Genomic DNA, 72,089 nt, shown 5'->3' with positions numbered 1-72,089 from the left:
CGATTAGCTCGAATACAAGAGATTAAATATCATGGGGAGTCTTCTTTGACACCATTGAAGTAAAATACTGGTTGATTCGGAATACTAAAGGTAACAATTTTCTTATAACAATCAATACTTGCATGGTATGCAGAAAGCCAATCCATGCCTAAGATTACATCAAAATCTTGAATTTTCGGGAGTATTAAATCAACCAACAGTTCCTTTTCTTCTATCTTTATTACAGATGATCTGTACATTATATTGGTGTTAATTGAATCTCCCATCGGTGTGGCTACCTCTAGAATGTATTCTAATTGTTCTGGTTCTACCTTTAAGTGGCATGCAAAGTGTTGTGACACAAATGAATGAGTAGATCCAGGATCAATCAAAACATGAGCTACTTTTTGGAAGATAGTAAGAGTACCTTGGATCACTGATTTTGAGGCCTGAGCGTCTTGCTCGGTAATCGCAAATACTCTTCCCTTCATCAGAGGCTTTGGAGCTATCTCTCCCTGCTTTTGAAGCTGTTGTGTCTGTAAGCTAGGACATTGTTTAATCTGGTGTCCCAATTTTCCACATTTAAAACAGGCTCCGGTATTCCAATAACAAGGGCTTGATCCATGATTTTTCCCACATTTTCTACATGGTTCCATTGGGTTTTGAAATGGCGAGGGCCTTGGATTCTTGTTTGGCCTTTCAAACTGTTGTCGATTAGATGATGTAGGTATAACATGACTGTTCTGATTTTTCGTCTTTTGGTAATCTTCAAAATCTTTTTCGACAATTTGGGCACGATCCACTATTTCTGCATAAGTTCTTAATTTCAAGACTGATATTCTGCTTCTAATAGCTGGCCTGAGACCCCTTTCAAATTTCTTCACCTTTCTTGCCTCATTGTTAATCATATGTGGTGCAAACCTGGCCAATTCAGTAAACTTGGCCTCGTACTGTGCTACTGTCCTATTTCCTTGGATTAATTCTAGAAATTCCATTTCTTTTTGGTCTAGAATAAAATCTGGGAAATATTTTTCATTAAATGCCTCTAGAAATACTTCCCAAGTCAAGGTTTTATTTTCTTTGACCAATACTCCTTTTGCCATTCGCCACCAATGTTGTGCCTCACCTTCTAACATAAAAACTGTCAAGGCCACCTTCCTATCATCAGGACATTCCATAACCTCGAATATTTTTTCCAATTGCATAATCCATCCCTCGGCTTCCAGTGGGTTTACAGCATCCTTAAAAGAAGGTGGGTTTAATTTCTTAAATTGTTCGATATTGCTCCCACCATTTCCTGTAACTGACTGCCTGGGTGGATTGTTGTTTTCCATCTGATGTTGCATTAGAGCAATCATATTTTCCAAGGCTTTGTGAATTCATTCCATATTGGCTTCAGCTATTCTAGATCTTGACTTTATCCCGGTCTGTACACACAATAAATGTGATTTTTAAGTACATTCTTTTTAAATTTCCTAAGGATCTTAAACCTATTGCTCTGATACCATAATTGTCACACCCCAAGAATTTACAATACTATTATTCCTGAGATGCGACAGGCAAAACATATATACATCTATTGATAGGACAAATTTACAGTGGCGAGGTCTTATAAAGTAAATAAAGAAAGCTAGTACAACAACAGTATCTTCCAAGGTTGATCTTGACTAGCACTCAAAATCAATCCGCAGTTATCCTGAAAAAATGTTTACCATAGTTTGATGAGTTTGGCTACTCAGTAAGTGATCATCATAATCCTAAAAATAATCATGATTAAAAGATATCAATATTTTGTAAAATGAGACCTATTAACAAAAATGCATCAACAGTTTCAGTTTCAAAAAATGCATAATTAAGTATAATCCGAATAATTGAAATGCTTATAACACTTTTAACGGCAGTACATAATTCAAAGGATTTCACAAAATACCCTACTGGCGTCCCAAGTAGGTCACCTATATACCCCATCAGCGTCCTGATGGGTCCACTTAATCCCTATCGGAGTCCAAGATAGGTCCACTTAATCCCTGCAGGTCCACTTATACCTCACCGTCGTACCGGATGAGTCCACTTAATCCCTACCGACGTCCCAGATAGGTCCACTTATACCTCACCGGCGAACCGGATGAGTCCACTTGCATACTTAAATTATTTCTAAATCTCTTTAAATATTCGAAAGCAGCAATATCATGTACTCAATATATCACTGAAATCATTAATATGAATTTCACTGAAACCATTAATAACAGTCACTTTCAATAACATTTCTAAAATAACCAATCAAATATTTTGGGCTCAAATTTAGAAAGGTAGCGGTTTGTAAAGGCATCCTAGCATAATTGCCAATTTAATATGTATAGAAAAACTCTTGTAAAAATTCAAGAATACGAAATTATCACAATTTATGGGATATCAATCCACAAATAAACATTTCACAACAATACTATAATTAATTGCAAAAATGTCAATTTTTTTAAATAATAAGGCAGTCATTTGCACATGAATTTTACAATGTCTAAATATTCAGAACAGTAGAAAGAAATATCACAATTTTACTAAAAGCAGAAATATCACATTTATTTCTAACAATAAACAAGAAAAATAAATAAATTTAATTTTCTAATTTACAGCATTCAAAAGTTCTAACATAGATAAAAATATCACAATTTTTATTAAAAAGATTATTTTTCAAGAAAATGAGGTCACGTGCGCATAAAATTTATCGCGCCTAAAATTCATGATAATAAGTAGAAATAATTATTTCATTTTATTTTTAAAAAGAATGGATTATTTTTCGAGACAATGAGGTCACTTACACACAAAACTGATACAATAAAGATCCTAGACGGAAATATCACTATTTATTAAAAATAGACTATTTTTCAGAAGGACGATGTCACTTACCCACAATTATTTGAGAGGGAGCTTCCGATAAAAAAATTCGGTTCGAGAGAGAAGTTCACGGTATTTCGACCAGAGAGAGAGAGATCTTAAAATTTTCTAGAGTGGGAGTGCTCACCTCCTCTATTTAAATTCTTATAACTTATTATTATAATATTTTATTATGCTCTACCTCATACCTGAGGTGTCGCGTTAAGCGTCTGCTTTTAACATACAAAAACCACGTCCGCTAAAGGACGTTGCCAGCTGCAAGCAGCAACTGTAAAGGCTGCAAACAAAAGCAGCAGCAAAAGTTTTAAACCAAGTAAAAGTTTTTGAAAATAGTGATGGTCCCCAAGGACCATCATACTCAAACAGACAATCACCTATTTAAAAGCATCTTTTCTCCCTTTTTTTTTTTTTTTTTTTTTGAAATTTTAGGATTGTTACAATTATGATGTCGTTTAAATGCTTTAGTGAAGCTTCTATCTCATAAAAAACCATTATATTGAATACTCTATTAATTTGATGATTATCTTCCAAAGCATTATTTCAAACATTTGTAGGAATCTACATTAGATAGCATAATAAGCAATAACTCAAAATAAAATTAGGAATCGAAAAGTAAAACCTATGAAATTCAACAAATATGCATAAAAACATTCATTGTGTGTGTGTGTGTGTGAGAGAGAGAGAGAGAGAGAGAGAAGCTAAAAACTGTAATTTATGAAAAAAATTGTTAATTTCAAAGACATAATTTAAACCCAAAAATTTTAATTTAAGAGAAAGGCCAAATTTAAAAAATCCTATCTCAAAATAAATACTAAATTCAAAGATAAACCTAAATATTGTAAGGACGAGTATAGAATGAGACCGTTTACATTTGGTACAAGGAGATCACAATTAATTTTGACTATAGGATGTGAAATTGGATGGTTACATTTATTCCATTAACCAAAGTCAAACTTCAAAAAAAAAATTCTTGAATTTTGTGACACACCCAAGCCATCAAATTTTATTGGATGGTTGAAAGTAATTGTGACCACTTGGTATAAAAAATAAATAATCACATTGTATACAATCTCATATTGTAAATATCTCATAAGCTATAACTTTTGCAGGATTATTGATATAGTTTAAGAACTTTACTAAAGCATCTTTCTCATATAAAAACCTTAAATTGAATATCCTATTAATTTGACGGTTATCTTTCACTAAAACACTACTTTTATAATAAAAATAAAAAATCTGTAAATGATAGAAAAATATATGAAATCACATAAATGCTCTACTTATCAAAATAATTTCTATCATTGCAATCCCCCGTTAAAAAACAAACTCTTAAGTCATAGTTCTTTCTACATGTTATAATAAGAAAATTATAAATAATAAACAAATATTAAAAAATACCTGATTGTCTTAGTTTTTTCTTTTCAATCTTCTTTTCAATTTCCTTTAATATGATTGATTTTCTATGTTCCTCTCACTTTTATGGCCCGTGTCATTGAGTTTTGCAATGAACATCTTTTGTTTTAGACTCTCTTTATCTATCTCTTTCTTTTCTATTTTGCTTCTTTCCTCTTCCTTTTATGCTCACGGATACTCTCTCTTCCCTTCATCTCTCTCTCTATATATATATCTTGGGTATTTATCTGCACACTTTCTCTCATGTAATCTTCTCTTTTTCTTTATTTTCAAAAAATAAACACAATCTCTCTCTCATTGAGGCATTTGAAAGACATGCCATCTCTCTCTCTCTCTCTCTCTCTCTCTCTCTCTCTCTCTCTCTCTCTCTCTCTCTCTCTCTCTCTCTCTCTCTCTCTCTCTCTCTCTCTCTCTCTCTCTCTCTCTCTCTCTCTCTGTGAAAAACCTTTATATTTATGGTGTCTTAACCTTTATCTAAGGTTGTGTGTAGTTTTTTTGCACTTCACATGGTATTCAAACTATGTGGCTTTTTATAGATTATATAGATTGAACATTATATTCACATCACATAAAAATAAAAATATAAATAAGCATACAATCAGCAAACATATGAATACATTGTCCAACATAAAGTACATAATTATAAAATACAACTTAATATCAAAACAAAAGAAAGTGTTATCCTTCTTTTTCATCATGTTGTCTCAACTTGTTGAATTGGTAAATCAATTTACTGAGTTGGTCAATGTACAACTATATCTGAATGCCCTAGGGTTGGTAAATTAGCGCTCTTTACTAGAATCCATGATGCTTGTCCATCCATCATGGTTGCCCCTATCCTCCTGCTGCTGAGTTTTAGGTTGTGTATATATTAGATGGGATCGGGATGGCCTTGGAATCATTTTCTCTCTCATCTCCCCCCGCTCCTTCAAGAGGTATAACGTCACCTACATCTCTCTGACAAATTTCTCTTATTTTGGCAATCACCTCCTCCTTGCTCCTCAATACCTTGTTCTTTATCTTCCTCTCTGATTGTATCTAGGAATGCTCTTTTGCATGGCAATAGAACACCTTCTTCCATCACTCATTGCTAGGTTGTATCTGTGATAAGTATTATATCTAAATTGATAGTGTTGCAGTCCTCAATCTTCCTCTTTATTTCTCACTCGTAGTTTCAAATTGTAATGAACATAAATGAGCTTTTGAAGCATCTCCGCAGTCAGTTCATTCCTTTTAGGAGAGTGCATCTATTGGAATATACTCAAGTTTCGCTCACACCTAATAGTTAAACATGTCTGAAAGAGCACATTGATTATTATCCTTCTTAAAAGCAAAGGGTGGTGTAAGAAAGGGCTGGAATATTTCATTAGGTAAGTGTTGTAATTGGTTTTTTTTTTTTAAAAAAAATTTTATATTTAGTAGGTTTTTAGCTTTTTTTAGGATTATATTTTATCTTTTTTTGTTGTATATCTTTAAGGGGTAGAATTTGAACTTTATTTTTTTTAAGCTGATGATATATTAAAGAGGATATGGGGGTTGAGTTACAGGGAATCTCTTATATTTATGGGACTTAATTGATGTAGAGAGGATTTTTCTCTTTTTCTTTGGGGTTATTTGAGACTGGGAGATAGGGAGATTTATAGGAGAAGGAGAAAGGGTTAGGGTGAGAAAAACGTGAGAGAGAGAGAGAGAGAGCATGGAGGATAATTTTTTAGGCTATATTGATGTCAATGTGCTATTTTTGTCACAAATCAAAGTTTTGATCTTGTAACAGGATCTTCCACGATAATTTAAAAAAAAAATTAATGAAATCTGTTGAGAAACGAATGTGAAATTTAAGGTTTCGTAGATTCCTCAAAACCCTCATGAAAAAATATTGTTTCATTTATAAACAGTTTAATGATCTTCATTAGTTGGTGTGGATGTTCATTAAAAAAAACTTCAATGATCTTCATTAGTTGGTGTGGATGAGAATTCTTGATCGTATATGATTCTTATAAACTCAAACCAATTATTTAAATGAATTATTGGCCTGAAAAAGAGAACATAAAAGTTTGAAGAAAGTGAAAAAATAATTTAAAAAACAACTCTAGTGGAATAATGCAGGGAACCGTCAATTCTGTTACGTCACTGTAGTAAATCAACAATTCATTCCAATACCCCAATAGATCTTGATGTAGTAATGCAATCGGACATGGCCTCCTAAAATCTAATCTAGATCAATATTTTTCTAAATCTGGCTTGGAACAACCGAAACAATTGTAGAAACAAATGGTTGTAAATGAGGAAGAATAAACTATCTTCTTTCATAAAATAATCGCTACAATAGGTACCAAGTTCTAATCTTCCAGATGAACTCTTTTATAAAATAATATCTACCCATGTACTACATATCTTTCTTTTTTCACTCACTCTCTCTCTCTCTTAAAGAAGTTTAGAGAGAGAGAGAAACTCTTTGAGAAAATAATTGTGCCCCACATAACTCTTGTTGTGATTCTTTCATTGAATTTATAATAGCAATACAATAGTGCAATGTACACTTTTCCATCTTGGTACATGTAATATACAATTTCTTATCTTGTTACATTCTCCTCTCAAAAGATAATAGCAATATCTCTTTCCTATCTTGTAATATGTATTTTACTATTTTTTATTTTGTTTCTATTACTCCTTGATGCAAGGAGAAAAATAACATGGGAATAATAACAATAATAAAAAAAAAAAGGTTGAGAGAATATACCCTCTTTCAATGTCTGCAAAAGAATCCACCCCAAAAATAATCTATTCACGAGACTAAACCATGTTCTTTTACAATGAGGGGTTAAAATAAAAAAAAAACTCACAAAGATCATTCTCTCTCTGTTCTACGTACTTTCTCCTATTTTATCTCCCATCCCTAATTTCTTTCTCACTTTTCTCTCTCCCACTAATATTTCACCGTTCATATTTTCTCTCTTTCTAACTTCCACGCCCTTTTAAGATAAACCTTGAACTAAAAAGATAAATTTTCCCATATATTTATCATATTTAAATCTCCCACATAACAATAAGTACCAAAAGATTCTCCCCTAACTTTATCTTTATGCTAGCCTCTTCTTATTCCTAATTAAAAATAAATAAATAAACTCCAATTTTTATTTGCATCATTCTCCCAGAGCTGGGAGAAGCTCGATCTCGAGCTTGAAGCCAATCAAGCTCTAATAACTGGTGATGTAATTCTACCATCCGCCTCGGCACCTTTTCTTCACTTTTGTTGTTGCATGAACGCATCAAGGAACATAAAGTTCGCGACTTTGTTCCAAGAATAATTGTAGAGCTTTGATTGATTATTTCTAACCAGGAAGGTACCCAGCTCCAAAGAAGCATCATATTCAATCAATGACCACCTTGGACCCTGAAATTCTTGAAGATCGATTTTAATACAGAAATCTCGTGGATGCTCTATGGAATACGGATCTTGTCTACAAATTTGTTCTTGACGGTCTAGATCAGCAACCCGGATCAGTCGAGGAGCTCCATTGGTCTCTACAATAAGATTTGGTGTCGGATCTTTATGGTTGTGAGAGCCCTCTTCTCAATTAATGGTATTCTCCAAAGTTGCAACCTATGATCCAACCGTTACATCCCCAGATTCATTTCAGCTACTTCGATTCAAATATCCTCTAGAGCTTTAATTAAATTTTCTATCGCTTATCCCCAACGATCATCCATAGTAGGAGTATGATTAGCTTTTGGTGGCATTGCCAAAAAACCTGAATCTCTAATATTACTTGCTCCCTAAAAAAAACTGAATCTCTGGATCTTACTTGCTCTCTCTTTCGATCTAACTTGCTCTGGTACCAATCGATGCAGGGAGAAAAATAACATAGGAATAATAACAATAAAGAAAAGGTTGAGAGAATATATCATCTATTGCAGAAAATTCACCCCAAAAATATATTCTTCACGAGACCAAATTTTATTCAACTCATTCACCATGTTCTTTTACAATGTGGGGCTCTCCCTTTTAACTACACTTAAAAAAAAAAAAACCCACAAAGATAATTCTCTCTCTTCTACATACTTTCCTATATTTTATCTCTCCTCCCTATTTTCTCTTTTTACTTTTCTCTCTCCCACATACCATTCTACCATTCCTATTTTTTCTCTTTCTAACTTTCACGCCCTTGTAAGATAAACTATAAACTAAAAAGATAACTTTTCCCATATCTTTCTCATATTTAAATCTCCCACTTAACAATAAGTACCAAAAAATCCTCCCTCTTCCTACATAATTTTATAATTATCTTAGCTCTATTATTAATCCTAATTAAAAACATAAAAATAAATAAATAAACTCCAATTTTTATTTGTATCACTCCCCCTCAAACTCGACTGTGGAGGCATTTTAAACCGGAGTTTGAAGCAAAGATCTCGCAAAACATCTCATGACAAAGGCTTGGTGAAGATATCCACTATTTGATTGTTACAGGAAACAAAACAAGTGATAAGTAATCTAAGAGCAACCTTTTTATATATAAAATGATAATCTAACTCAATGTGCTTTGTCCGGGAATGAAAAACAAGATTAACTATCATATAAAAAGCATTAATATTGTCACAAAAGAAAGTTAGTGGTTGAGGAAGAGGTAATCCAATATCCCAAAAGATAAAATAAAGCCATGTCAATTTTGCAGCAGTGGATGCCATAGAGCGGTATTCCGTTGCAGCAGTGGAACGAGCCATAGTCGACTGTTTCTTAGTACTCTAAGATATGCAGTTGGAACCAAGATATGTGTAGAAACCAATGGTTGAACAACGAGTGGTGGACACTTAGCCCAGTCTGGGAACTTGCAGATAAGATTCTTATACCACATGATTGTGTAACGAAGAATCCGCTTAACTGCCTAAAAATGTGCAATTGTAGGGGCATGCATAAATTGACACATTGTATTAACACTACAAGAAAGGTCTGGCTGTGTTATAGTTATGTATTGGAGGGCACCAACAATGCTCCGATAAAGAGATAAATCGGGAAATAGATCAAAAGTCCCATGAATATTGTTCTTCATTGTCATTGGTATTGAAATAGGTTTGGCACCGAGCATCTGAGTATGATCAAGAAGATCCCGGGCATATTTACTTTATGAGAGAAAAATCTCACCTGAAAAATAAGATATGTCTATCCCAAAAAAGTAGTAAAGAAATCCAAGATCTTTCATTGCATACACCCTTCCAAGTTGGGAGATGAACCAATCTAGAAGAGCTGAATTATCACCAATAACAATAATATCATCAACATAGAGGAGAAAGATAACAGTGCCTTAAGTAGTGTGAGAAACAAATAGAGATGAATCAACTATGCTGCAATAAAACCCCAATGATAATAATAGGCACTAAATCGATCAAACCAAGCATGTGGTGCTTGCTTTAGGCCATATAAAGCTCTTTGTACTTTGCAGATATGATTTGGATATTTTGAGCTCACAAATCTAGGAGGTTGTTTCATAAATACAAGTTCTTTAATAAAGCCATGCAGAAAAGTATTTTTCACATCACCTTATTTGATAGGCTAATGGTGCACAGTAGCTATGGTGAGCACAATCCGAATACTTGAATGTTTCAAATAAATCAATTCCAGCAGCCTGATGATATCCTTTAGTAACTAATATGGCTATAAGTCTCTCTAAACTACCATCAAACTTTAATTTAGCCTTATAAACCCAACAACAACCAACAATATTCATGCATGGAAGACGTGGAACTAGCATGTAAGGCTTCAATTTCCTCTTCCATCGTACGATGCCAACCTAAATGACCCAACGTGGACTTAAAAGTCTTAAGTTTAGAAGAGATCGCTTCAAAAGTAAGAGCACTTGAGATTACTGCCATGGATGGAAGAATCTGAAGTCTTAGAGTACTATCTTGAGATCTGGTGATCATATGATAACGAGAATGCTCATAAGCTGATAAAGAATTAGATTGGTTATTTTCTTGAGTGATAACATTTTCATCATCATGATTGTGTGTTGCATCATCTCGGACATTTTTGATTGGTGTTGTACTGGTGACATCTTCCTCTGTAAGAGAAGTTGGAAAGCTATCATCGGTGATAAGCAAAGTAGGACTTGAGGGACCAAATACATCAAGTGCGTCCCATATGTATGGAGGTGATGAATCAGAAGATGTAGTCTATATATCAGGCTGATACCATTCTAACCATTTTGCATACGTGGACAACTCCCCTTGAACTTGAGAACTATCAAAGAATTAGGGTTACCATAAGGATAGATATTTTTATCAAATATAACATGCGTAGAGATATAGACTCGCCCTGTTGGTTGATGCAGACATCTGTAACTCTTATGTTGAGCATTGTAACCCAAAAATACATATGGAAGATAACGATGATAGAATTTATCTATAGCATAGACTCGAAGGTACGAAAAACACCGACAACCAAAAACTCGAAATGAAGAATAGTCTGGTATGCAGCCAAATAATAAAGAAAATAGTCCATTTGCAAATTGGTCGAAGGAATCATGTTTATTACAAAGACCGTGGTATGGAAATCAACCCAAAATCGTTTAGGAATTCTTGCATAAAACATCATTGTAAGATCAAATTCTATAATATTTGTGTATTTCCTTTTAGCTATTTCATTTTGTTCAGGGGTTCCTAGACATGATATATGGTGCACAATTACATTCTCAATAAGATGAGCAATGAATTCTTTCTTAGCAAACTCACCACCTCCATCACATTGAAAAATTCGAATTCATTTATCAAATTTCCTTCAACCTTATGATGAAATTTCACAAATGTAGAGAAACAATCAGGTTTTCTTTTCGAATGATAAATCCAAGAAAAACGAGTGTAATCATCCACAAACACCACATAAAAGCGATAAATCTAATTATATAAAACTAGACAATGACCCCATAAATCTGAATGAAAAGAGGTTTTGTAGAGATCTTGTTAGTACTATTAAAAAAGAATTTAAAACCTTTTCCTAACTGGTAGCTAACACAAACATTATGAGATTTATTCAATGTATCAACATTAATTAACTGTTTTGATTTGTAGTAACAGACTACTTTATTTTGAGGATATCCGAGTCATTGATGTCACATATCTTCTGATGTTCTCTTATTTCGATTAAAAAATAAAGCTTCATTCACATCCTCAAATACATAAGTCTGCCCTTTCTACTCTCACTAGCTAGAGTTCTCCTTGTGCTTCGTTCCTTAATCTAAAAACTATTTGGTGAGAACTAAAAAATATAAGGAAAATATTTTGTAAAGTGGCTAACAGATAGTATATTCTTTTTCATCTTTGCCGCCAAAAAAACATTAGAAATATTAAAATTTTCAGACCCAACATCAATATTTGCATCATCAACATGTGAAATAGTTAATTGCTCACCATTACCAACCATGACTGTATCTCTACCACCATAAGGGTGAAGTTTTTGCAATTTACTTGAGTCTCATGTCATATGAGTTGAAGCACCAGTGTTCACGAACCATTCCGAGTCTTGAGAATTTGCTATAGTTATTGCAGTAAGAGCTTGAGGAATGTCTGTTTTTTTAGTTCAAATGCTTGAATCGTCTCCAACACTTTAATACAATATTTATAAATTTTCCACAAATTTAACATTTTTCCTGGGGTGTATGAGCTGAGTGATATATCTGTGAATCTTTTTAAAACCATAGATTCATGTATTGCATAGATGTACCACTACTTTCTTAGTTTCTCTGAGGCACACCATGTCCCCTATTATTGTCCTGGCATGTTTGAGTAAATCCATGCCCCAGAGAATTAAAAAATTGTTGACCACCAAAGTTGTGTATGCCTCTACCTCTGTAATTTCTTGTAACAATCCTAAAATTTCAAAAAAAAAAAAAAAAAAAGGAGAAAATATGCTTATAAATAGGTGATGTTCTGTTTGAGTATGATGGTCCTTGGGGACCATCACTATTTTCAAAAACTTTTACTTCGTTTAACTTTTGCTTGCCTGTTTTGCTTGCCTGCTTTTGCCTCCTGCTGCTTGCAGCTGGCAACGTCCTTTAGCGGACGTGGTTTTCGTACGATAAAAGTCTGCTTTTAACGCGACACCTCAGGTATGAGGTAGAGCGTAAGAAAATAATATAATAATACGTGATAAGAATTTAAATAGGGGATGTGAGCACTCCCACCCTAAAACAAAATTTTGAGATCTCTCTCTGGTCGAAACACAGTGAACTTCTCTCTCGAACCGAAATTTTTTTATCGGAAGCTCCCTCTCAAATAATTGTAGGTAAGTGACATCGTCTTTTTGAAAAATAGTCTATTTTTAATAAATAGTGATATTTCCGTCTAGGATCTTTATTTTATCAGTTTTATGTGTAAGTGACCTCATTGTCTCGAAAAATAATCCATTCTTTTTAAAAATGAAATGAAATAATTATTTATGCTTATTATCATGAATTTTACGCGCGATAAATTTTATGCGCACGTGACCTCATTATCATGAAAAATAATCCTTTTAATAAAAATTGTGATATTTTATCTATGTTAGAAATTTTGAATGCTGTAAATTAGAAAAATAAATTTATTTATTTTTCTTGTTTATTGTTAGAAATAAATGTGATATTTCTGCTTTTAGTAAAATTGTGATATTTCTTTCTACTGTTTTGAATATTTAGACATTGTAAAATTCGTGTGCAAATAACTGCCGTATTATTTAAAAATTGACATTTTTGCAATTGATTATAGTATTGTTGTGAAATGTTTATTTGCAAATTAACATCCCATAAATTGTGATAATTCTGTATTCTTGAATTTTTATAAGAGTTTTTCCATACATATTAAATTGGCAATTATGCTAGAATGCCTTTACAAACTGCTACCTTTCTAAATTTAAGACCAAGATATTTGATTGGTTATTTTTGAAATGTTATATAGAGTGATTGTTATTAATGGTTTAAGTGAAATTCATATTAATGATTTTAGTGATATGTTGAGTACATGATATTGCTGCTTTCGAATGTTTAAAGAGATTTAGAAATAATTTAAGTATGCAAGTGGACTCATCCGGTTCGCCGGTGAGGTATAAGTGGACCTATCTGGGATGCCGGTAGGGATTAAGTGGACTCATCCGGTACGCCGGTGAGGTATAAGTGGACCTGCAGGGATTAAATGGACCTATCTGGGACGCCGATAGGGATTAAGTGGACCCATCAGGACGCTGATGGGGTATATAGGTGACCTACTTGGGACGCCAGTAGGGTATTTTGTGAAATCCTTTGAATTATGTACTGTCGTTAAAAGTGTTATAAGCATTTCAATTACTCGGATTATACTTAATTATGCAATTATTGAAAGTGAAATTGTTGATGCATTTCTATTAATAGATCTCATTTTGGAAAATATTGATATCTTTCAATCATGATTATTTTTAGGATTATGATGATCACTTACTGAGTAGCCAAACTCATCAAACTATAGTAAACATTTTTTTCAGGATAACTACGGATTCATTTTGAATGCTAGTCAAGATCAACCTTGGAAGATACTGTTGTTGTGCTAGCTTTCTTTACTTACTATGTAAGACCTCGCCACTGTAAATTTGTCCTATCAATAGATGTATATATGTTTTGTCTGTCACATCTCAGGAATAACAGTACTGTAAATTCTTGGGGTGTGACATTTCTAGTACCTATGTTAGATCCAAAATTTCTCTGTTGTCTAGCAAGGGCCATATTGATATAGATATGATTGCTCTTCAGATGAAGCTGATTTCTAATCTCATGGCTTTGAAGAAGTGGTATAATTGAAGAATATGAAATAATCGGAAGTTTAAGCATAGTGGTAGCAAAACTCTTATATTTTGGACCAAGTCCACTAAGAAGCCAAATAACCTTCGTTTCATCTGGTACAGGTTTTCCAATAACCGCCAATATCTTAAAGTCTTTAACATGTAAATTACAAAAATTAAAAGAGAAAAAAATCCAGAACCCTAAAACCAGCCAAAAAAATACATGTTTTGGGGCCCTCGATTTGCATGGACAGACGTCTCAATCCACGAAATTGTTGTAGCAAATGCGTAGAGGGATGAATGACCCCTCGTTTGCAGGAGAAAAAAAAAAATTGCTGGAACCCCAAATAAGAATTTTTTCAGGCTAGATCCACCACACTGTGTTGTTTTTTTATCACCAATCAACAACAAAATGTAGTACTAGGGTCACCGAAGACTATTTTAAAAAATATTTCTACAAAAAAAGTGAAGAAATCAAAGAGAAATTCGATATTTGGCTAACTTCCATGAGAAACTAGCAAAAATGTTTATTTTTTATAAAACAAATAGTAGATTTGAATAAATACGACTCCTAACACGATCTATGAGGCTTTCTTTGTAGATCCCGAGCTTTTGGGCATGAAAAGTTATGGGCTAGATCCGCACTACTGTGATGGTTTTTATTACCAATCAACAATGAAATCTAGTACTAGGGTCTCCAAAGGCCATTTAATTATAACAAAAACCATGAAATCAAAGAGAAATTCGATTTTGTAGCGGACCGCTCTGAAAAACTAAGAAAAAGGGTCGACTTTTTACCCAAAAAATTGAAAAAAAAAAAAATGGGGAACCGATTTTTCTTTTGTTTTTTATCATCGAACATTGCTTTTAGAGATGAAAAGGCATTATTAATATCAATTATTGATCCCAATATTGCTGCAAAATGTGCATTCAAACAACAAAAAGGAGAATGATGGGTTGCAATTTTTTTTCGGTGGATCGGCGATTCTACTTTAGCGAATCACCAATTCACAACAGTAGAATCGGTGATCCAAGGGGTGGATCGGGGAAATCCCGATATATGTGATATATGTGGAGGTGCGGTTCGTCCATTGTGAAATCCGATCCGAATCGGGCGATTCGGATCCGGATCGTCAATTTTTTAAACATTGGAAATTATCAAGGACATCCAAATTTCAGTATCATTTGATGGAGAATTATCAGCCTTCCAATAAGCTTGAGGCCTGTGATTTAAAAAACGGATCGGTGCCCCGGATCGAGCATTTCAAAAACCCATCCGGATGGGTGAATTAGCGATCCGGATCAGGAATCGGCCGACTCGGTCGGATTAAGCTCTAAAAAAATCCAAAAAAATTATTAAAATTATTTATAAATGATGTCTTTTAGGAATCCAATAAAAAATGAAGGTACTCCATTGTTAACTTTCACTATTTTCATCAATTTGTGAATATTGATATGTTTTTTCTCTATATAAACTTATGTTAACCATTAAATTTACATCACACATAAGGAAAATCATATAATTATCATGGATAAAATATATAATCATACATGGACTACTAGAAAGAGTAGATTTAATCGATAAAAAATGGCCATCAAAATCTCAAATTGGCCGAAAGCCCTCATCCCCTAAAAATACCCAAATTATTACAAACTAACTAACTATAATCCAAATTTATTACAATCTAACTAACTATAATGTTATATGCTAAAATTAAAATTGTTAGTTTAAATTTTATAATTATTTTATTATACAAATAATAACAAATCTAAAATATTTTGTAATACGATCTAATTTAAAATGTATTATTGAGAACTGTAAGAAAGATAATAAATTATATGATTTATAATGCAAAAATTAATAAATAAAATAAAAATTTGGGTAGAAATTATTAGAATGCATACCAATTTTCGAAAGAACACTTTAAATTTTCAAAATTTTAGTTTTTTAGATTTTTGGAATAAATTTAGTAAAAGAGATTGTTAATAGAAAAAGAGAGATTTCAAATGTAATAAATTTCTTTAAAAAAATAATTTTTTAGATTTATAGAATAAATTTAGTTAAAAAGATTGTTAATAGCAAGTGAGAGATTTCAAAAAAAACTAATTTTTTTTTTAAAAAAAAATTATTTTCTGCTTATTTTTATTAGAAATTATTAAAATGCATACCAATTTTCGAAATAACACTTTAATTTTTCAAAATTTAAATTTTTTATATTTCCAAAATAAATTTAATAAAAGAGATTGTTAATAGAAGAGAGATTTCAAATGGAATAAATTTCTTTAAAAAAAATAATTTTTTAGATTTATAGAATAAATTTAGTAAAAAAGATTGTTAATAGAAAGAGAGAGATTTAAAAAAAAATTATTTTCTGCTTATTTTTATTATCAACAAAAATAAAATAAAATGTGTCCAAAGCGAAATCAAACTTGAGACGTTAAGGTTCTACCGACAAAGTGATAACCACTCCGCCACAGCAGCTCAAGTATAATAGTTATCTACATTAATAATATTTATCCAAATTTCGTCGTAATTTAATGCACCGTGGGAATTATCCCACATCCAATAGCAAGCTTTAGTTTCACTTCTATAAATTGATTTGTAAGTTCATAAAGATTTGTGCGTATGTGCCCGAGGTTGCCATCCATGCGCGGCCAGTGGGTGACGGTAGTCTTCCATGTGTAAAAAATCAGTATTTTGCCACATGTGACTCGCTATGTGACATCATACGGGTGACTTTCACCTTTTTATGATGTCATACAAAGTGGTTCACTGTGCAGAACCGTCCGGATCGTTCTAGAACTAGACAGTTCCCTGTTTTACATTGGAATCGGCACGGGGTAACCAATTCTCGTGCCGACTCATGCGAGTCCGTTGTGACTCGCCAATTTTTAAATCACTGCTTAAGGCTATTAAAATTCCTTAACCGGTTTACAGAATAAAAGGAAGCTTAACTCTTCTTAGTTGAAAATATAAACAAAGAGGCGCTCTCTCATAATCTCTTTCATAGAATAGGATTGACTTAATCTACGCCAACAGAATGGCTCCCTACCATTTTTCTATGGATGAGCATATTATAATCCAACAGATCATTGGGGTATAAAATAGGATCACGTTCGTCCCAAATTATGAGTGGCATTCCCTTCCTATGGCTTATTTTTTCCTAAGTTGCCCCTTTATCCAGCAATGCCAACACTAGATATGGTTTTTTTTTCCAAGTTATAAGCGACATTCCCCTCCCGCGGCTTTTTTTTTTGTAAGTTGTCCTCTCATCCTGCAATGCCAACACCAGACATGGTTTTTTTTCCCCAAGTTCGTTGCAATACTGTCCGGCATTCTCAATGCCGAGCATCAACTCTCAGTTGTTTAAAAAAAACAAAAAACAAAAACCACATAAATTTCTCTCTCTAGAAAAACAAACCCAAATCACCTCCACTCCTCTTTATCATTGTCTCTACTCTTCTATCTCTCTGTATACACATCCCCCTCTCTCTATATAGCTATTTCTCTTTTTGTTGTTTCGATTTTGTAAGAAGAAAAGAGAGGTAGTAGTTGCATTGACATGGCTGAGAGCTCCGCCAATTTGACCGAGAAACTGGCATGAATTGTAATTAACAATTATGATACCTTCAAAGGCCCCCCACTAAAAAATGGGGCCTCTGGGTTATAGTGAATGGGAAGTGGCATGAGCACAGTGGTCGATTGCGAGATTGGTTATGGCTGCATTGAGGCAGAGCTCCGCAAGTTGCCTTTGTCCCAGTACAAGGGGGTGGTGCCGCAGCCCAATGCCCATAAACCGAGCTTTATTTCCTACCTCACTGCCTCTATCCCCTCATTATGCTTCTTCCTTTGATTATATATACGGAGAGAGAGAAAGAGTGGAGCTTGGCGTTAGAGAGAGAAAAAGAGTAGAATTTGGCTCTGAAAATTTGAAGCACATCATGTGACTCGCCTCAGAGAGAGGGTCTCTCTGTAATCTAGAGAGAGAGATAGAGCTCTTGGTTCTAAACATCTAAAGAGAGAGAGAGCTCTTGGTTCTAAACATCTGAAGAGAGAGATAGTGAGAGCTTGGCTCTGAACAACTGACATGAGTTTGTCCTAGAAAGCGAGAGAGGCTTCATTCTGAAACCTAGAAAACTCATCTCTCAAGCTCCAACCTTTCTCTACATGTTTCTCTCTCTATCAAGCTTTTCTATGCTATGATTACCCTTTCTTTCTTGCCTCACTTCTCCCTCTCCCAAATAGCAACTTCTTTATTTCTTTCTCTCTCTACTAAACGTTCTTCTTTGGTTTTGCCTCAATCATCTAGAGAGCTGTTCGGTAATTCAAACACCAGAAAATTCTTTCATTTTGAAAAAAAAAATTAGCCCTTCTCCTGTCTGATATTAGTATTGCCGGACATGGGGCAATTTAAGTGAAAAAAAAAACCACAGGAGGGGGGGGAGGTTTGTCTGTACAACTAAGAACTAACAAACATTAGTTGCTAATCAATATTTTTTTAGAGTAATTTACATATGGATATGAAAAAAATAGGAAGTTATGGAATGGAAATTTTGGGTGAAAATTATGCGAAAGATCATTTTTTTTATTTTTTTTCATAATTGCCCCTTAGTTCGAGGATGGCATCTTCGGACAGCTATTTAATTATTATTTTTTAAAATATTTTTTGAAATAGGGATGTGCTCCAAGTTTTAGGGCAGTGCCCAGTCAGTTTAGGGAGCGATCTGAGGTTCCTATCTTTAGGTAACCCGTTTCTTCATACGCAAATGAGAATATGGGCGGTTTGAGGATTGGAACCTCAAACCGCTCTAGAGCTAAAGTCTGCTTAGTCCAGGGAGCGGTCCAAGATTCCTATCCTCAAACCACTTGTTTCTTCATTCCCAAATGAGAATATGGGCGGTTCGAGGATGGGAACCTCGGACCCCTCTAGAACTAAGCTCTGCTCAATCTAGGGAGCAGTCCAAGGTTTCTATCATCGGACCTCACATTTATTCATTCTTAAGTGAGATTCTGGGCGGTCTGAGGAAGGCATCTTCTGATTGACTGGGGCACTACCCTACAACTGAAAGAAAGACCTATGTGATCTGTTACTGGGGAATAATATTTTTTTTTTAATATCACCCATTTTGTTTTGGCAAAGATCACTTGCAGATGGTCTTATTACAACAACATATACTTCAAAATAAAATCAACATGGCAATAAAACCATAATCTTAAAACTTGATGCCATTGAAATAACTATGCATTATGATTGAGAATAAAAAAGAAGATTGCAATAAATAAAAGAGAGAGTGCTGGAGATTACCTAATCGGGCTGATTACACCCCACACTGAGTCACCACCATTCGATGCCACGTGATCGACGATATTGCTTCAATCTCAAACCGAGAAAGAAAGTTTAGGCCAGGCCACACCAATAGAACATGAATCCATTTGATCACAAACTCAAACCCTAAGTGAATTCACTTAGCAACCTAGTTTGAGAGAGATGTATTCTCTTTTTGCTGACACTAAAAACCCATAGCCATAAATCTATAGTTGAGTGATGGGAGAGAGAAGAATTCCATAGCCTAATCCCTTAACCCCTTTTCATAATGTGGGAGAGAGAGATCAAACATGAGATAGAGATAGAGAGATAAAGTGTAGAGATTTTGGGTAGAGACAATCTTTTTTTATAAGCTTGAACAAAATTAGAGTTTTTTAAGGTTCTTCTTGGCTTACCTCTTCGTGTGAGATTGAACATGGACCCTCGATCAATGATGACTTGTGGGTGAGAGATCTGAGTTATCCATTCTATAGATAGGCCATCAACATTATGAAAAGTGCATGAACCTTTATCCCCCTTTCCTAAACCATTTTTCCATCAATAAAAAATAAGTTAAATTAATTTTAATTAAATATTGTGCATTCCATAAAATAGTACATCTCTACACATATTTTTCATAAAATCTATCAAAGATATATCAAGTCAATATCTACTTCTATATTAAGTCAATATATGGTCAATATTTACTCAATCCATAATTTGATCACATATCACAATTTAAAGTTACCAAAACATAAGGTTATATGGACTACAAAACAAAACTTTCCATTAAATAGAAAGTAGTAAGAGGTGGGGCGTACTACCCATGGGAGGCACATGTGGGCCCCACCTTATAGAAATTTGTCGGGCCCATGTGCACAATCAGCCCCTATGATTATTTTTTTATACTTTTAAAATTAACAAAATAATTTCTAGTGAATATTAAAACATTATAAAATCAATATCTTTAATTTTATAAAATAAAAAAATTATAAATAAAATATCCAAAGGTTCATAAAAATTCGAATAATAATTCTAAAATAATCATTATCATAAAACAAACACAATTAAATTAATTTGATGGGAAATGGATCCATATGGTTTAGTAATTGAATCAACAATCATGGGGCACTATACTTTCAACTGTGGACTACAGACCACACTTGCTTTATCAGACCGACCCAGCATTGCTCACGACCCATAATCTAAGCAAGGGCTCATTAGTGGGTTACCAAAGTCTGGCCGATGAGTCAAGGGGTTGCAATCCCAGTCTGTGGATTACAGGTCCTCCTCTAGAGACGAGTCCAGGTCACCAAGACTTGATGTGACCACAGCTCTATGACGCATAGGGGGATCTCTCGCACATGCATACGCTTCATCCTAAAAGGTAGATTTATGACTTTCCCGAATGATTTATCGATATGCATGCCGTGTAATGGCATATGGATGAGGTTTTGACCCCCGTCTCTGTAAGCCACCATCACACACAAGGGTCACACAGTCCCTCGACTCACTCATTCGGACATGTTCTCCGACCTCATCAAGAGCTAACCCATAAACCCTCATCGGTTTGTTTTTATGCCGAGGTAACATAGGTTTTTCTCAACCGACTGACCTAGATCATCAAGCATAGTCCGGTATCTGCAAATATCGTTCGCATGGTATGGTCTACAAGGGACCACACTCCCACTGAGTTTATATTCCACTATGTTATTTCATTTTACAAGCACTCATAAGGCTGTTAAAGGCCACATAAACCCAACAAAAACTTGGGGCACATCCCTATTTCGAAAAAAAATTTATAGTGATATTATATTATATTATATCATATTAATAATACTAATATTATGTATTTGTATTATGTATTTATATTATGCATATTGAATAGTAATCATTAAAAAAGTTCTGAAATGGGAACTTCGTTGGAAAATTATTTTATGAACTTTTAGACAGAAATCGTGTGTCTAACATAGAACTTTTGAAAAATTAGAAAGATTTATTTATGAAATAAATCTTCTAGGAAAACAAACACGCCCTTAAAAATGTGAATGTCTCTTACAACCTCTATAGAATTAAGGTCCCTTCTTATTTTCACGACACGTGTCCACCCCTTAACTTTGGCTTAATAATGTAATATAAATACTAAATATGAAGAAATGCAAGTGAAATCATGGTAAAGTTGAATGGTTTATAATGAGGACAGTGTTGAAAAATAATACCCAAATTTTGGGCTTCAAGTGAAATTAGGTATTTTTATGGAAAAGTTTGTATAAAGTGTCAACCTTATACTATACAAGTAAAATGTGCCTTAAAAATATATTGAAAATGGTAGACCCGACGTTGAAAAATCATTCAATTAATCATCTTGACCTCAAGATATAGAAAATATTTCAACTTGTGAAACTAATGCATCATGTAACTCATTATTTGAAGGAAACATATAAAATGAAATTATTTAATTTTAATATGAGGATGTCACAATCATCATTGACCATTAGATTTGAAATCGGGTGGTTCAGGATGTGTCATTATTTGGATACAAAGTCCAAACAAAATTTCTCAAATATTTTGATACACTTTCATCTATTGAATTTCATATCCAATGGCTCAAAGTGTTTGTGACTTCCTTGTACAAAAAATAAATGATCCCACAGTATACAATCTCTTATTTAAATTGTCAATTTTATTATCAAGTGTTTATAGATATGTTCAATCTATAACTAAGAGTTTCCGGTACCGAAAATTCATCTTTTGGCATGATTTGGTGGTGTGCCTTTGATTGTTTATGGTTGGCATCTTATACAAACCATGCCTTATCGTTACGCGTAAAGTAGAGAGCATGCATTATGCTCACTAAGGAGCATTATGTAGTATAAACATGAGATTGAAGTGGAGCACCGTATTTGCTAGACGGTGGGGAGGGACCGAGAAAGAAGCTCGTTGGTGTGATAAAAAAAAAATCAGATGACAATTATTAGGGGCACATTTGGTTCATGTGAAAATATTTTTCAGGAAGTATTTTCGCGTGAAAAAGTTCCATCATATGGTTAGGTGGGTGAATATTTTCACACTAATTAGCTGCCAATTGGTGTGAAAAAATGCATTGGGAGCAATTTGTATGAAAATATTTCCACATCTAACCACATGACGGAATTTTTTTCATGTAAAAAAGTTTATTGAGAAATATTTTCACACATGAACCAAGCCCTAGAAAACATACACATGTAACCCATGACACCAAATCTCTGCCATCCATCGGTAATCGGATGGTGCATGGTCAATACAGTCGCATTAGCTTGTACAATGCAGCTTTTCAATGGATCATATGGCTTCCAACATTGTTTTGGGAACATGAATTGGGGATCAACTAGGTCACCGTGCAATTGGAGTCATTTCGCCGATTCCCGAGTTAACTCACTAATTCGGGGCGAGCCATCTCAAAATGATGTGAAAAAACCAAAGAAAATATTAATTTTGGATTTTTTTCACTTTTGGACGATCGACCAGGTCTATAACTTTTTGGAACTGAACTATGGGTTGTATCCCAAGTTGTCAAGTACTTGATTTTGAGTACTCGGGTGCTCAAAGAGGCCCCAACAATTAACCACAAACAATTGAGAGATATCTGGGAATTTGATTGAAGACTAAGAATCACCCGATCTTTGTGAAAATCTATCCGATTCTCAACAAAGATCGGGATCGGGGAGTCCTGAATAATGAACACAAGACGTTAGTTTGAAAGCATTTAAAACCAGTGATTTCCCAGTTCGGAGTTTGATTCGCCGAACTTTTAAACACTTGAGTTTTTCAAGCAATGAATTACAGCATAGAAATGTCTATATAAGTTGTTTAATTCAGACATACGTATGAGCATCACTTAACTTTTAACATACCTCTTAATCCTTTTAGTACAAGTCAAATAACCCCTTTTGAAGTTACCTTCAAAGCGTGCCCAGTAAATAACCAAATGTGTCCATGCCATTTATGAGGTGTGTTTTAACCGGGGAATGAATGATGATGTTAAATAAAGTAAAAGGTAGGTCACTCTTGTTTGTTTTTTAGGGTTTGGTTTTTACACGGCTGGGGCTGCACCAAAACATCAAGCAGTCCTTTTAGGATGTATTATTAGTTACTTTTTCAGATTGTGCCCAAATACCATTCTAAACATCGGCATAGTCATTTATTATAAAAAAAAAAACAAAAGAAAAAAAAAGATTCGAGTTTTAAGAACTAGTGTAGATATGATCAATCTATGGTCTATTAAAACAAACAATTTAAATTAGTTTGAGATAGCAATCAAGATGGAACACTTAGGTGTGGTTCTAATAAGTGATAAGATGAGAGAAAATAGACTTAGGTGGGCTGGTCATATGCAGCACAGACTTAGTACATGAAGTATGGGCTTGTTTAAGTGGAAGGCTAAAAAAAGGTAAGGGACATGACCAAAAGAACATGGTTAGAAGTAGTGAAAAAAAATATAGAGATTTACGACCTCACTGACGGTATAACCTTGATAGAGTAAAATGGTAGATTATGATTCATGTAGCCAACCCTAAATAATTGAAAAAATGCTTCGACCATGATGATGATGAATCAATATAAAACACTTCTATGGTGTAAATCTTTTTCCTTTCATTTTTCTACGAGAGCTTGGTCTTTGAGGTTAATGGAGTGGAACAACGTTGACGGATTTGGACTTGGTTCTAGCTAGTTTTTGTGCGCCTAGGCTGGCATGAAACACTTTTCCTTATTTTTGATAAAATTTAAGGATCCAATGGTGGGGCTAAACACAATGATGCATGTGTTTATCCAAATTTACGGCTGGGGCATTCCCTTTCCTTATTTAAACATAGAAGGTAGAGATGAACAGCTATAGCTTGAGCGTTGTAACGTTCGATTTATGGTTCATCTCTCCAATTTGTATTGGAATAAATTAATAAAGGGCCTTGGAGATGGGTTAGCAAATGAGATCGGTGCTATTCTTTTCTTTCGATTGTACAAGGACAATCCCACAAACTCATTCAGTTCATAGCCTTTGGAACCTGTCTGGATAAAACGCCACCAAATAGGCTGGCAATGGGATGGGATGGGCTGGGCTGGGCTGACTAGGAGGGTTGGGCTAGGGCTAATGCCGGCTCGGCCAGCCCCCTATTTTCTTGTATTTTCTTTTATTTTTTCTCCATTTGTTTTTGCCTTGGCCTAGCTTAGTTCTAGGCCGGCATTATGGGGACAAAGACCCGACTTAGCAAGGCCGGTCCTTTACCACCCTTACCAAATAATGGTTATTTGTATGCATAGTAAAAAGGAAATCTATTTCTCACTTATTATATTGTGATAAGTGTATGAATATCGCTAGGGGCCAGTCCAACAAACTCGTCCTAATGTAGTGAACGAGGGTTGGAATAGGCTGGGTTGGCCGAGGTTGGGGCCATACCAACCTTGCCCCTAGCCTAGCCCTAGTCCTCATAGGGCGAGTCCAGGCATGCCGGGTTGTGCTAACCAGGCCAGGCTGCGCCTGCCCTAAGAAATTATACAGGTGTGATGCTTTCCTCGGATCCATGTTCAACACAAATTCATGACAGGGCATGTTTGTCATTAAGAAGTTTTGGTTTTAGAAGCCGATCCTCCAAACACAAGGCTTTCAAAACGGTTTAAAAAAAAAATGGAACTTGCAGTCTCATATCTCCATGGAAGCAATGAGACTCGAAGTTCAGCTTCCATAATCAAAACTTACACAGGAAACAAACACGCCCGTCACTCCACGACTTTTATGCTGCATGCACTGGTGCGTTTTGCGAGATTTTCACGTCATATGAGGGCATTTTAGTTATTTATCAGGGGCAAACACTGAAATTTATGTATATGATCTCCCTTTCAAGGCCACTATCCCATCTGAAGGGTAGTCCTGTAATTCAAGGAAAATGTAACAGCTGTTAGGGTAAAATCGCCCACCAACAGCAGTAAACCCACTTTCCGACCAGTGGCATTTCCGTCATTTATACCCTTCTTATTCTTGCAATAACGCATAAATGTCAGTGGCGTTGCGGTCATTGTGCCAGTGGCCTCTAACCAGTTCACTGCAACTCCCGCTCATTTACCCTCCTTGCCCTTTCTCTCTCTTCACTCTTTCTCTCTCTTTCCATATTTCTACCCCTCTCTCTCTCTAAATCCTGCAGATCTAACCTCCCCGTTATCCCTCACCAAACACCCCATCCTCTTCTCTCTCTCTTTCTCTCTCTTCTCTCTCACCTCGGGCCACTGTGTTTCCCTTACCAAACTCTCTCTCACTAACCTCCTCTTTCTGGGGAAAACCCTCTTTCTCTCTCTAGCCCTACCCTCTTACCCTCCGTCACATCTTTCTCTCTATACATTTTCTAGGATTCTCTCTCTACACACTATAACTTCCTTTTAACTCCCCCAGTCTCTCTGTCTTCGTCTCTCTCTCTCTCTAGGAGTGTTTCACATCCCTCTCAACGCTCTTTACTGTCTAACCCTCCCCTTCTCTCTCTACACTCTCTAGCCCTCACTTTCCTGTCCTCTCCACTCCTCTCTTTTCCGTCTACATTCTCTCTCTAGCTTTCCCAAATCCCCACTTTCTCTCTCTCTCTCTCTAGGCTTCCATGGAGGAGGCGCTGGAGATGGCGCAGGCGAAGGATACGAAGGAGCGGATGGCAGGGGTGGAGCTCCTCCAGCAGCATCTCGAGAACTGCCGGAAGCCCCTGCCAGCGGCACAAGTGACCCAATTGGTGGACTGCTGCATGGATCTGCTCAAAGACAACAACTTTAGGGTTTCCCAGGGCGCACTCCAGGCCCTCACCTCCGCTGCTGTCCTCTCGGGCGAACATTTGAAGCTCCATTTCAATGCCCTCCTGCCGGCAGCCGTCGAGAGACTTGGTGATGCAAAGCAGCCTGTAAGGGATGCAGCTCGCCGCCTCCTCATTGCTCTTATGCAGGTGGATTGATTACCTTCCCCCCCCCCCCCCTTCTCTCTCTTTCTCTCCCACTTTCTCTGCTTCATTAAACTGAATTTTTGTTCCTCTCTCTTTTACTTGATTTCGTTCTCTATATTTGAATGTGGTCTCTCTCACCATCTATCCATCCTGTCACCTTCCAATCTACCCATGGAGGGGTGGTACCTTCCAAATATTTCATACCTCGTTCTTCGTTATTCTTTCTTTTCGATTAGGTGGTTCCTCTCTCTCTCTCTTTGAATGTTTAATCTTTCTTTCCTATTTTTACTACTTGTTTCTCTGTTTCTCTTTCGTACTGCTGCTCTTCATCACTCTAGTAGAGGTGTGGATCCTGGCTGGTTTTTTATATTACATTCTTCTCCCCTTTACTGTGTTCTCCGATTTTTTTCTCTTCTCTCAGATTCATCTGTTTTACTACTTCCTGATCTCTTCGGGGCCTTTCATTCTTGAAAGTTTTGTGCATTTGTTGTTCATAGTATCCTTAGTTGAAGTGAATTCCGGAGAGGAGTCAATTTTGACATGTGATATTGCGGATTTTCGCAATTCTGTTTGAGTTTTTCATTTTCACACTGACTATTGTAGCTGGGTTAAGTTATTCTTATTTCTTTTTACTCAGTTGTTATTCTCATTCCTTTTTACTCAGTTGTATTCGTTGGATTCAAAACTTAGTTCTCATAATAAGTGGGTTTAGGGTTCCATCTCTCTGGCCTAACAATGCTTCGTTGTAATGAATTGTATTTGAAGTTCTGAGCTCTCTCAGGTACTCTTCCTCGCTCTCTACCAATTCAAGGCGAATTGCACAAAGGAGTAGATGACAATTGTTTTTTAGTCTCTTTTATAGGGATTGTGCTCATGCTTTCTCATTATTCATTGGATAATTGTGTTGTCTTTTCAAGATCCAGTTACTCACCATGGCTTTACGGAATTTGGTGCCAATATGAATTATTTTATTACTTCGTCATTATATTTAGTTCATTGATTGAATCTGGTCTGTGTTTCTTGTCTTATTCCACTTAGTAATAATGGAGTTAGGTCAATACATAAGATTATTTAAGCTGCTTTATCTCTTGCCTTTTGGGTTCCAGTCGCTCTCACCTAATGGTTGGTGTGGATATACAGAATTTAGCTCCTTTTTGGCTGATTCTGTTATGTACATTTTGCCTTGCCGTCTTCTCTCTGATTATGGGAGTTAGGTCAGGTATTCTTTCTTTACAATGTTTTTATTGAAATGTTTACCTTTTCCCTAAAGAATTGTCCTCATTGAAACTTTACTTCTCTTAGTATGTGACTTAGAAATTTATGTGAGTTCAGGAGATTCAAGTTCTATCTCTATATACCTTCACACATCAGGGTGCAGATTCTTTTCTTTATGGATTTGGATACAGGCTTTCTAGCTTATTCCAGTCTTTTTGTGTATGCAAATGTCTTTCTTCTTTTCTCTTACCCAGAACTTTTGTTTTTGGACAGGGATTTGAGTTCACATCCATATTATTATGATTTGAAAGGCTGCCCTTTTCCTTTTAATGATTTAAATTGCTACATGTTAAATTAGGTATCTTCACCCACAATCATTGTTGAAAGAGCTGGGAGTTATGGTTGGACTCATAAGAGTTGGAGGGTTCGTGAAGAATTTGCACGGACAGTCTCATCCGCAATCCATCTTTTTGCAGCAACTGAGCTTCCATTTCAACGGGTTTTACTTGCTCCAGTATGGCTCCCCATCATGCACTGAATGTTTTCCATTTGAGGATTTTTATTATGTATTGGAGAAATTAGCTATATGTGACAATTATTGATCTCATTCATTCTGATATGCATGAAAAGATGTTTATATATTGAACTCGGTTTCCTATTGTAGGTGCTGCAATTGTTGAATGACTCAAATAATACTGTGAGAGAAGCAGCTGCATCATGTATTGAGGTTGGTGGTTTAATAATACAATCTTTTGGACTGTACTCGAGTGATCTTCCATTTTTAACCCAATTATGAAACCATAGACACAAATATGCATGCAAGTTTCATTTGTATAGGCATGTGTTAATAATACATACATCTAGGGCGCTGACTAGGTGATTAGGCTTCTGCTTTGCATGCTGAGGTGTTATATGCCTTTTTTATTAAAAGAAAGCACAACTAAAAAATAGTTATCAATGTGAGAGTTCTTCAATTGCAGTTTCGTAGTGTACAGCATGCGTATGAAACTGAACTAAGTCGGGATTCACCTGGAGTGGCTTCATTTAAGTCTGGGTTCACCTAAATTGCATCTAGGCAGCTGCCAAGGCTACTAGGCTTGTGCTTTTGCATGATTGCCTTTTTAAGAGAAATCGCATTAAACAAAATAGCTATCAATAGAAATTGCTTGTGAGAGTCCTTCAAATGTAGTTGCATAGGGTACATATTGCTGGGAATGAGCACTACTTGGATGTTGATAAAATGGATTGTGTCATTGAATGAACGTTTTTTTTGTTCCCTCCAGGAGATGTATATGCAGGTGGGACCACAATTTCGTGATGAATTGCAGCGGCATCATCTTCCATCCTCAATGGTAAGTGCCAAAGTGTTTTCTAGTTGTACACCACAATCTATGTATTTGACAGTTAGTTACATTTGGAGCTTTTTATAAATCTGAGCACTACTTATGTTGAACTGAGCTAACTTAACCAAACTACAGAACTGCATGTAGGAAGAGCAATTATGCATGGGTTGTACTTCATGACTCCTTAAATAGTTGTTATTGCAAATATCCAGGTGAAAGAGATAAATGCCAGACTGGAGAAGCTAGAACCTAAGGTTCGTGCGTCGGATGGGCGTACAACGCAATTTGGTTCTGCTGAAATGAAGCCTGCAGTTGTTCCTACATTTAGCCAGAAAAAAAGCAGTCCGAAAACCAAGAGTGTTGCACGTGAAACATCTGTCTTTGGAGGTTGGTGATGTAGGTTATGTTTTTGTGTTGAGTATCGTGTTGAGTAGACCTTGCTATTGGATATCCCATGTTCATTAAGTTGATTTCTTATTATTATTTTGCAGATGAGCATAGTTCCAAGAGTTTGTTTACTTATTTATCATTCTTTTTGAAGCAAAATTTATTTACATATCATGACCTACATTCGTCATAACTTCATATTTTACTCAATAATACAATCAAACCTTGACAGTATCACTCATCTTTTTTTTTTTTTTTTTTAAATTTATTTTTTATTTGAATTTGCTCAGATTTCAGTTACTTTTGGGGTTAAGTTCCTTTTGTTCAGTTATTAATGTTGAAAGGAATTAGTTACTTTGAAGTTGAGTTTGGAATAATGTATTGAGGACTGTGAGAAAGAGAAGGCAAAGATGGCATCAGAAAAACAGAAAGGTAAGATTACTCAAAAAAATAAAGAAAAGAAAGCAATAGATGTTTCTTATGCCAGAAGAAATCTCAGGAAACTGTAACTTTTGTTTTTATTAGTTGATGGTATCCTCTTACTTCGACATGATTTTTATTACCTACATAACTTGTTTCCAGTGAAAATTCATTGGCAGAGGAGGTAAAGACTATATCCCCAAAAGATGGTGGCCATAGACGTTGACAAATCCTTATCGTTACCAATATACTTCTCAACTCTCGGTTTGAACCCATTTAAAGAATAAAAGAATTATAGGAAAACAGAAAGCATGATACTAGCTTCAGCCACTTAAGCATCTTTGTGTATGGGTCTAGGCTTTAGAAACTTCAACTTGCTTGCCTTGTTTGTTTCGGGAATTCACTATTTGATGGAGGGACCTCATACAAGAGCTACAACTTGAGCATTGTCGTGAGCAGGGTAGGCAGCTTGACATCCCATATGTCTTGATGTTTGACCTTAAGATGGTCCAATGGTATTTTTTTGTAGCTGTCATTGTCACTCTTTCTTAGAGGGAGGGTTTTTCCTTGAACATATTGATAAGTGGATGCATGAAGTGGGGACGATATTTACCAATATCTTTCTAGTTCCTATGTTAAATTTTTAATTGGTCATGGTAGTACATCTATTTTGAGAAGCTATGGAGAGAGTTGTAGGAGGTTTCTTATATTTTTTCTTCATACTAAGGTGGAGATAAATTGGTGAATGAAAGGAAATTACATGTTAAAAAGATTTACCTGGATATATGATAAGGCTATACCAAATGAACTGAGAAATCCTTTATCAACCTCTAGTACAGGTCCTAGAATGGTGAAGGCTGTAGCTAAGGAGATTGGTCTGTGTTGTACTGATTAGTACCAAATGCATCTATTTTTATTACTTTGGTTTAATTGTAGAAGCTAGGTTCTGGTAGGAGGTCATGCTGTTTTCCTCAATTTTTGAGTTCTAGGTGGCTTTTTGAAAATCTAGATGCCATGATTAGACTAAATATAAAAGTCTTGTGAAATAAGATGAAGTATAATAGGTTGGCCTCATGTACAATAATGGAAAGAAAAAACACTAAAAAGGGGCTTGTATATCATGTTGCATAGAAAAAAGAAACAATTCTAGTCAATCCATCCGTTATCTCTTCAGTTTCTTTGGTTCTGTCTCGGAAGGAAGTCTCTTTGGGGAGTGATGCTTGTAGCCTTCGTTCATGATTTTGATACAGGCTGCCATTGTGCTATGGTTAATGCGCCTGCACTCACTCTTGCTTCATTTCTGCAACCAGTGTTACTAGTTTCGTAAACTATATTGGACAATGCTCGTGTATATTGTCTCTGAAAATGTTGTGAAGTTGATCTTGGAGAAGGATTTTGACTGTATAAACTTGTACTTGGTGAGGTTATTTTGTAGCACTAGGAATTGGCCTTCTGGGATAGATAAAGGAAAGTGGGCGGTAGATGTCAATAGTTTGGTAAATTTTCAGAGTTGAAGCTGTATTGATAGCAGTTAGTTTTGATGACGTTTGTTTTGGGGTTGTTTCTTCTTATGCTTGATGAAATCATGCATCATATAGTATATCATTATCTATGAGAGTAGTTAATGGTCAAGTTGCATGAGATATGGAGCAACATTTTGGTGAGTGAATGGGTATTAATTATTAGTTCTCTTGGGAATTTAGGTGGGTACTTTAGCGCCAATATATTTGGTGAAAGCGTTGAGTTTTTTGAACTGGCACGAGTTTGTCTGTTTCTTCAGGATTGTATGTCGCATGGCCAAATAATCAGTTTGGGCTGGTGATGCTTCGCATAGAGTCTAGAAGTGTGTTTTTTCTGGAGTTCATGCAATGGGAAATGTCTAAGTTGAGCCATATCAGCGGTTCTTTCTTCTGGATGGGTGTTCTTAGAAGCTTCTTTTGCATTTGAGTTCATGTTCTAGTGGATTTGAATGGACCTTGCATCGTTTTTTGGTTCTTAATGGAGCTTCCAATGATAAGTATGAATTCGAGATAGGCAGTTGTGACATTTTTGGTCTGCTAGGAAAGGAACCCTTTGTTGCACTAGATTGGTGGAATGCTTAAAGAGTGTCTTTCATGTGTATAAGTGATTATTGGTTTTCCTTCAAGTGGAGTTTAAAGAGAAGATTGCAAGCTTAGGTTCTTAATGTGTTTTATGTTTCAGTTAATTAAAAAAAAAAGAGTTTCAAATGTTCAAATAATGGAGGCTAAGTTGGATATGATGGAGTGTGATGCATTTGGCTTGGTTTTAAAAGGGAAACTTGGATGATATTGTGAGTACTTGAAAGAGTGGCTGAATTGATATGGGTGGTGTGTATTTCTGCTTGTATATTCCACTTCGTAGGTAGCAGAAGAGGGCTGGGGGTTGTTGGGTACTGTCAATTTCTTGGTTGTGAAGTAGGAGTTTTTTTATTCTATTGAAAGTGGAGGTGTTATTCGTTGAGTAGCTCTATAAAATCGAGAGCTGCTAGTAACCTTGAATGCTTTTCCCTCATTGAGTGTAGATGTTGTAGGGTTTGTTGGATGCTAATTTTACTTTGCTACGGAAGGCCTTGTCTCCAATCATCCAATTTCTATTTCTCCCTGAGTGTTTCGAGATGGTTAATGGAACTCTTTATGTGTTTAATATGCATCATAGGATAATTCTCCAAAAAAAAAAAAAAATGCATCATAGGATGATCTTGGGTTTATGTTCTTGGTAGACTTAAAGTTTATACCCATTGTGGAAGGGATAACAATGCTGGGATTTGCAGTGGTTGAACATGCTGAACAAGGTGATGCTATAATGTGCATGATAAAAGGATCTTTTGTTGTATTCAATAAATGACGTGGGCCTTTTAGTGCTTGGGATGTGTTGCCAGAAGCTACTGCTTACACTACCGAGCTCAAGTGAATTATATATGGTTTCTGATATGGAAGTGTGGGCAATACATCTTAATGCTCTGGACTGCCTAACTCTTCTTATGAAATGTTGGCAGTCCAATGTTAACAACAGCAGCTAATCTAAAATAAAAATGAGCAACAGTGCGCACTTTATGACCTATGAGAACATAGCTCTATTAAGAGTTCTCCAATGCACTGAGTATTATTTTAACAATGTTAATAAAAGGTCTTGACTGTATCTGGGCTCTTTATTAAGGTGAAAAAACTTTGATCCTTCAGTTCAGGAATGGTTATGAACTGAAATCTCTGCTAAAGTTTATTTCATTGGTTCTTGAATTTATTCATTTCAAATGATTCTTTATTTTCAACAATTAATTGTTATATAAAGGAAAAAAGTAATGATCCTTGCAATGCCTTTCTGTCTAAATAATTGTGAAATAGTGTTTTCTTATACACATGAGTACATTTGCTGATATAATTTCCAATATGACTGTCTTCAGTCTCTCTCGGTTCTGCATTTATGTGAAATATACTGGTTTATGGAACACATTTTAACAATGGTTACCAACTGCAATGGTTGTGAGACTTGAGTCCTAGGATTTTTTTTTGTTAATGGCCCCGGTTAATAATCCTTTCAACTTCATTTGAAACTCCTTTTTTTTTGTTTCCCTTTTACTTTCATATATTGTTTGACTCAGTCCTTCTAATCCATTGAAAATCTAGCACTTCTAGTCCTCTTTGGTTGCCAACTGCCTTCCATATTCATATTACTTACCAATTATTTATTAATGTGACACATTTCATAGGAAAAATAAAAAAACAAATGAATCTGACACATCTCATGATTGAGCTGTCACCAGATTGTGTAGGTGAAAGTGAATCTGACACATCTCGTGATTGTGCTGTCGCCTGATTGTGTAGGTGAGAGTGATGTTGCAGAGAGACCTATGGACCCAGTAAAAGTGTATTCTGAGAAGGAATTGGTTAGAGAATTTGAGAAGATTGCTTCCACACTTGTACCAGAACAAGATTGGTCAGTCAGGATAGCTGCCATGCAGAGAGTTGAAGGCCTTGTTTTTGGAGGTTTCCATCTTCTCTTGACTTTGCATTTTTCTCCTGTGATTCTCTAGCTTTATCAAGATATTAAGATATCCTTATATTTTAGTTATTCAAATGAAAATTGAGAAAAGCTTTCTGCTGAGTTACTTTTATTTCATTTATCCAAAGAATAATTATTAAAAAATGTCCTTAATTCTTGGATTATTGGACCTATTGTTGGCAAACTTCTAGAACTAAACAGAAAAATGCCATAGTAATAATTTATTTTGTGTTATTTATTTTGGATAGTGGGATACTATTGTGGATTGTGAAGAAACTTGATTTCTATAGAAAATATTTAAAGATTGAAAAATACAAAACTCATCCAAAACAACAGAAAGCATTCTAGATTGAACTAAATAAGAAAAGGTCTAACAACGTGGCCAAATAATTTGCCTGTTTTATTAGCTCACTGTAGTTTGGTTTGGTGTTATCATTACATCTGATGCTCCTGAAATTGCTTATTCTTATAATCCTTTATACTCACTTTCAGGTGCCACAGACTATCCATCTTTCACTACGTTGTTGAAGCAGTTGGTCGGTCCCTTGAGCATTCAGCTTTCAGATCGACGTTCAAGCATTGTGAAACAGGTTTTTGGGTTTTCTCAAATTTTCTATATTTAAGAGTTTTGAAAGAATCTCTTGTACTCTAGTTTTTAGTTTTAGTTCCTCTAAATATTCTGTAGGCAGTACTTGTAAAAAATTGTTGTTATAAAAAGGTTACTTTAACCAAAAAAAAGAAAAGAGAAGTGTTTTCGACGGATATAATTAATATGAAGTCATGTCTGTACCTGAAGTAATTGATCTTGATTCTGCATTGTAATTGAGCTCTATTTTGTGACAAAGAAGAAGAGAATTACAATCTTTTGTTCCTTTTCCAAGTCATTTTACATCAGCTGCTCCAATAGAAAACTGCTTAAACTAAATGGGCGAGCACATATGAAACATCTTCAATTGATTATCGCTTTCTTTTGTATTCATCATGGACTGAGAGATTTGAAGGCACAAAAGGGCCTTACATTTTCCTTGTTTTCTCTTGTATCCTATGACGTTCTTTTAGGGATTGGAATGATGATTCTCATCGAACAAAATTACTGTCCCTCTCATTAGATGTTCCATTCTTTGGAAAGGAGTTATAGACTTGCAGATAAATTTTCTTTGGTCATTTTAGATAGTATATTCAATGTATTTTTGAATTTACATTAATTGTTAATAATATTATTTGAATTGGGGGATAACCTTGGATATTCCATTATTTGAAGTCCATGGGAAAACTTATGGGTTTTATTTCTCATTCCTCAGGACATTCTTTCAACCTAATTTACTGATAGGTGACCTATTAATTTGCTGAAGATATTGTATTTGATCCTTTGATAAGGTTTTATTTGGTAAAGCCTTTTAAGAATCCATTCTGGCAGAGTTTGCATGAGATGGTGTTGGCTGTCAGCTGTATTGGTTTGCCAACACCAAATCAATTCATGCTCTCATTCCAAGAGCCATTAAAAAGCAGTATTTTGCATTGTTTCTAAAAAGTTGTCCCTGTGCTCCTTTTTTGTTTAAAGAGCTTGGTCCCTCTCCCTTTTTTGTCTTTTGTACAGAGCATAATACCGCACTAACGTTTATCCATTAGGGCCATAACCCTTGTCATTGAGTGCCTCTCCCATATGAAGCATAAGCTTCTTAGAGTCAGCTGTTCCTCTGGTGGTTGCTATGAGGTTCCAAAGAAACCTTGAACCTTGTTCTGATACACAGCAAAAGACTAGGATGTCCCAGCAGATGTGCATGTATTCATTCACTTCCCCATAATCTGAATGGCATGTAAATAGTTGACAAAATTTTTAAAATTATTAGTGTTTATTATATCGGAAATGAATATCATCATCATCATCATAGCCTTTTCCCAATTAATTGAAGTATATCGGAAATGAATATGTTTTTTATTTTTGTTATCCTTACATTTTTTGGAACTACACCCACTTTAAGCAACTCATCTTCTACAGCACCCTCTTTCTTGGAGAAATGGTTCAAAATGTAACTTATGGCTGTGTTTTTTAATAATGTGATTGTGTAAACCAGCATCCAACTTTGCATAATGTAACCCATTGAAACTTCAATTCTCTCTTTAAATGTCCTTCATTATTGGAGAAGTGCAAAATTTAAGCATGGGTGTGGTTAGTAATAACAAGGGTGCGAAAACCAGCGTTGATTTGTGCATAGTATGACCTATTGAAAGTATGATTTGCTTTTTAAATGGTCGCATTGAAGCATGAATATTTTTTCAACAATAGCATTTCCTTGCAAACATGAGTATTTAATCATCATCATCATCGTTATCATCATCATCATCATCATCATCATCCGAGTGTTATCTTAACTATTTGGGGTCAGCTACACGAATCGTGTTCCACCGTTCTGGTCTATCAAGGGCCATACCTCAATTAGACCATAACTGACTAATCACTTCTCACTATTTCCATCCATATCTTTTTTGGGGCTTTCAATTAGTGGAGCGGAAGAAAGGAGATTCAATAGATTCACGGTAACTTCCTTTCTCAAGAAAAGAAGTCATGCATACCCTTAGCCCCCTTGCCCTTTTAGAGTCTTCCACTTAAACAAAATCACCCCTCCTAACCAATGTTATACGAGGTTGATGATACACATGGTCAGACCGCCTAAGCCTACTTTACCTCATTTGACTTACCCCGAAGTTCCCTTGGATGTATTCGTTCCAAATTCTATTCTTTATTGGCTCGCTATCCATCCATCTCAACATCCTCATCTCGGTCACACTCATTCTATGGATATGTTGTCCGGTGACAGCCCAACATTCCGTCCTATAAAACATAGCTGGTCTTACAGCTGTCCTATAGAACTTCCCCTTCGGTTTAATCGGTATGCGACAATCACACAAGACTCCACAAGCACATAAACTTGAGTATTTAATATTGTTTGTATATTATCATTTTGTCTTCAATAAAATGCTTTTTTCTTGAAAGAACACTTTATATATTGTTCGCTCGGTACAAAGCTTGAGTTCCTGACTATGGTTAAGATGGCTGCATTGTCATTCCTTTTTAGGCTTGCCATTTGTTATGCTTATTATCAAAGGAGCTTTTGGGAGATTTTGAGGCTTGCGCGGAGGTGTTTATCCCGGTAATTATGCTACAAATCTTATCATCTTACTCTCTTTACATATGCAGATTTATTCATGTGCCACCCCACCTCTTGATAAATTATGCAGGTGCTTTTTAAGCTTGTTGTGATAACAGTACTTGTAATTGCGGAGTCTGCAGACAATTGCATTAAAACGGTACATATCAAGTAGAACATATCATTATAGTGACGCTGTTTTTTCCAGATGACACTTTTTGACATTCTCTTTGCCTTTCAGATGTTGCGTAATTGTAAAGTTGCACGTGTACTTCCACGAATTGCTGATTTTGCGAAGCATGACCGAAGTGCAGTCCTCCGTGCCAGGTGTGACTCTGTCTTTTGACTCAAACATACATCAGATATTGAACCATGCATCAACTGGTGCTTCTGTTTACTTTTTCAGGTGCTGTGAATATGCACTATTAATTCTTGAATACTGGGCTGACGCACCTGAAATACAGCGGTCAGCTGACCTTTATGAAGATCTTATAAAATGTTGTGTTGCAGATGCTATGAGTGAGGTATAACTTAGCGATTTTCTTTATATCTTGTTGTCTATGAACATGTGTTAATTTTCAAATTCAAATGATAGTGGGCTGCTAACTAGACTTAATCGCGAATGATGTTGGGGATACTTTTAAACCAGATTCAATGGACGGTCTGCAATTATTCTCTGTTGATTGTTTTCATGAATCGATAACTATGGAATGTGCAGTGCATTCATTTAGAGGTGTATATAGGCTTACCATGTTCATGACTATGGTACTTTTTAATATGTGATGAGCTCTGCAGTGGAATTAAGTCATTTTGTTTGTCCTATGTTACTTTATCTTGTTAATCGGCCTTGTACTCTTACATGATTGTGTTGTGTTCTATAAGGGGTCGAATATTTTTTAGTTTTTATCCATAGTTATCAAATGAAAAATAGAAACCTAGTTTTCTTTTGTTTTGTTTTTCTATATAGCTGATTTAATGTTGTTTTCTCTCCCCTATATATTGTTTGTGCAACATGCATGTTATATGCTTTGTGAAGATGGAAGAAAGAGGGCCTTATAAGATGTGTACTTGAGAGAGAGAGGTTTAATGAAATATTTTTTTTTTTTTTTTGAGAATGTTCACTTGGAGTGATAAAAGAGAAGGTACACAAAAAATGATGCGCCCCTTGAGAAGAAGGCACCGTATACAAGAACCCCAAAGGGGCCAAAAAATGCTATACAGCAGTCACGAAATGTACAACGCTGAGAAAATGTGAGAGTGGGGAGCACAAAATGCCTAGGTCCCTGGCCTGAGATTTGAATGGGCTCCCTCCCTAGCCAAAGTATCAGCTGCAGAGTGGCCTTCCCTGTAGATGTAGTTCCATGAAACTCGAAGATTCCTGCAAATATGCGATACCTTGTCGAAGGTTTGGTCACGTCTCCAAGGGCAGGAGGTGGGGTTGGAGGCCTAAACAATCAGGTTCTTAGGATCCCCGTCGACCACTAGCTCTGGACTCCAAGTGGGGTTAAACTTGTGAAGGCCCTCCAGAAGGGAAAGGGCCCCGGCAAGAGTCGAGTTAGCTATGCCTATTGGTCCTGAGTAAGATAATAATGTGCTACCATCATTAGTCCTAAAGAGGTCCCGTATGCCAGAGGGACCAGGGTTGCCAACAGAGCAACCGTCGAAGTTCAACTTGGTATAGCCCTCTTCAGGTGGTTTTCAAATAGAGGATCATGGGATCCTTGTGGTTTTCAAAACACCAATAGTTATGAATGTTTGAGAAGGATTAACCCTTAAAAAACTTGTGATTCCAAATGTCTAGCATTATCTATCATGGTGGCGACTGAGTTTCTCTGGCCTTTGAAGGTCATGTGGTTTCTTTCAATCCAAAGTACCCAAATTGAGGCAACCATTGAGATTTTCCAAGGGAGTGGACCTGCCTTGAGCCAAGGAGTTGAGAGGAAGGCCTCAAACAGAAGAGGAACCAATCGAGGAGTCACCCAAGTCCACTATAAAAGTTGCACTAGGTCGGTCCATAAGGCTGTGGGCTATACCAATCGAGGAATGGCAACAATGGTGGGTTGCCTTGGCGAAGGACTCTGGGGGCCGAGAAGAATCCTTTGGGGGATCCATTAATCAAATACTAAGCAAAGAGGATTTGAGATACACCTTTGGATCCATTTCCTCCATTTTGATCCAAAGGCCATCCTGCTCATAGTCTCATCAAGATTCGACCAATCGACGCGGTTGTAAGCTTTCTCCTAGTCCAGTTTTATAACTTGGCCGGGGACCTTGGAGGTTTGTCTTGTGTGGATGCACTCATGGGCAATGAGTGCCCCATCTAAAATTTGGCAGTCTTTGACAAAAGCCCCTTGAGGACAGCCCTAAGTCTCGAAGGCAACAGAGCATTTTGTAAGAACTATTGACTAAAGTCTATAAGTTCCTTTGCCCCTTCAATCATCGGAATAAGAGCGATGAACGTGAGGTTCATGGCTCTGTTTATTACTCTAGAGTGAACTTGGTGAAAAACTCGAGAATGTTAGGATGGAGAGTGTCCTAGAAGGTCTTAAGCAAAGCCATGGGGTAGCTGTTTGAACCTAATGCTCGGTCGGGGCTCATGTTGTTGATGGCACTGAGGATTTCCTCTTCCATGAAGGGGCGTTCCAAGCAGCTAGATTTATTAGGGAGAAGGGTGACGAAAGAAAGGTCTTCCATAGTTGGTCTCATTCCTGTCGGGGCTTAAAAGAGCTGAGCAAAGAAATGGACAGTAGCCTGTTCGATAAGCACAGGTTGGTCGAGGATGAAGTTTCACCTTTAGGTGGGAAATGGAGTTTTCATGCCTCCAACAGTTTGCGATCTATGGAAGTAACCTGTATTTAACTTTTGAGCGATTTAACTTTTTGAGCGATCTTATGGAAGTCTCCAAGTTTGAGCAATTTAACATTTGCCCTTTGGGACCAATAGATTTCGTCCTTGCGAAGGCTAAGGTGGTAATCCTACTTAGGATCGAAGGTCCAATTCAGCCAGAAGTAGGGATCTCGCCTCCTCGGTGTCATCCCAATGTTGAGTGATTTGGAGAAGGGCAGCAAAGATTACTCGGAAGTTGGGAGCTCCAAGCCTTCACAGAGGATTTTTGGATCTATAATTTCGGTTGAAAGCGAAAACCAGCCCGGCCATGGACCATGGATGAGTAGGATCCCCACCATGATTGCACCAAATTGGAGAAATTAGGTTCTTCAAGCCAGGATAGCTCGAAACGGAAACTCTTGGGGCCTTTAGTGACAGCTAGGGTGTCAAGAAGAATTGGGCAGTGGTATGATGTGGCTTTGGGGAAGGCAGAAAAATTGGTGCTCGGGAAGCGTTGGTCCCATTACAAGGAAATGAGAAAGCGAATGATTTTGGGGAGGGATGGGTTATTGGAGTGGTTTGAACACATAAACTGCGCCCCTTCAAGAGGGATGCCTATGAGTAGGTTTCGGGATATGAAGTTGGAGAAAAGGGCTATGGCAAGAGCGATTGAATGGTTAGTGTTTGCGATCCTATGACCACCGGGTACCATTGAAGTCCCCTCCAAAGCACCACATAGAGGGAGATGGTAGTGCATTTCCACTGCAGACCATCAGACAGTCTAGAGAGGTAGATGGTGATCGAGAATTGGCCAATCCAGAAGTTTAGCAGAGAGTGAAGTGTGGGTCCCAAAGGAATTAGATGCTCCCTGAGGCACGATAAGATTCTAGAGCGATCCAGCTGCAGCGCCTTAAGACCCATGAGATTCTAGGGCACCATGATATTCCAAATAAGCGGAAGGGTTGGGGTTAGGAGTTTGGTTTCCATCAAGGCTTAGAAGAGCCTGGATTGCTGTCTGGCCGAAATAGACAAATCGACACTAGAACAAAGCTTGGAATCCACTGGGGGTCCCTTGTCATAATTGACTCTGAATGCAAGGTTGGAAAGCTCACGTTTACCCTTGTTCTTGACTTTGTCTTGGGGTTTCGCTCCGGTTGCAATGAACTCGAACTCCTCCAGAATCGCTTTTGGGCCGTTGAATCTGAACCCCATAATCTTGAGGACTTTGTGTATGTTTCCTTGAGCTTTATCCATATTTTGGACAAAGTCAGAGTCCACTGAAGATTGAGAATCGATCAGGGCTGTCTAAGGGGTCCCAGGAAGAGATGGGGTGTTCCAGAGATAGGGTTGGGCTATTGCATGGTAGCGGAATGGGATTCTGGGGTCGGCATAACCTCGGAAAGAAGGCCAGCCCTTGGGTCTGGGGGGTAGGGGAGAGATGAGGAGAGGGTTGAGGCCGATTGGGGATGGGGATGAGTACGGATAGGGAGACGATAGGGGAAGGGGGAGGGGGGGGAGCAAGGGAAAAGAAGAGTAGGGGGAGGAAGAGATATGGGTGAAAGCCTGCTGGGGTAGAGGGCTATTCGAGGCTAAAGTGACTACCTTTGGCGAAGGCAGCGAAGAGGAGGTAGTTTCAGGGGAGCGGGGAGGTGGGGAACTTGGTGTATCTCCTCCTGACACGACGGATACAGGAGCAGAGATACAAGGAGGCACAGGTTAGCATGGGCTGGGGATGGGCTTGGATGTTGGCACATGCATGCGGAGGGGGCGCAAGCTGGGCCGTGTGATCCAAGTCGCAAGATCTGGGCTTAGGATGGGTCTGAGGATTTTGGTTAGCCCTACGATTCTGGGGTCGACGAAGTCGATTGCTCCAAGATGGGAGCTTGCGAGATACTGAAGTCCAATCATGGTGGAGCATAGAGTCTAGGGTAGTGGTCCTGAGATTGTAGTCCAGTAACCGAGAGATCGTGGTCCTGTGAATGACGGGAGGAAGGAGAGGAAGCCAGAGACCAGGAGACAGCGGTGCGAAATAACATGCCATTTACCCCCAGCCAGAGGAGAGAGGGACTATGAGAGAGGAATGGGGTTTGAACCAGAAACTGAATGGTGCCCAAAGGCAGGGTCCTAGTGGATCTCCATTGGACAGAAATGAAAGTTCTGTTGGCGTCTCCAATCCTCTTAAAGGTGTCGATGTTCCAGGCTTGGAGGGGAATGTGAGACACTCCGCATCAGATTTTCTGGGGTTTAGCAGCACCCATTTCTTTGTCCACCTACAGAGGATGAGAGCAACACCCTCGAAGCGACAATCTTGGTCCCCCAAAGCTTTAAGGAGTGATGCTTCAGAGGGGAAAGAGAAGAGGATATCATCTGAGGAGAGGTTCCTACAAGATAAATCAGGGGCATTCCAAGCTTCTGATACCCGCCGTTGGATACCTTTAACATCGTTACGTTTTGGGTAGAAGTGGCCCACTAGAGATAATTGCAGAACTTGCTCGAGGGAGGCGGAGTGGCTACCCTCCACTGGGATAACAAGAGTGACGAAGGGATGGTGGGAAGGAGAGAGGGGGGGAGGCTGAGCTAGAGAAGAAGGGACAAGTTTTGGATGCCTGCTGTGATGTCTGCTTGAGGGGCCTTTGAATGAATAAGGTGCACATAGTTTTTTGGAGGGGAGGGACGGAAGGGATGTTGGGCAAAGGTGGATGAGAACAAGAGGCAGGAATGGGAGAAGGGAGGTTGAGATGGGATTGGTGAGGAGGGGGAAGGCGCTGGAGAGCTCCATCAGACGGAGCCATTATTGAAGAAATTCTATTAAAAGTAAGGATTGATCTTATCCAAGTTAATGAGATATTAGTTTATTTTTATACAAATTGCTAAAGTTCTAACAATTATTAAAACAGGCACAAAACCAATAATGTTACACCATATACTAAATATTATCTATCTATATTGAAAAAAGACACATGGTTGGTCTTGGCTACCAAGCTGCAAGCTGGTTCTCTTTTCCATTCTCTCGGGCTTTTCCCTCATATGGAACTTGAGTTATAGTACAAAGATGATGAGGAAAAGGGAATAATGGGTATGAAGGGAGAATGCACGGGGGGATGTGGGAGATTCTATTGTGGAGTTCATTCAAGGAAATCTTTTGTGCCCGTTCTCCTTGTCTTTCCTTGTTCTTTCTTCGCCCTTATTGCCCTATTACAGGCTTCAGACGCAACATTAGATGATTTATTTTGTCTCCCCCCCCCTCTTCTAATTCTGAATATATAGTTTCTGTTCAATGATATGGTAAAATAGTAAGTATATGACTCAGTGGCTTACATATTTCTGTTAATGGCCCTTTTTATTCCTTTTGATATGGTAAAATAGTATGTATATGACTCAGTGGCTTTCATATTTCTGTTAATGTCCTTTTTTATGCCTTTCAATATGTTTGATGGACTACATTTGTTGCTTATTAACATTATGTATTTGTTCAGGTACGTTCAACTGCAAGAACCTGCTACAGGATGTTCACAAAAACTTGGCCTGAGCGTTCTCGACGCCTGTTTTTAAGCTTTGATCCTGTCATCCAGAGGGTACAGAAATGACTTGGCTGCTTCTGTAAAGGAAACTATAGTCTGACATATATAGTCACGATAATAGAATGTTTTTAAGGGCTTTCACTACCTGTCTATAGGTTGTGGCAATGCAGTGATGGAAGGGGAGTGAATTCACCAAATATGTTATGAATCAATTATATATCCACTCTCCTTCCATCACCTTCCAACCCTTTCACTTGATGGTGATACCCTAGTGACTGTGCTGTTAATTATATCCATATGGATTCAATTACTATTTAGGATCTCTGTTTTCCTTATTCTTTTTTTTTTTTTTACTTTAGATAATAAATGAGGAAGATGGGGGCATCCACAGAAGATATGCTTCTCCTTCTCTCCGAGAGAGGGGTGTGCAGCAACTGCGAGTTCCATCTCAGCCTCCTGCCTTATCTAATTTGCCTGGATATGGAACTTCTGCTATTGTTGCAATGGATAGAAGTGCATCAATAGCTGCATCTGGGCCCTCTCTTTCGTCTGGTAGTGCGCTTGTCTCGCAGATGAAACCTCAGGGTAAGGGTACTGAAAGAAGCCTTGAGAGTGTTCTGCAGGCAAGCAAACAACAGGTCTCCGCCATTGAAAGCATGCTGAGAGGTCTAGATATCTCTGAGAAACAAAATTCTCTGTCGACCTCATGCCCTTCTAGTTTGGATCTAGGTATTCAAGAAGTTAAATACCAGTGTTGCAACATCATCTCTGTATATTTATCACTTTTGTTAGTTATTATCTTTCTAGAAGTGATAAACCCAAGATGTTAGCCACAGTCAATTATATATAATCTACTGCCCTATGTGAAACCATTGCCTGTTGGGGTCATCACCGTCCAATGAAATGACAATGGAGAGATAATGGGGCTTTAGCAGAGGACATGACCCAAAATTGGGGTTCTCATTCTCTCTGCATTTCCATTGATCATTTCATTGGATGGTGATGAATGCTGCATTTCATTGTAGTAGATTTTTCCTAATTAGAATAGCCATAATGATAAAATTTTGATCCTACTTGAAATTTAGTGTTTTGCATGGCTAAAAGTCCTTTTTTTGCCCCTAGCGCAGGAGTTGACCCTCCATCAGCTCGTGATCCACCTCTTCCTGCTGCTGTCCCTGCTAGCAATCATCTCACCCATGGTTCTGGATTTTCCAATTCAGCTGGAGCTAACATTGCCAAAGGTAGCATTAGAAATGGAACCCCAGGTCTAACTGATTTGACATCTCAACTTCCTGCCTCCAAAGAACATAACAAGTTATCATATTTAAGTAATCTGGCATCGGATCCCTTGTCCACTCTATCTTACACTGCAAAGAGAGTTCCTATCTCTTCTGAGAGATCTCTAGAGATCAGTACTTTTGAAGACAATGTCGACATTCGACCAACTAGGCGTATTTCAAAGTCAGACATGTACACTGATAGGCATTTCCTTGAAACATCTTACCGAGACGTTGGTTCTAGGGATTCACAGAACCATCATATCCCCAATTTCCAGAGGCCCCTTCTAAGAAAACATGTAGCTGGGAGAGCTTCAGCGAGTGGAAGAGCCAGTTTTGATGATGGTCAGTTCCCAATAGGGGAGATGTCTCACTATACAGATGGTCCAACTTCACTCATTGAAGCCCTGACTGAAGGTCTGAGCCCTAGCTCTGATTGGAATGCTAGGGTTTCTGCTTTTAATTATGTTCGGTCATTGCTTCAACAAGGAGCAAAAGGCACACAAGAGATCTTACAGAGTTTTGAAAAGGTTATGAAGCTGTTCTTCCAACATCTGGATGATCCCCATCACAAAGTGGCTCAGGCTGCTCTTTCTACACTTGCAGAGCTTGTCCCTGCTTGTAGAAAACCATTTGAAAGTTACCTCGAGAGGATTTTACCCCATGTTTTTTCTAGGCTAATTGACCCAAAGGAGCTTGTTAGGCAACCTTGTTCAACAGCATTGGAAATTGTTGGTAACACATATAGCATTGATTCTTTGCTTCCTGCTTTACTTCGTTCACTTGATGAGCAGCGCTCCCCCAAGGCTAAGTTGGCTGTAATTGAGTTTGCCATTAGTTCTTTTGATAAACTTATGAATAGTTCGGAAGGTGCTGCCAATAGTGGAATGCTGAAGTTATGGCTTGCCAAGGTGGCACCTTTGGTCAATGATAAGAACCCTAAACTTAAGGAGGCTGCTATTACAAGCATTATTTCGGTTTATTCTCACTACGATTCCATTTCTGTTCTGAACTTTATCCTTGGGTTATCTGTTGAAGAACAGAATGCTTTGAGGCGAGCCCTTAAACAGTATACACCTCGTATTGAGGTTGATCTCATGAATTTCCTGCAAATGAAGAAAGAGCGTACTCGTTCAAAATCATATTATGACCAACAAGATGTTGTTGGTACGTCCTCTGAAGAAGGATATGTGGTGTCTTCAAAGAAAAGTCATTTCTTTGGTAGGTATTCTTCAGGGTCTATTGACAGTGATGGAGGAAGGAAGTGGAGTTCAATGCAGGAATCCATACAGATAGGAGCCTCAATTGCTCAGACAGCCTCTGATGAACCGCAAGACCAGTACTATCCAAATTTTGAGGCTGGATCAAACACTGAAGACGTGCTTTTGAGTTTACGAAACAAGGATTCTAAAAACAGTGTTAATGCTTCTATACAAAGGACGGGTTCATGGGGTGAGCATCTAGTTTCTGAAAATGTCAATCGCAGTTTAGAGTTTGAGAATTCTATAGGAACACCACGCCTTGTTGATCTCGGATATGTAAACTCAGACGGAAAAGGAGCTTTAGGGGACAAGCTTGACAGTGAAGTTCATCCTGATGGTGACCAGAATCACGAGAAGGCAATTGTACTGAAAATCAATTGTGTACCAGAATCTGGCCCTAGCATTCCTCAAGTTCTACACCAGGTTGGCTGTTAAGTCTTGGGTTTTGGTGATCATTGCTGTAATTCACCTGTTTAGGTCATTTATTGTTTTATTCTTTGGCCAATACTGGGATTTTATGGAAAACGTAATCTTTGTTACCACTATCTATGGACATGGTTGCAGATTTGCAATGGGAATGATGAAGAATCATCTGTAAGAAAAAATGAGGCTCTTCAACTATTACTTCAAGTTTCCCGGCAGAACAATCCTTCTGTGTGGACCAAGGTATGAGCTTCTTATAAAGGTTATTGGTTCCTCATGGCCAAGCATGAGAATTTCTCATGTAATTATTTTTAGTTGTATACATCTTTCAGTAGATGCTGTTGCAGATTTGCTATGCCATTCTCTTTTGCAGACAATATTAAGAAAGTTTGCAAAAAGAAAATTATGGATAGCTGTTTTTAATGGGTACAAATGGCACACAACTTACAAAAGAAGAAAGGTAAAAACACTATACAATAAAGTTTATAAATTTTAATGAGGCTTCAAAATCTAATTTGCTATAACTTGCCCCCTATCAAATCCTTTCTGTAGTTTTTGAAAAATAAAAACTAACAGTGTGTTGTTATTAGGTCGTTAACATACTATTCTATGCAATTTTATCTATATGATAGTCATTTATATATGTGGCTAGTTGCATCTATGTGGTATTCGAACTCTGATCGTAGTTGAAACAGCTGTTGTTAGCATGACCACCCATAACTAGGAACAATTAAGTTTGATCCTGCACTTTCTTGATTTGGTCTCTCACATTCAAGCAGTTGTTCTGTTGTTTAGAACACCATAACTTCTATATGTGGTTGGTGCCACAGAGAAAGTTACTCTTTAATAGTTCATTGAGAAAATCCTTTTTTCTTTAAAGATAAAGCGAAACACTTGTCATCATTGTCATCATGTGAGTCTTATCCAACTATATGTGGTCGTCTACATGAATCTTTTTCCACTGTTTTGCTCTATCAAGTGGCCCTCAGTCAGACACTTATATTTTCCTTTTTATCTCAAGTAAAAACAACACTTGCAGTTTGATTCAAGGTTGACCGGAAATCATGGTCGTGTGCCATGCCTTGGTTAGAAACGTTGTGAGGAAAAGTTTTTTTGTTTTCTGCATGTTCTGGTGTTGAACCTTGATACATAATTTGCAAAATAAAACTGCCAGGGTGCTAAGCCAGATCATAGTTGGTATGATGAGCCAGAGGTCCAATATTGACATATCCCAATAAAGTGTGCAATTTGAATGTTAGTTGGAGATGTTGAGTTATTGTATACCAAGCGTCTTCTAACTGAGATTTCTATAATGCAGTACTTCAATCAGATATTGACAGCCGTACTTGAGATTTTAGACGATCCCGATTCATCTATCAGGGAGCTGGCGCTTTCTTTGATAGTTGAAATGCTCAACAATCAGGTTTGGGTTGCGTTCCATGTGCATTATTTGTTATAATTTCCAATCAAGTACTCTATTGTAAGAACCTTGAAGTTGCCTCTACATGTCCGTACCCATAATCCTTTTCAAAGTACAAGGAACCTAAGACAAGCTGGTGATTACTTTCAGAAAGAAACCATGGAGGATTCTGTTGAGATCGTCCTCGAAAAACTACTTCACGCCACCAGGGATGTGGTTCCAAAGGTATTGCTCTTTTCAGTGAACATTAGCTAATCATAAGATGGTTTTTGCTAATCATAAGATGGTTTTTCTTTATTCGCAGTTTCTAATTCCTGTGATTCTGTTTTTAGGTTTCATCGGAAGCTGATCACTGTTTGACAATCGTTTTATCACAATACGATTCATTTAGATGCCTTACGGTAGATGTGCTTGATGGGGATCTGAATTTTATTTATTTATCTGGATAATTTGAATATTATCTTTGTTGATCAACAATCCACCTATTGGTTGACTTTTGCAGGTCGTCGTACCTTTATTAGTCAGTGAAGATGAGAAAATGCTGGTTACTTGTATCAACTGTTTGACAAAGGTTTGTCTTTAGTTGCTTTTCTGTCCCATCTTTCCCTTCATGGGTCCTTTATCTTATTGTCTACTTGGTTTGAACTTTGAAAAGAATATAAAATTGAAGGTCATGGGAGTTAGAGCCCGATACGACCTTGCTCGTAACGAACCTTGTGACACCCATCTCACATTAACACGACCTTGTCAATTATTATGCACTTCGAATGAATCTTCTCACCCTTACTCCAAGGAGAGGAAAACACTGAAAAGGCCTACTACACTCATTGGTCTCTGTCCTATTACAGTATAGATATGTTGTACATACACCTTGTGACACCCCTCTCACACACTACTTCAATGATGGATATCAGGGATTTTGCTCTCTTTGTAGCCATCAATCCCATAATTCAGAAACGTGGCCAGGCGGTAAGCCGCCAAGGCAGCTGGGAGGCCTCACCACCCCGCACTGGTGGGGGGTGTTGATCCTGGGCGGCCGATTAGTTGCCCAGGGTACCACTTGGGTGATAGTGACTCAATCCTAACTCACATAATGGCAGGTTTTCATGCTGATCTATGGTGGATATACAAAAAACGTACTAATGAATTTATGATATGTCATAAGACAGTGAACCTCATTGTGCCTCATTTGATTTTGGAATATCAAGAATGAAGTGATCTATAGCAATGGGAAAATTTAGGTGCATTAATTTAAACATCCAGATATGATCATCGAGCACCCAACCAAACCACCTTTACGTTGATAGTAACATAGAGTCCTATATGGCTTTAGTTGAGTATATTGAAAATGTCTTTTTTATTTTTATTTTTTTTAACAATTAAAAAAGGAACCACACGGGAAGGCAATGTGTTCCCAAAAGTATGAGTAAGCATACCTATGACACGAAGAACTACTGCAAAGCGTGGCTTGGAGAACAGGGGCGACATTTGACCAAATAATTGTCATGTAAATTGGTTGAACAGTTGCCAAATAAGGTAGGATCCCAACATGCTGGTTTTATTTTGTAGGATTGGCAGGAGGGTGACCTTTCTAACTAGGGAACTTTCACAGTCAGTTAATAAGGAGTTTTCACTGTCTTTGTATTTGTTAGTCTCTCGGGCAATTAGGTCAAGTAACTTCTGTATTATAATTGTCGGAAAGCATTCATAGAACTTAAATATATTTTAAATGAGGTCGAGTAACTGCTGAGTCAGAATTATCAGGAGTTATAGAACTTAAATATATTTTTAAATTCTTGGAGATCAATAAAATCCTCATTGTGAAGGCCCGTGCTTGATTGTTATTACTTGAAAGTTGTTGGAATAGCATCTAGTCAAGGCCTCTGCAATGACCCTTATTTAAAGATGTTCACAAAAAAAGGACTAATATGGTAAAAGAAATTGTTGCAGCTTAGAATAATAAAGCTCATAATTTCTCATAATTTCTTGGACTTTCTTACTTTGAATAATATGGCTTACCTGTTTATTGGGGCAAAAGGTGGTATTTGGGAGTTATTCTCACATATGTCGATCCATGCCTTATGATTTTTATTAGAGGGTGTTGTTGGGAGACTATTTTTTTGACTGGATGTTACTTTTGATAACCTCTGAGCAATTATAATGATCCTCAGTATGTTATCTTTGTTTTGCACTAATCACAAGTTACAAATCTTATAATATTTTTCTCAAAAGGAAAGAAGGAATCTTACAGTATTTTGGAAGTTGATGGGCAACAATAACTTTTGGTAGTTTTTGCGCTTCTTGGGTGCTGTTGATTGAACTATCTTTTTTCATATGGCATTTCAGCTTGTGGGGCGTCTTTCACAAGAGGAACTGATGGGTCAGTTACCTTCATTTTTACCTGCGCTGTTTGATGCGTTTGGAAACCAGAGTGCTGATGTTCGGAAGGTCCCTCTCTCCCTCTCCCTCTCCCTCTCTCTTTCTCTCTCTCTCTCTATCTCACAGATTTCCAAGGAAATAAACTCACAGTATCCTATTCTGTGATTGACTGCTTGCAGACTGTCGTATTCTGCTTGGTTGACATTTATATCGTGCTGGGAAAAGCTTTCCTGCCATATTTGGGTGGGCTTAGTAGCACTCAGCTGCGCTTAGTTACCATCTATGCGAATCGCATATCACAGGCGAGAACAGGTACAGCAATAGATGGAAATCAAGTTTAGAGAGAGCGAGAGATGATGACAGCACTGGAAGAGAAGAAGGAATATCCCCTTTTCATTGGGTGTCCATTCCTTGGCAAGCATTAGGCAGTAATTTGTGATTGTGGGTTTGTATAGTTTGTTCATAGTTGATTGGGTTTTGAGGGTGGTTTAGAGTTTCAGGTCAGAGGTCATTAAGATTCATCTTGTGAAAATTGTAACCATATGCGTCTCCTTTCCCTATAAAAAATTGGGTTCGTTGGGGGTACATAATTGATAACAGGGGCATTGCTAATGGTGGGTCCTTTTCAAAGTCTTGGTGAGTGCTTGTTTGTAGTGGTTGCGGCCGGGGAAATGAGACTTCATTATGTTGGGGGTTTGAAGCGTTTGGGTTTTCTTATGTATGTGATGATGTTATATGAAGTAAGGTCCTATTGTTGGTTGCCCAACTCTTGTGATTGATCTCTGCTATTTTTTGGGAGTGTAAGTTGTTGATCCTTTGGTGAACTGATGGCCTTTGTATGAACTGTTTGTTTTTGGTGTTTGGGAAGTGTGGCTGGTGCTCTCTTTAAGAAACATTCAAGCAGGTTCAGGGCACAAAATATTGAGTTATATGTTTGTAGTGGAGCGTTCCAAACTGATGATGATGCGGTTGTTGATAGATCAGGTTTAAAAATGGTAATATAAATTATTATGTACTTCATAAAATAGAATGGTAGTGTGTGAACATGATGTGGGATGCTCTTAAAGGTGCATAAAAAACATTTTCAAAATCGACACTCTTTCTTTGCCATTCTCAAAGAAGTAAATGCTCTTAGGGTTTCATGTATTCACATGTCAATCATTGAGGACAAAGATTTGATGTTTAGCAGTCTGTAGAGGACGATGATTTGATGTATAGCACTTGAGGTTTACATAGTAAACCGTGCTCGACGGTGGTTGTGAGGCTGATCTTCCTTCCAATCACATTTTAAAGAGTAGCCGAATCAAGCCGTTACTGGCCAGCTCTCAAGTGAAGCAGATGCAGGCCTCTGTCACGAAATATGTCAATTTGAATGTCTTTTCTTAGTACATGCAGGAGATCCTCCGAGCTGGTAACTGTCTGTGGGCTTTCAAAGAGCAGTTTGCTGTCCACCAAGCCCTGTTGAGCTTCATGCCTCACATACATAATACAAAATGGAGGCAGGTCCCCAGACAAGATTCTGTTTGCAAAGAACACAGGCAAGAAAGATATTTCCATCCAGATAAGTTGGCTTGATTTATCGAGTGCCCTCCCGCACATGTTGGCTTGATTTATCGAGTGCCCTCTCTCACATGCAGCCTTGATCTTTAGTACGGATGCTGGTTTCTTCGTACCCTCCATTTTTGAGATGTTACGTGGATCAATTTTCGCATATATTTTATGGGAGGTGAGAATTAATAAGAGAAGGGGGAGGGGAGGCGAGGGGGGGGTGGGGGTGGGGAGGGAGAGCTTTTGTGGGGTATGGCGTGAAAATTTGTGCGAGAGAGAGGAATATGAAGAAGTTGGTATGTTGGCCTTTTTTCTTATAATTCATTTGACCTGTATCGGACAGAGATATGTTAGAAACACAATTGTCAATCTCTTGTAATAAACATGGTATATGTCTGTGGTTTATTTATCTTTTAGTGGGATGTAGAATTGATCATGGATAGAAGTAGTGAGAACATATATGGTGATTTTTTATCTTATTGAAGGTATATGACTCTTGAAAAAAAAAAATAGATTCATATAGCCGATCCTAAATAATTGGGATGAGGGATGAGTTATGCTGAATGAGATGTTGAATTAAGCTTACATTCTTTCTTATTTTATTTTGGTGTGGAAGGCCTCCATGCATGCAGTAGCACAATCTGAGATCGTATTCACGGTATACTGTGCATCAAAACCATGAGCTTTGGAATAATAACTTAATGGTTTTGTTTTCCTTCCCAGTTTTCTTTTTATTTTCTTTGGAAATGTTTTTATGGCCTTAGGTGCTGCTGTCGTCGTCTTGGACTGCTGTTTAGAAAATCTTGTTTCTTTTCAATGACCTTGCCCTCTTTTGTGAGTCATTACTGATGGAACTCATTCTTAACCAATGATCAGGAACTCGGCTGAGTCCACTCGGATTCGGCACCTTGCTGAGACGAGTACATGGGTAAAATTTGTGGACATTTAAAAATAAAAAAGATCATAAAGATTATGTTAAAGTGTAAAATAAATGTATGAATATCTTTATATGTAATTTTTATTTTTTTCTTTATGATAACTTCTTAGCGTTTCTTGTCATACAGCCTTTTTTATATTTTTTTGAAATGTTTCAAGCCATAAATCACATTTTCTAAATCCATTTTTTAAATATATTTGTCTGTCTTATTTGGAATTTTAAGGTTATTTTTTAGTTCATTTTTTATTTTTATTATTTTTATTTTGTTTCTAACAATTTTTATGTTATTCAGGTGTACTGTTATTATCACGATAAGAAACCTTTTCCTATAATAATAATTTTTGAACACTATAAACCTTTTCCTATAATAGCTTGTATGTAATGTGAAAGAAAACTCAGCAATTTGAATTTGAAAACAAACATTTCATTTACCTCAAAATAGCTTTAAAACATCTCAATAAAAGAAATAGGGCGTAATATGCAAGTAATTGAAAATGGGATGCCTAGTTTAAGTTGTGAAGATGGATAATGAGTTCTGAAATGTAGTTTGATTTGCATTAAAAATTATATTCAACTTTATCATTAATAAATTTTTTAAGATACTTATTTTTTTATTTTGAACAATTTGAATTCAAATTCGTTAATCTCAATCATAAAAAAATCAAGGTCATGATACTTATCTGATAAATTATTGATTTAAAAATAAAAACCATAAGGGTGCAGTTTGTATAGAGCCAAGACACTAAACAATCAAAGTAAAGCGTAACTTCAAATAGTGCCCAGAAATGTGGTTTCAATATTGAAAATCTTAGTGAAAGCCTTAAAATATATTTTCATCTTTAATTATAAATTTAAAGCTTCAAAAATAGTGTAGATTGAGCGGATATGTGAAACTTGAAAATCTTAAAAATTGATGGTTAAAAAAATGTGCTACAAGATGCACTATTTTCAAAACTAGAAATCTATTTTTTTTTTTTTTTTTTTATCTTGTCAATGCATCATGATGTCAATATGATCAATTTGAGAATATTTGGGTATCAAAACAACCATTTCTAGTGAAAGTTGAGGTAAGCTCTAATTTGATTGTTTAGAACCTCGTCTCTATATAATTTTTTTTTCTTCCTATAAAACCCCAACCCCGAGAATATGTGGATAATGAGTGCAAAAAAGTTTATGTAGAGCCGTGGCTCTAAACAATCAAATTAGAGCCCACCTCAAAAATTTTCACTAGAAGATGTTTTGATGCTCAAATATCTAGAAATTGATCATTTCGACATCAAGATGCTTGGGCTTGAGAGAAAAATGGATTTTAAGTTTTGGAAATTGTGCATCTTGTAACACATTTTTAGACCGTCAATTATAAAGATTTTCAAGCTTTCATAGATCTGCTCGATCTACACTATTTTTTAAGCTTTAAATTTTATAATTAAAGAAAAAAATATATTTTAAGGCTTTCACAAAGATTTCTAGTATTCAAACCACATTTCTCGACATTATTTGAAGGTGGGCTTTATTTTGAATGTTTAGAGCCTTGGCTATACAAACTACACCCTTTAAAGTGTGCAGTGCACAAACCAGTACATCACTTGTTACTAGGTGCGAGTTAGTTCAAGTAGAAGGTTAAGGGATAAGCCCAAAAATATATGGTTGAAAGTAGTGAGAAAAAATATCGGGACTTATTGCCTCACTGAGGGTATAACCTTTAATATGTGAGAATGACAGACCAAGACTCGGATAGTGATGATGATGATACTATACTCCCTTGGGAGCATAGTGCGCATATTATACATAGCATACATTTTACTCCCTTGCTTAAAAGACTTATTTGGCAGGATTTTTTCAATAGTAAAATTTTGAAACCATCTAAGAATCACTAGATAATTATTATGATAATTATTATAAAAAAAACAAATTGTAAAATTTGAGTTTTGTAACATTTAGATTTGGATGGCTTCTATTAAACTTGAGGCATTATTTTTTGAAGTACATAAACGTTGCAATTAAGCATAATTTTATTTATTTATTTATTTATGTTAACCTATTGGTTGAAGAGGTTAAGTCCCCAAAATTTGGGTTTCTAAAATGAAATCTAGATTTACCTGAGGAAGTAAATAAACAACATACTCTCGTGGGAGTATAATATCTTTTGGCATAATTGGCTATTGAATTGTATATAATGATGTCATTAATCTTTGTTATAAGAATTGTTATAAGAAGGTCACAATTGGTACTAGCCAATAGATGTCAAATTGGATGGGTTAGGATGTGATACAAAGTTTGATTATTTTTTTTCTAAACTTTGAGTCTAGCCAATGATAGACTTACAACCATTCCATTTAAAATATGAAGGAAAAGAGTGATTGTGACATCCTTGTATTAAAAAATAGGAAAAAGTTTATGTAAGGCTGACACCTTAAAATGTAGAAATGTGTACATAAAAAATCCATCAAAAAGGCTATTTTGATGTTAGAAAACCATCTAATTAATCATCTCAACTTCGAGAAGCATCGATATAGAAACAAAAGATCTGAAGTTAGACCGTCTATTTTTAAAAATTTTATGTGCTTATTGATTTGTTTGATTGGACCTATTTTTGAAGTTTTAAATTTTATAACTAAAGATAAAAATAAATTCTCCTACCATCCTAAGAATTTTCGTCATTAAATTTAAAGCTCATAACAAAGTTTGGAGGTGCACCTTGATTTGTCTAAAGCTGCAACTTTATGCAAATAATACCGTTTAAGTAAGAAAAAAATTTATATAAGGTTGCAACCTTAAAATGTAAAGCTAATGGATGCACCTAAAAAATTTATCGGAAAAAGTTATTTTAATGTTGAAAAACCCTGTGATTGATCATCTCGACATCAAAATTTATGACTATGAAAAATAAAAAGATTTTGAGTCATAGAAATAGTGCATCTTACAACATATTATCTACACTGTCCATTTTCAAGATTTTCATATGTTTATAGATGTACTTGATTTTAACTATTTTTAGAATTTAAAATTATATAATTAGATATAAAAATAGATTTTGAGATAATCCTAAGAACATTTTACATCAAAATTATATATTATGATAAAATTTAAGATTGCAACTTTACGAAACCACACCCCCCTTTAAGTAAAGGAAATGGTCTCTTTATATACTTATTTAATTGCTAAACGGTCTCTTTATATATATTTTATTTGTCATTTAATTGCCGAAGGAGTTTATGGCATTTGAAGCATTTAAAGGGTATCACTAGTAAGTCGTGGCACCGTAAAGCACTTAGTTTTGGCGGGAAAATTGACCCCTCGCCATTTGCACTCGCCTCTCTCTAGAAGCAACACCCCAACCACCTCCCGCTACCTCTCTCTCTTCTCCCTCTCTCGTATGTATGTGGTGGATGATATTCTTGTGCATTGATGGCTCTTTGATTCATTTTGGTTTTGAGGCTTTGATGATCTCTGGGTTGTAGCAAATTTAAGGTATTTCATTAGAAGACATTTGAGTTCATATTTTCCCCAGAAAATTGTAGGCTACGGTTGTTCCGATAGTGTATTACAGTGAAATGGGTGTAATTGTGCTTTTGGTTTTCGTATTTTTATGATTGATTACAGGTTGAATTATGGTTACCCTTACAAGCAGATGAAAACGTGACAATGGGTTGCTTGTGACCGAGCATTGATTTCTGGAAGAAATCTACAGAACCAGGTATGTTGTTGATTTTTTATGGATCTTCTTGCCTTTTAAAGTATTTATCTTTAAAATGTTCCAAGTTATATGTTTTACGCAAGAAACTTACAATTTTGATATCAAAGTCCTAGGAAAGCAGATCTTAAAACTTTGAGATCAAAGTTCTAATAAAGCAGAACTTAAAACTTTGAGATCAAAGTTCTAAGAGAGCCGTTATTGTTTATCTGATATTTGCAATTTAGGAGAATTGTCCTTTTATGAGAAAGAAACCCCAAAAATTGTTACAGAAGAAACTTTAAACTTTGAGATCAAAGTCCTAAGAAAGACGTTATTGTTTTAGTAGTTACAGTTTAGGAGAATGGTCCTTTCATGAGAAAGAAACCCCTAAATACTACATCTTACGGAATTTGAACACTACCTTAACTCTTTTTTTCCTGTCAAGTTACCCTGTAAACCACCTTGTTTAAACTATATGTTGCATCATATAAAGATCATAGTATCATGAATACTGATTTGGTGTTTTCAGAAGCAAAATGGTCCTTTTACGAGAAAGAAACCCCAAAATTCTACACCTTACAAAATTTGAACACTATCTTGACTTTGTTTTCCCTGTTAAGTTACACTGTAAACCACCTTGTTTAAACTATATGTTGCATCATATAAAGATCATAGTATCATGAATATTTCAGAAGCAAAATGCTGCTTTTTATATAGTGATCAACCACTTAATGGAATGGATCCAGAAATGGAATGGATCCAGAAATGGAATGGATCCGGTACAATACTACTAATATTATGAAATTAAAGCTTAAATAGAAAAATACTATTTGGATGAGCCATCTAGACTATCTCAGCATATTTGGCCAAATCATTACTGCTTTATGGCCTAAAGTTTAAACAAAGACAATCAAATTAACTGGATTGTTATTGGCCACATATAATTGAATGTGAAAGATAGCAATTAGCATATTGGCTACCAGAAAAATTGTGTCACGAGTTGTTAAGTTTAATATGCTTCCAACTCGTAGTTTCAACTTGTCTTATCAATAGATGGCTGCAATATACTACTCACTAAAATCATGAACACAGGCCGGTGTCTTTATCTTGTGGTAGAAGAATCACTTGCTGATCTTCTGATCTTGTGGTGAAATATTCACTTGTTTATATCCCTAACTCAGTTTGAGGGAAAATGATGATGGCATTTTCTTCCTTCACTATATATTGAAAATAACATGACTCTTTTGGATTGTATTACTGTTAAATGATGTATGTGATTTGAAATGGCCTACTTATGCTCTTTTGTTTGTTATCATGCAAAGTGCCGACCATTGCTCTAACCACCATGCCAAGTGCTGAACCGCTTGTTTGTTATCATTTTGAATGGGATATAAATGTTTTTTGGGAAACCTAAACATGTGTGATAGCCCTTTTATGTATGAGTTGTCGACTGATTTATAAGGAATTTAAAAGATTTTATGATCTATAATTCAAATTTAAAGGCCATCCCATAGCCATCAATGAAATTTGCATCTTGGGAAGTCATTATTCCAATGCTTTGCGTTTGAAAAATGCGTACAATGTTGATATGCTTTTCTCATGTTTTTACCAACTTACATGGTTAGGCAATTTGCCAAGTGTTATTAGAGTTCCTTTCGGAGTTCCATTTCCATAGCCCTGCCTAGTTGGCCTCCAGGCTGAAGTGAAGTGGGAGTTGGAACTATTCAGCCTCTTCAGTTAAGGAGTAGCTGCTTCAGCCAAAGAGCTCAAAGGGGCCATTTTTAGCCAAATCAAACCAAACCAAGTTTCCTTTTTTCTGTTGGGGTCAAATTTCTTGACTGCTGAAAAGTTGCTCTTACATGTTTCCTTTTTTTCTGTTGGGGTCAAATTTGTTGACTTCTGAAAAATTGCTTCTAAGGTTATTTCATCTCCTTGAATCTACTTAGTGGGTTTAAAAGGGAAAGAACTATTTTGTTTTTTTATATATTTTTTTCCTGGATATGATTTTTGTTATGCATAGAGAATCGTTTAGTAGTTTTCCAACTTCTGTGATAAAACATTTATGTTATTTACTTTAAAATAGAAGTTAAAACTCAAAACAGCTAAATAGTTGAGGACCTTCGGTAGTGGCTCTGAGCAAATTCTAGGTAATACTATAGTTGAGTTAGGAAGCCTTGGTGTCTTTTATTCCGATCTAGCTTTTATCTTATTGACTGTTGTTTATTGGCATGAAAACTTGATCTGTCTTGACGTTAAAAATGTTTCAAATTTTTTAAAAACTTGGACAGTGATGTGATTCTATTTTAATAGTACATTGTCATTAAAAATATGAGCATAATCTGATGGGTGATCTGTTTTAGAAAAGGAACAAGAGATTAAACTCCATGTGTATATGATTTTCTTTTAGGTCAATCTGTATTTTCATTATTTCTTCAAAGTTTCCACTTTCATCGTATTTCTATAGTTTGAATTATAAATCTTTGTGTCTTCTGCTGAAAAAAAAGGTCAACCCAAAATACTTTTCTTGGCCAAACTGAACCAGCTTCTGAACGAAATCAAAACATCTGGCCTGTCATAACTTCCCTGTAAATCTTGCATGACTTTTATGCAAGAGTACATTCAAACATTAGAAACTGGAAAGGGTCGAAAGGAATATCATGCAGTCTACAGTTGTTTGAATTCCTCTAAAGAATCTGAGTTATTCTAGGTTATTGTTATTGTTGGGTATCATCTTTCCTTGCAATGAGTAAACTGGTGTTAATTCCATTTAAGTATCGATTTCCTTCTCAGAAATGGGCAGAAAGAAAAGAGTACGATTTGCAGATGTCAACACTGGCTCTACCTCAAATTACAAGTCTCATGATTCCTCAACAATTGCTAATCGTACACATGCACTGGAGTGTATGTTTCTTTCCAGATCCTATGACTGTTACTATTTGGGTTGATTTGAATTTTGCGACATTCCTTTTCAGTTTAATTGTTATTTTCCTGGTAATGTTTGTGAAGAAGGTGTCTATCATCTTTCATTTTTTTTGTTTACTACCTTCACATGTTGTCTATTTTAAAAGAAGACAATTGCTTTCTTCTTAGTGTGGAAACTTATAGTTAGCATTATGTCATGCAGTTGAAAAGCCTAAGACTTCTGAGTACAGTTTCTATAAACGATTATGCAGAGATGCTGAGCAAAATCTTCATAGTTATGGGCAACAAATAAAGTGCAAAGCTCAACTGGGTTCAAACATATCTAAATCTATTGCAGGTATAGTCTGAGTGGCTGTCTCTTGGGCATTAAAATTTATAACCAATAAAGCTAAGAACCGGTTTGGTTAGTAGCTTGATTAATAGTTTTGGTTAGATCACTTGATAACTCAATGCATATTTTCATGGGCTAGCTTGCTACTCTTGATGAATTAGCTCCTTTTTAATAAATCAAAATATTAAAATGATCTAGTTCATTGTGTCTTGGTTTATTAAATTGTTTGGAATAAATTAGTTGCTGTAATGTGATATGACTCACTGTATTCTTATTATGTCTTGATGCTATTTCTAGAGCAAAATGATAATATCAGACACAAGCATGAGGTCCTCAGGCCCTTGTCCCTCATAGAAAATGTTGCAGCCTTTGACCCAATTTCTCCTCTCCTGAAAGATGTGGAAGGTCCTAGAAAATCAGGTATGCATTCATAGCGTATTGTTCATTTTCTAATTTGTGTATCACTCTCTTTCAACAAATTTTTAGGCCCCTCTAATAGAAGATTATCATCATACTTTGATCTTAAAGTATTTTCAAACCTACAAGCTTTTGAAATTAACAATTTCTTGTTTTTAGGCAAGGGAAGCAGTTAAATGAGAAATTCCATGAAAAATATATGTATTTATGGATGGTCGCTTATCCATGATAGCATATTACTAATGGCCATTTTGAAGGGTCCACAGGGATTAATTTCTTTGAGGATTGTAGCATTACTGGTGTCCATGGATAAGTAAACCATATACATTCTTATAAAAAAATATCTTTCTCACTCTTTAAAGTACATCAAGTAACTATTTGTCTCACCAAAGTTCAGGTCTGCAATATGAGCAAGGGAAGATCTTCTCAGAAACAAGACATAGATTGCTTAAATTAGCAACAGAGACATTGTCCCTTGGGGTAGATGTCTTGGTTTCTCGGCGGTAAGATAACCATCACGTGACTAAGGTGTCTTGGAAGCTCTTTTTCAATTAGGGTTTGTTTTGATGATTCTGACTGTAAGATTTGCTCAGATCCAAGTTGATTTCGGAGTTCCTTGGGAGATTGAGTATCCAAAACAAAGTAAGGAATCCATTCTTCTCATTTCTGTGTTCTCTTTAGAACTTTAGAGGGCATAATCTATAGTCCAAACCTTGCTGTGGAAGTCTGCTTTCTTCCCTTGTAACAGATTTGGAAGGCTTCTACTTAGAGATGCTATGAAACGCTAGAGATTTAGAAAATGAATTGTAAAATGTTACTGGCTTTAAAAATTATCATGGAAGAAAAAGAAGTTTAAACTGCTATTTATGAAAGTACAAAATGTCGTGAGGTTTTAAATACATGATTGAAACTATGCTTGTGTAATAGCCATGCAATAGATGTCTCTCTCCCTCTCTCTCTCTCTCTCACACACGCACACACATACACCCATGCACATACCCATGCATAAACAAGTTTGGCCACTCGGTCCTCCAATTTCTTGCTCTTCTAGGTTTGGGCCTTTGAGCTGCTATGCCTATTTGTTCCATATATTCCAGAGGACATACTTAATACATACATATATCCATGTACATGTTTCATGTGGTACTTGTATGGATTGGTGGTTGTAGCAGCTTATTGCCCCAGTGCGCTCTCGTGCTTGCTCGTGTGTGTTCATATACAGTTAATTACTTTTGATGCATGAATGGGTAATAATTTCATTTTTCACCAGTGTGGCACTTCCGCATTGTCAAGGAAGATGACTCGAACCATTACTTTGGGATTTGATTCTTCATATTCAAATATGAGCATTGAAGAACTGCCTCCGTCTCCAGGCCCGAACCTTGAGCCACAAAGCTCCAAAATGTCTTATCATTGTGGGATGTTGGATCTGCATAGTGGCTCCTCTGAGATTGACATTCCCCTTTTGCCTTGGGATACTGATGATTCCCTTCAACACAACAGTAAGCTCCACGAACTAAGTTGTGATATTGAAAGAAGCCCATATGCCTCTTCAGCCTTGGATATCGAACACCTCTGCAACTTCAGGCCCAAAGATATGAAAATGGGTGCTCACTCTGCAAGAAAACTGCTTGATTCAACTGAAACAGAACCTTTTGCAGATCACAACTTGAGTTTTAATGATAAGTTTGATAAAACTCCTTCATGTTCTCTTTCCCAACTTCCTATCATAACTCCCCCTCTCACTTCTCACAAATTTCTGGACGGACAGTCACCACAAAATTTCCATTTTCGAAATGCCTTACCAACCTCCCATATCTTCAGGCATAATAGATCTTGTTCTTTTCCCCCAAGACATGACTTTGAAGAACGAGGAATCGACCCTTTCAATATGAACATCTCTCGTCCATTTAGTGACAGTCTTAGTGAGAAATATGCGGATAATCTCCACCAATGCTGTGAATGGTTTTGTTGCCCGTTATCACTGCCTGCTCTTTTGGTTGAGAGCTTCGATGTCTCAGATCAAAGAAAGCAGCCAAAATTGCGTCATTTTCCATTTGCTCAAGGTGTAGAAAGATGCTTTGCATTTCCAGGCTTCGATGGAGTATGGGATAAGGTTGCAGGTGATAATCTGGAGGCCCATGGTACTTCATCATTCCATCACTCTGAGAAGCTGTTTTTGGAAGGGCCTGGAACAAAACCTATAAGTCCATTGTTGAGGTGGGATTCATTTCCTGATAGAACTTCTGAGAGAAAGGAAACATTATGGCCATTGCTATTGGATGCACCTGTCTATGGTGATTCTGGAGAAGGAAGTTTCAGTGAGAGATGAATTTTTTTTTTTTTCATTCTATGTTTCATTGGCTGTTCCTATGTATCCAATCTTTCAGTAGAAGTCAGCAAGTTTCAGTGATTCATGATCTCTGCGGATTGTTCTCATGCCTCAATCTTTCTGTAAATTTCAGTAAGTTCTCAGAGATGCATGGACTTCAGTGGGTTTTTGTGGTGCGCTGTTCTTTCAGCAAATTTCAGTAAGTTTGACTGATGCATGCATTCAGTGGGTTTTCCTAATGCCTCACCATTTACATCCCGGTAAGCTATCTTGAAACCACTTGTAAATAATAGCAAGATATTATCCTAGGTGTTCCCATAGTTGAATTTGGCTAATGCATCAGAGATAGCATAAAATGCTGTCTTAAGTTGTCATGTCTACCTCTGGCACCCCAATAACATACATTAAAAATAGCAAAAAATGTGATGTTTCCTTCCATGAAATACTGATCTACTCCACAGCTAATGGTGGGGATACATGTTATTTAACTGGAGTAATACCCTATGGAGAGCGAGGCATTAGGGTAGGATACCTATTATGGGGAGCCCCATAAAGTGGGAATTTTACGCATTCTACTTTTTGATCCAATTCAAACGCTATCTTTTCCTTTAACAAATATCTTTAATGATAATTAAGTAGGAGATATATAAATATGAAATCCAATTGGTAAAGGAAAATGTAAATTTAATCTCTAATACCAAAATTCTGGAGATTTTGTACAGTGAAAAGCAATTTTATGCATTTTACGGTCTTGAGATTATAATAACCATAATAGAAAGTGAGAAGGTGAATCTCTTTTTGTTTTGCTATTGGCCTTTTTTTTCTTCATCTTTTACTTAAAGAGAAGCATACAAAGATATCATTTACTTTTTTTTACAAAGAGGTCACAATCATTGATAGCCGTCATATTTCAAATCGGATAGTTGTGAGTATGTTATTGATTAAACTCAAAGCTCAAAAAGTAATTTCTCAATTTTTGTGACGCACCTCAAGCTATCCAATTTGATATGTAATGACTAAGAGTTATTATGAACTTCTTGTTACAAAGATAAATAGTATCGTAGTATACAATTCTTTTACTTAATTTACAAGTTCTCCTTCGTTGTTTCCATGCAAGAACTCTCTCATTTATTTTTTCGTGTGATTAGGCTAGTCACTATCATGTATTCATGGATAATAAAGTGAATTAAGTTAAGTAAAAAGTACAAAATAAGAAATACAAGTACCTCCAACATCATTCTAGAGTATGCCTTTGATATATACTGTCAGATTGTGCGGAAGCTGGCCACTCGCTACGCCGTGTGTGCGGAGGGGATTTGTTCAAGACGCCTTTCGACCACATGCTGCTTCAGTGCTTAACTAAGTAAGAAGGCCATCGGGTGGTTCACGATGTCCGAGCCAGGATATGTGACCATGGAAGGATATGTTAGGGCAAAAAAATTTGGAATACTAGATTCTAAGTTCATGATGTACTTTAGAAAAGGAGAAATGAATAAAAAAAAGCATGATTTAAATAAGAGAGAGTTAAGGTTGAGGCCCTAATCAATCAAATTAAAACACACATCAAAAATTCGTTAGAAGAGTTTGTTTCGATGCCCAAAAATTATCAAATCGATTATCTTGATCTCAAGATGTATAGACATGAAAAAAAACGGATTTTAAGTATTGGAAATAGTGCATCTCGTAATGCATGTTGTAGACCGTAAATTTTCAAGATTATCAAGAGTTTATAGATCTGCTGGATCTACATTGTTTTAAAACTTTGAATTTTATAATTAGATATGAAAATAAATTTTCATGCTATCACAAAGGTTTCAATATTGAAATAACATCTTTTGATAGTATTTGAAGGTCATCTTACTTTGATTGTTTAGAGCTGCAGCTTTATACAAACCTCACCTTTTAAATAAACGATTGTTCAGAGCTGCAGCTTTATACAAACCTCACCCTTTAAATAAAGGACAAAGAGTGACTGGCCTAATCATGCATAAATCCCTAAATAAAAAATGAATACATTAAGCAGTGTCTTAAAAAAATAGTGACTAGCCTAATCATTGTATGGTGAGAGAGCGGAAGAGAGTACGTATACATCGTAGTACAAAGATTTTGTTTGCATTTTGTAGAGAGGAGCCAGTACGTACACACCGGAGTACAAAGATCTTAATACCGTAATACAATTTAATAGTATTTTTTTAATTTGAATTATTCTTTTTTGGATGAATATTGTCTATGGGACCCGGTTTTGGTGTACAGTGCACATCTCCAAGCCCAAATGATAAGGGGTGCGGGCTTGGATGTACCAAATAATTTCCTTTTTTTTTAAGAGAAAGCTTTATATATTTCCTTACAATATAAAAGTTCTATCTTCCCTTTTATCCAACCCTCTATTTTTGAATGGAGAGCTAATATTATCCCAATCACAATGTCACGGCTTTACACTATTTTATTTTTAATTTTTTTTCTATAAACTATTTTGACACCAAATTTTGAACGCCTATTCCTCTATTAAACTCGCAATAACGAAAAATATTTTCAATAAAATAAAATGATCAAAATATAATCAAAATACCTTTGAAATTTTCAAGGGATATTTTGATCATTATATTTTATCAAAAAAATATTGTTAATATTTTTTATAGGTGCGCCGCAATGAAAAGATGTACGTATCAAATTTCATATTCAGAAAAATTGTATTAAAAAAACTAAAAATAAAATATTTTGAGATGTCGGATCTAAAATCAAACGGTGAGTGGCTCTTTTGATAAAATATGGGCGGCTGGATGGTAAGGGGAGATAGAACTTCTATGTTGTAGGAAAAATATAAAAAGCTTTCATTTTTTTTAATATTCATGGACGCGTAATTTAGTCAAGCTTTCATTTTTTTTTAATATTCATGGATGCGTAATTTAGTCAAGCTTTCATTTTTTTTAATATTCATGGACGCGTAATTTAGTCAAGAAGACTGCCCTGCTCGTTTTTTCGAATAGATTAGGAGTTAGATTATAGTGTTGGGTTGCTACCACCACAAGCTTGGACTTGGACATGCATGTCTATACTTGCTTATAAAGTTTCTAACGATCCTAACATCAAATGTAAATGAATCAGTGAACATTTTTCTTATTTAATTTTAAATAAATTATTAATTCAGACTATTAAGAAAGGGTGCAGTGTGTATAGAGTGGAGGCTTTGAACAATCAAAATAAAGCGTACATTCAAATAATATCGAGAAATATGGTTTTAATTTTTAATATTAAAAATGTTTGTGATAGTCTTAAAATACATTTCTATCTTTAGTTATAAAATTTAAAACTTAAAAATCTATTTGATACTTTAAAATATATTTTTATATTTAATTATAAAATTTTAAGTTTAAAAAATAGTGTTAATTTGAAAAATAAAATATATTTTTATATTTAATTATAAAATTTAAAGCTTAAAAAATAGTGCTAATTTGAAAAATCTTGATTGTTCATACTTCATACAAAATGCACTATTTTCGAAACCTTCAAATCTACTTTTTTTTTTTTATCGTGTGTATGCATCTTGATTGTTCAAGGTTCAGCTCTATATAAACTTTTTCAGAATTTTAATTCCAATTTTAATTGCATCTAAGAGAGAGAGAGAGAGTTCAGTAAACATCGTTTAATCATCCAAAGCTTTTGGCTGTAATTTAGAGAGAGAGATGAGGGAGGGAGGAGAAACATCAATGGCGTTTCCTTGCATTTGGAAATTTTTTGGATTGGTCAAGCCGAAAATTTTTCGTTGCTAGAGAGAGAGAGAGCATTGCTCAACAGCTTGCTTGAGCTCCGACTGGCAGCGTTAGCAATGGCTTCTTCCTCTCTGTTCCTCAGACTCCCCAAATCCACCCTCCTCTTTCTCTCTCCTCTTCCTCTCTCTACCAAACACATCACATCTTTTTGCACCAAACCCAAAACCCAGACCCTTTCTTCTCTCTCTACAAACCCCAGCTCACCTCTCCGCACAAAAACCCAATCTCATGCTCCATTAGAGAACCCAACTCTAGATTATGAACCAGTGATTGGAATAGAGACCCATGTTCAATTATCAACCAAAACCAAGGCATTTTGTGGTTGCCCGTCAAGCTATGGCTCTCAACCCAACACTAGCATATGCCCCATATGCATGGGCTTGCCTGGCTCACTTCCAGTTCTCAACTCGAAAGTCATTGAATTTGCAGTGAAGCTTGGGCTTGCTCTTAATTGTGAGATTTCATTGAGGTCTAAGTTTGACAGGAAGCAGTATTTCTATCCCGACTTGCCGAAGGGGTATCAGATTTCACAGTTTGATGTGCCCATTGCGAGAAATGGGTTCACTGATTTGGACCTCCCTTGTGAGTTTGGGGGTGGGCATAGGAGGTTTGGGATTACCAGGGTCCACATGGAGGAGGACGCTGGAAAGTTAATTCATTCAAGTAATGGTGATTTCTCTCAGGTTCTTCTTCTCACTCTAGGATTTGTGCTGTTTACAGTCCTTAGGTTTCCGATTTTGTTCTCTCTCTCGCTAGAAATGATGTTGTCTGTACTTCTTAGTTTAGTACTTTTGAGTCATATGATTTCTTACATTGATGCTGGTGTTTTTGTTGTTCCTACTTTTGTTAGCATTTGACCTGTTTTAGGATTACATTTCTATGTTAAAAAATTGGAGTTTTGAGATGCATGTTTTGTTACTGTAGTTGTTGATGCTGACCAGTAAATGTTTGAGGTTCAACTATTGTACTCATTACCACTATTTCTGTTGAGTTTTCTTTGAGGGGTCGAACATGGAAATTGTCTTGCTGTTAGAGACTTCTTCTTCCTCTTGATCAGGAATCAATCTAATGTATCTAAATGTTGAAGTTTTATTTTTTTGTATTATTTATTTCCATTATTTCCTTCCTTTAGACCTTGTTCTCCATCTTCTTCCTTTTTTGGTTTCATTCTTACTGGTCCTAGTCCTTTTGTCATTCTTCTTTTATTCAATTTTCTTTTCCCCCTTGTGTGGGCTGGTTGGGGGTTTGGATTGGGGGCTGGTTGGGGTTTGGATATTCATCTTGTTATGTTCTTCTGCTTATTGATCCGTTCGTTGAGATCTGGGAATCCTTCTCATGGGTTTTCCGAATTTGTCAGTTGATATTTGGATGTACTTCTTTTTAGTCTTACTTTCATTATTTTAAATGACCTTTGCATTTCTCTCTAATTAGGAATTTGTAGCAAGCCATTGGCTTCATTTAATTTGAGAGTTTCTTTCATCTACCTGTGGCTGTGCTTATGTACTGTGTGGGTTTCTCTTTTGCTTTCATTTCTTTCTTTGCTTATGTATTATGTCATCATCTTTATGTCAATTATTCTATTTTTTTAGTCCTACTTTTTATGCTTTTTTTTTTCTTCTTCCTTTTCGGTATTACAGGTGGATTTGAACAGGGCTGGGGTGCCCTTGCTTGAGATCGTATCAGAGCCTGATATGAGAAGTGGGATCGAGGCAGCAGAGTATGCAGCAGAGATACAAAGAGTAGTAAGGTATTTAGGAGTGAGCAATGGCAATATGCAGGAAGGCTCACTGCGCTGTGATGTCAATGTCTCAGTCAGGCGCAAAGGGCAGTCAGTTTTTGGAACCAAAGTAAGTAGAATGATGGGGAGAAAGTAATTGAAATTAATTATGATGGTAATAAATCATCACCATAAGAGCCTTTTTCCAACTATTTGGGGTCAATTACACGAAACTTGATCTTCCATTTTGCTCTATCAAGGGCCATACCCTAAAGGAGGCTATAAGCTCTATATTTCTCACTACTTCTAACCATGTTCTTTTGGGCCTACCTTTTGCCCTTTTTGAGCCTTCAACTTGGATTAACTCATATCTCCTAACACGTGCTGTACTTCGTCTACGCTGCACATGGCCAACTTACCTAATTTTACTTTTTCTCATCATATTGCCTATTGGTGCCACGCCTAAGTTCTCATGCATGTATTTATTTCAAATTCTATCCCTTCTTGTCTTGCTTCTAATCCATCTCAACATCCTCATCTAAGCTGCGCTCATCCCATAGGTATATTGTTTATTGACTGCTCAACATTCCACCCCATTAGCAAAGCTGGTCTCATAGCTATCCTATAAAACTTGCCTTTTAACTTCATTGGTATGCGGTGATCACATAAAATTCCGGTTGTACATCTCTACTTCGACCACCCAACTCTAATTCTGTGTGCGACATCTTCCTCAATCTCTCTATTTTCCTCGATTATTGACCCAAGATATCGAAAGTGCGGTCTTTTTGGTATTTCCTGGCTGTCAATCTTAACTACTTTCTCGTCTTTATTCCTATTATTACTGAACTTGCGTTCCATATACTTTGTCATGGTCCGGCTAATTTTAAAACGTTTAGATTCTAGATCATCCCTCAAAAGTTTTAACTTTGTATACACACCATTTCAGGTCTCATCAATCAAAACTATGTCATCTACGAACAACGTGCACCACGATACCTCATCCTGTAGGTTCCTAGTTAAATCGTTCATAACTAAGATAGATAGGTATGGGCTCAATGTCGACCCCTGATGTAGAACTATTGTCATTGAAAACTCATTCGTCCCTCTACTAGTTGTTTGTGCACTAGTTAATGCTCTATCATACATATTTCTCACTAAATCGATGCAGTGGTTGGAGAGTTCTTTCATTTCCAATACCCACCAAGTCAAATCTCGAGGTGCTTTATGATAGGCTTTCTCTATATCAATAAATACTATGTGGAGGTCTTTTCCCTTCAACCTAGACTTCTCAATTAGTTGCTTAACTAGGAAAATAGCTTCGGTTGGTGACCTCCATGGCATAAAACAATTGGTTATCAGATACATTTGTTTCATGCTTTAGTCATTGCTCAATCACTCTCTCTCAGAGCTTCATAGTATGGCTCAAATGCTTGATCCCTCGATGGTTATGGTTAGGAAAAAATATTATTAGAAACATATATATATAATCTTCCCAATGCCTATAGGCGAAAATGAACAGTGATTTTGCCTACCCTCATCACCGTCCAAAGCTCATCGCACAGTCATGATTGTCCAGTAGTGTTTCATTTTTCATTTTTTTTTTACAAATCGGAATGACCTGAAATTTGGAGCGTGTGTACATCTTATATATATATATATATGGAAGATACTACAAAACGCCTATAGGTGAATATGAACAGTGATTTTGCCTACCCTCATCATTGTTCAAAGTTCATCGTACGGTCACAATTGTCTGGTAGTGTTTTATTTTTCATTTTTTTTTCTACAAATTGAAATGATCTGAAATTTGGAGCGTGTGTTTATAAAAAATAGGCGAATTTACGAAATATATCAAATTTTGTTTTTTATTTGAAAGAAATTGACCAAAATATTCCTGCCCAAAAGTTTCAGGGGTATTTTTGTCAAATGTTTTTGCGAAATATTTTTTTTATATTTTTATTAGGTGCACCTCACTAAGATATACACACGTTCGAAATTTCAGGTCATTCCGATTTGTAAAAAAAAACAAAAAACTGAAACACTACCGGCCAATCGTGACCGTGCAATGAACTTTGGACGGTGATAAGGGTAGGCGAAATCACTATTCATTTTCGCCTATAGGTGTTGGGAAGGCTTTTCCATATATATATATATACGCACACACACATACACATACTCACACAATGTAATCATGTTCATCTTCTACATTATAATCTCTATGATGACATCTTGTTCTTTATTATAGCACTCACTATGCAGCCAATTCTTGCTATTCTTCCCTAATTGTAACATTTATTTTGTGATGTTGTTCTTTACTTGCTATTGAGTACACAACTGTTGGATTCCTTATGGTTATGGTTATAGTAATGCAAAAATATTACTAAGAAGTGAAAAAAATCATATGTATGTATGTATGTACGTGTGTCAGTATATGTGTGGTTTGCATTAGTGTGCAACCTTAAACAATCAAAGGCCACACCTCCAAACTTTGTCATAAGATGCATTTTGGTGTCAAATATTTTTAGTATGGCCAAATAATCTATTTTCATCTCTAATTAAAGAAATTTAAACTAAAAAATAGTTCAAATCAAGCAGATCTATAAGTGCATGAAAATCTTTAAAATGGATGGTCCGATAAAGTGTTGCAAAATGTACTATTTTTGGGATTTGAAGTCTTTTTTGTCCCCATATTATACATCTCAATGTAGAGATGATCAATTAGATGGTTTTCCAACATCAAAATAGCCTATTCCGATGGATTTTCGGCATGCACCTTAATTCTCCAATAAAAGGTGATAACCTCATACATATTAATACATATATAATACATTTGTACATACATACATACATGCATACATACATATGTACATACATACATACATACGTATACATATGTACATACACACATACATACTACATACATATGAACATTCAAACATACACACATATATGTATGCATGTTACATACTTCACTATGTAAACATGTTAATCTTTTACATTATGTGCATATATATATATATATCTATATATATATATATATATTGCTATGTAAACATATATATATATATATTACTATGTAAACAAATATGATCACCATGTAATCATGTTTGTGTTCTGCATTATGTGTAACTACAAATATAATCTCCATGATGACGTCTTGTTCTTTATTATAGCACTTAGTCTTGCTATTCTTTCCTAAATGTAAAATTTGCTTTGTGATGTTTTTCTTTTTTTCTATTGAATACACACCTGCTGGATTCCTTAAGGTTATTATGTAATTTAACCTTGACAAACCCTTGCAAAACACTGCAGTACAGCACCTACACATTCCTACTTGACAAACCCTTGTAAGCTGCCTCTAGCTCCTCCTGTCTTGTATTTCATTCTTGTTTCACATTCATCCCTCATAATGCTATTGCCAATGTGTGTGTGTGTGTCTTGTGATGTTTTTCTTTATTTGCTATTGAATATACACCTGTTAGATTGTATGAGTGCGTGTGTCCCGTGATTTGACATTTGTTTTGTGATATTGAATACACACCTGCTGGATTCCTTATGGTTATGGTTAGGTAAAAATATTAAGGGAAAATTCATGTTGTGTTACCTGATGGTTGAGAAACCCATGTAATTTATCCTTGACAAGCCCAAATAAAACTCTGCAGTACAACACCTATAGATTCCTACTTGACAAAACCATGCAAGCTGCCTCTAGCTGCTCCTGTCTTGCATTTCATTCTTGTTTCACATTCTTCCATCATAATGCTATTACCAACTTTAATTTTTGAAATGATCTTATATATTTGGGAAGAATGGGCATTGAATATGTCTCGGACTTTTGCATTTACATAAACAGGTTGGAGTTTGCATATAATTCTATCAAGATTATTTCCGAGGGAATGTTTTTTTGTAGCAATGGTCATCAAGACTTCATATCGTTTCTTAGCATGCGATCTGATGTCAGTAGCCACTCCTGTTTTAAAAGCTGGACTTGGCTGTGGACTTGGTCATGGCTTGGGCAGCATGTTGAGTCATTTACAGGACCCCGAGTCGGTTTGGTGAGTCAGGCCAAATTGGTGAAAAAAGACATCATTAAATGTACAAAGATACTAAAAAGTTTTTTCAAAAAGTGTGAAACATGACAAAATCAAAGATAATTAGAAAAAAATATGTATATTAAAGAAATAATCGCTCCTTACCCAAAGTCCTCAAGGCTAGTCGAACACTCGTGCTCACCCCTACCTGGTTACTCATTTTCATTCTTATGTCTCCATCGTTTCGTTTGGTGGCCTCATCATCGTCATCATTTCCTCTTCCATCTTCCCTTTGCTCTTCAACTTGTGTTTCTCCCTCAACTTGTGCACCTCGTCCAACTTGCACCTCTTGAGTACCCCATTTCTCTCCTTTCTCTTCTATGGGGCTCAACTTTTCTCCATATACCCCGTTATTGAGAAGTGGCTCCTCCACATCCACTAGCCATTC

General features: G+C 36.3%; 3 protein-coding genes across 13 annotated transcripts in view; all 3 read left to right on the top strand.

Annotated features, from left to right (window-relative positions):
* The first annotated feature begins 25,403 nt into the window (after positions 1-25,403).
* Positions 25,404-50,726, top strand: CLASP (CLIP-associated protein). Of its 2 annotated transcripts, XM_020673590.2 has the most exons (22): positions 25,404-26,321; positions 27,892-28,047; positions 28,198-28,260; positions 28,817-28,885; positions 29,089-29,263; positions 33,526-33,687; positions 34,196-34,293; positions 36,781-36,855; positions 36,944-37,012; positions 37,094-37,179; positions 37,259-37,376; positions 43,155-43,253; positions 43,559-43,928; positions 44,327-45,928; positions 46,025-46,161; positions 46,303-46,404; positions 47,480-47,584; positions 47,732-47,806; positions 47,914-47,982; positions 48,084-48,152; positions 49,928-50,029; positions 50,140-50,726. In XM_020673590.2, the coding sequence occupies exons 1-22, from the start codon at positions 25,989-25,991 to the stop codon at positions 50,299-50,301; spliced, it is 4,296 nt and encodes a 1,431-aa protein (XP_020529249.1). In that variant the 5' UTR covers positions 25,404-25,988; the 3' UTR covers positions 50,302-50,726. The 2 variants fall into 2 exon arrangements, with proteins under 2 accessions (XP_020529249.1, XP_006854346.1); XM_006854284.4 differs by having other exon boundaries at positions 44,327-46,161.
* Positions 50,727-55,841: 5,115 nt separating this feature from the next.
* Positions 55,842-62,268, top strand: LOC110008095 (uncharacterized). 2 transcript variants are annotated; one of them, XM_020673474.2, is made up of 8 exons: positions 55,842-55,916; positions 56,049-56,142; positions 58,912-59,022; positions 59,246-59,380; positions 59,672-59,794; positions 60,189-60,294; positions 60,385-60,433; positions 61,062-62,268. In XM_020673474.2, the coding sequence occupies exons 3-8, from the start codon at positions 58,914-58,916 to the stop codon at positions 62,121-62,123; spliced, it is 1,584 nt and encodes a 527-aa protein (XP_020529133.1). In that variant the 5' UTR covers positions 55,842-55,916; positions 56,049-56,142; positions 58,912-58,913; the 3' UTR covers positions 62,124-62,268. The 2 variants fall into 2 exon arrangements, with proteins under 2 accessions (XP_020529133.1, XP_088729078.1); XM_088872952.1 differs by lacking the exons at positions 55,842-55,916; positions 56,049-56,142 and having other exon boundaries at positions 58,914-59,022; positions 59,295-59,380.
* Positions 62,269-65,577: 3,309 nt separating this feature from the next.
* Positions 65,578-72,089, top strand: part of GATB (GLU-ADT subunit B) — a 16,428-nt gene continuing 9,916 nt past the window's right edge. For 4 of the 9 annotated variants that reach the window (XR_016059150.1, XR_016059149.1, XM_020673601.2 and 1 more), the window contains exons 1-2: positions 65,578-66,576; positions 67,531-67,740. Coding sequence is in view for 6 of the 9 variants with exons in the window: in XM_020673601.2 (XP_020529260.1) it covers positions 65,950-66,576; positions 67,531-67,740 (837 nt within the window). In the remaining 3 variants the exon portion in view is untranslated. The remainder of the gene's footprint in view (positions 66,577-67,530; positions 67,741-72,089) is intronic. The other 5 variants (XR_016059151.1, XM_088871743.1, XM_011628737.3 and 2 more) reach the window with 2 other exon arrangements.

This window comes from Amborella trichopoda, chromosome 7 (assembly GCF_054954075.1).
Source record: "Amborella trichopoda isolate Santa Cruz 75 chromosome 7, AtrichopodaSantaCruz75HAP2 v2.0, whole genome shotgun sequence".
NCBI lineage: Eukaryota > Viridiplantae > Streptophyta > Magnoliopsida > Amborellales > Amborellaceae > Amborella > Amborella trichopoda.
The sequence above is the reverse complement of the archived record's forward strand: the minus strand, read 5'-3'. Positions and strand labels throughout refer to the sequence as shown.

Excerpts from the sequence above, each read along its gene's own strand:
- CLASP (XM_006854284.4), top strand. The coding sequence starts at position 25,989 with ATGGAGGAGGCGCTGGAGATGGCGCAGGCGAAGGATACGAAGGAGCGG. Across the intron at positions 26,322-27,891 it reads TCCTCATTGCTCTTATGCAG|GTATCTTCACCCACAATCAT; the intron begins GTGGATTGATTA and ends ATGTTAAATTAG. Across the intron at positions 43,254-43,558 it reads TTGATCCTGTCATCCAGAGG|ATAATAAATGAGGAAGATGG; the intron begins GTACAGAAATGA and ends TTTTTACTTTAG.
- LOC110008095 (XM_020673474.2), top strand. The coding sequence starts at position 58,914 with ATGGGCAGAAAGAAAAGAGTACGATTTGCAGATGTCAACACTGGCTCT. Across the intron at positions 59,795-60,188 it reads GGAAGGTCCTAGAAAATCAG|GTCTGCAATATGAGCAAGGG; the intron begins GTATGCATTCAT and ends ACCAAAGTTCAG. Across the intron at positions 60,295-60,384 it reads GATGTCTTGGTTTCTCGGCG|ATCCAAGTTGATTTCGGAGT; the intron begins GTAAGATAACCA and ends AGATTTGCTCAG.